Here is a 72,089-nt window from a genome sequence, read left to right as displayed (position 1 = left end):
GCTGCTGTTTATCTTATAATATGACTATAAGATGAGATAAAATATGATAATATAAGATAAGATATAAGATACGGAGTATAATATTATATAAAATACGGAGTATAAGATAAGATATAAGATCTTAGGCTATATTTTAGATTAAAAAAAAAATGTAATTTCTAGACCTAGGGGGACCATTTCTCATATTTTTATCTATATATGTATAGTTGTATACACAGCATACATGTATGTCTAGAGCGGCGGATTTATGTGGGCAGAGGCGAAGCCAGGAATACAGAATAGGGGATACTTACGAACAGTGGCGGAAAAATTTGATGATTTTGGGGCAAAATATGTAGGTTTTGGGGCAAAATTAATTTGATGATTCACGGATAGGGGATGAATTAAGGGATGCTTATGTTTATTTGTTGGGGGATATTTTCAACTAATATACAATTTTTTACACAATATATTTCGCTTATTTGAAGAGTTGGGGGATGCAAAGCATCCCTAAACATCCCCCTGTCTCCGCCTCTGTATGTGGGGACCGGGGTGCCCCAATGAATTTTCAATTTTCAGTGTAAAAATTTCGAATTTTTCGACTTTTGACCATGGTGAATTTTTTTCCCTAAAAATCTATATATTTTGTCCCAAAACCTTCAAATTGTGCCCAAAATTCTTCAAATTTTGTCCCAAAATCTTCAAATTTTGCTCCAAAATCTCCGTAATTTGTCTAAAAACTTCTATTTTTTGCCCTAAAACCTTCGTATTTTGGCCAAAAAAATTACTACAGTTTTAATTTTTTTTTGACCCCGGTGAAAAAAAATTCTGCATCCCCACTATATGCATACATGAATATTTGGGGAAAGAGAGGTGAAGGTGAATATGAAGGCTTTTACTTTGTGAAGTTTATCTTAAGCTTGAGATTTCTAACATAAGTAATAATATTATTTATAAATTGTTAGCTGGTCATACGAAGATGGGAGCTTCTTGTAGGATTAATATACAAGGTACAACATATAACTATATGGCCAACATCATTTGAGCCTTCGGGGTCACACACATATACACCGAAATGTCAAATAAAATATATATATATATATATATATATATATATATATATATATATATATATATATATATATATATATATATATATATATATATATATATATATATATATATATATATATATATATATATATATATATTACTCAAGTAACAAAATAGTAAATCGAAATTAATTCATTTACTATTCATATGAATAGTAAATGAATCGAAATTAATTAATTTACTATTCACATGAAAGCGACATGATAGAAATTATTAAATATAAGTTACATAACATGAAATGTCCCGTTCTTATTAATTAAAAACGTTCCATATTAATTGATTTCGTTGCGAGGTTTTGACCTCTATATGAGACGTTTTTCAAAGACTGCATTCATTTTAAAACAAACCATAACCTTTATTTCATCAATAAAGGTTTAAAAAGCTTTACGTAGATTATCAAATAATGATAATCTAAAATATCCTGTTTACACACGACCTACATAATGGTTTACAATACAAATATGTTACAACAAAATAAGTTTCTTGAATGCAGTTTTTACACAATATCATACAAGCATGGACTCCAAATCTCGTCCTTATTTAAGTATGCGACAGCGGAAGCTCTTAATAATCACCTGAGAATAAACATGCTTAAAACGTCAACAAAAATGTTGGTGAGTTATAGGTTTAACCTATATATATCAAATCATAATAATAGACCACAAGATTTCATATTTCAATACACAACCCATACATAGAGATAAAAATCATTCATATGGTGAACACCTGGTAACCGACATTAACAAGATGCATATATAAGAATATCCCCATCATTCCGGGACACCCTTCGGATATGATATAAATTTCGAAGTACTAAAGCATCCGGTACTTTGGATGGGGTTTGTTAGGCCCAATAGATCTATCTTTAGGATTCGCGTCAATTAGGGTGTTTGTTCCCTAATTCTTATATTACCAGACTTAATAAAAAGGGGCATATTCGATTTCGATAATTCAACCATAGAATGTAGTTTCACGTACTTGTGTCTATTTTGTAAATCATTTATAAAACCTGCATGTATTCTCATCCTAAAAATATTAGATTTTAAAAGTGGGACTATAACTCACTTTCACAGATTTTTACTTCGTCGGGAAGTAAGACTTGACCACTGGTTGATTCACGAACCTATAACAATATATACATATATATCAAAGTATGTTCAAAATATATTTACAACACTTTTAATATATTTTGATGTTTTAAGTTTATTAAGTCAGCTGTCCTCGTTAGTAACCTACAACTAGTTGTCCACAGTTAGATGTACAGAAATAAATCGATAAATATTATCTTGAATCAATCCACGACCCAGTGTATACGTATCTCAGTATTGATCACAACTCAAACTATATATATTTTGGAATCAACCTCAACCCTGTATAGCTAACTCCAACATTCACATATAGAGTGTCTATGGTTGTTCCGAAATATATATAGATGTGTCGACATGATAGGTCGAAATATTGTATACGTGTCTATGGTATCTCAAGATTACATAATATACAATACAAGTTGATTAAGTTATGGTTGGAATAGATTTGTTACCAATTTTCACGTAGCTAAAATGAGAAAAATTATCCAATCTTGTTTTACCCATAACTTCTTCATTTTAAATCCGTTTTGAGTGAATCAAATTGCTATGGTTTCATATTGAACTCTATTTTATGAATCTAAACAGAAAAAGTATAGGTTTATAGTCAGAAAAATAAGTTACAAGTCGTTTTTGTAAAGGTAGTCATTTCAGTCGAAAGAACGACGTCTAGATGACCATTTTAGAAAACATACTTTCACTTTGAGTTTAACCATAATTTTTGGATATAGTTTCATGTTCATAATAAAAATCATTTTCTCAGAATAACAACTTTTAAATCAAAGTTTATCATAGTTTTTAATTAACTAACCCAAAACAGCCCGCGGTGTTACTACGACGGCGTAAATCCGGTTTTACGGTGTTTTTCGTGTTTCCAGGTTTTAAATCATTAAGTTAGCATATCATATAGATATAGAACATGTGTTTAGTTGATTTTAAAAGTCAAGTTAGAAGGATTAACTTTTGTTTGCGAACAAGTTTAGAATTAACTAAACTATGTTCTAGTGATTACAAGTTTAAACCTTCGAATAAGATAGCTTTATATGTATGAATCGAATGATGTTATGAACATCATTACTACCTTAAGTTCCTTGGATAAACCTACTGGAAAAGAGAAAAATGGATCTAGCTTCAACGGATCCTTGGATGGCTTGAAAGTTCTTGAAGCAGAATCATGACACGAAAACAATTTCAAGTAAGATTTCTACTCGAAATAAGATTGTTATAGTTATAGAAATTGAATTAAAGTTTGAATATGATTATTACCTTGTATTAGAAAGATAACTTACTGTAAGTAACAAAGGTTTCTTGATCTTGGATGATTACTTGGAATGGATTTAGAAAACTTGGAAGTAAACTTGCAATCTTGGAAGTATTCTTGATTTTATGAAACTAGAACTTTTGGAATTTATGAAGAACACTTAGAACTTGAAGATAGAACTTGAGAGAGATCAATTAGAAGAAGAAAATTGAAGAATGAAAGTGTTTGTAGGTGTTTTTGGTCGTTGGTGTATGGATTAGATATAAAGGATATGTAATTTTGTTTTCATGTAAATAAGTCATGAATGATTACTCATATTTTTGTAATTTTATGAGATATTTCATGCTAGTTGCCAAATGATGGTTCCCACATGTGTTAGGTGACTCACATGGGCTGCTAAAAGCTGATCATTAGAGTGTATATACCAATAGTACATACATCTAAAAGCTGTGTATTGTACGAGTACGAATACGGGTGCATACGAGTAGAATTGTTGATGAAACTGAACGAGGATGTAATTGTAAGCATTTTTGTTAAGTAGAAGTATTTTGATAAGTGTATTGAAGTCTTTCAAAAGTGTATAAATACATATTAAAACACTACATGTATATACATTTTAACTGAGTCGTTAAGTCATCGTTAGTCGTTACATGTAAGTGTTGTTTTGAAACCTTTAGGTTAACGATCTTATTAAATGTTGTTAACCCAATGTTTATAATATCAAATGAGATTTTAAATTATTATATTATCATGATATTATCATGTATGAATATCTCTTAATATGATATATATACATTAAATGTCTTTACAACGATAATCGTTACATATATGTCTCGTTTAAAAATCATTAAGTTAGTAGTCTTGTTTTTACATATGTAGTTCATTGTTAATATACTTAATGATATGTTTACTTATCATAGTATCATGTTAACTATATATATATATATATATATATATATATATATATATATATATATATATATATATATATATATATATATATATATATATATATATATCCATATATATGTCATCATATAGTTTTTACAAGTTTTAACGTTCGTGAATCACCGGTCAACTTGGGTGGTCAATTGTCTATATGAAACATATTTCAATTAATCAAGTCTTAATAAGTTTGATTGCTTAACATTTTGGAAACATTTAATCATGTAAATATCAATCTCAATTAATATATATAAACATGGAAAAGTTTGGGTCACTACAGTACCTACCCGTTAAATAAATTTCGTCCCGAAATTTTAAGCTGTTGAAGGTGTTGACGAATCTTCTGGAAATAGATGCGGGTATTTCTTCTTCATCTGATCTTCACACTCCCAGGTGAACTCGGGTCCTCTACGAGCATTCCATCGAACCTTAACAATTGGTATCTTGTTTTGCTTAAGTCTTTTAACCTCACGATCCATTATTTCGACGGGTTCTTCGATGAATTGGAGTTTTTCGTTGATTTGGATTTCATCTAACGGAATAGTGAAATCTTCTTTAGCAAAACATTTCTTCAAATTCGAGACGTGGAAAGTGTTATGTACAGCCGCGAGTTGTTGAGGTAACTCAAGTCGGTAAGCTACTGGTCCAACACGATCAATAATCTTGAATGGTCCAATATACCTTGGATTTAATTTCCCTCGTTTACCAAATCGAACAACGCCTTTCCAAGGTGCAACTTTAAGCATGACCATCTCTCCAATTTCAAATTCTATATCTTTTCTTTTAATGTCAGCGTAGCTCTTTTGTCGACTTTGGGCGGTTTTCAACCGTTGTTGAATTTGGATGATCTTCTCGGTAGTTTCTTGTATAATCTCCGGACCCGTAATCTGTCTATCCCCCACTTCACTCTAACAAATCGGAGACCTGCACTTTCTACCATAAAGTGCTTCAAACGGCGCCATCTCAATGCTTGAATGGTAGCTGTTGTTGTAGGAAAATTCTGCTAACGGTAGATGTCGATCCCAAATGTTTCCGAAATCAATAACACATGCTCGTAGCATGTCTTCAAGCGTTTGTATCGTCCATTTGCTCTGCCCATCAGTTTGTGGATGATAGGCAGTACTCATGTCTAGACGAGTTCCTAATGCTTGCTGTAATGTCTGCCAGAATCTTGAAATAAATCTGCCATCCCTATCAGAGATAATAGAGATTGGTATTCCATGTCTAGAGACGACTTCCTTCAAATACAGTCGTGCTAACTTCTTCATCTTGTCATCTTCTCTTATTGGCAGGAAGTGTGCTGATTTGGTGAGACGATCAACTATTACCTAAATAGTATCAAAACCACTTGCAGTCCTTGGCAATTTAGTGATGAAATCCATGGTAATGTTTTCCCATTTCCATTCCGGGATTTCGGGTTATTGAAGTAGACCTGATGGTTTCTGATGCTCAGCTTTGACCTTAGAACATGTCAAACATTCTCCTACGTATTTAGCAACATCGGCTTTCATACCCGGCCACCAAAAATGTTTCTTGAGATCCTTGTACATCTTCCCCGTTCCAGGATGTATTGAGTATCTGGTTTTATGAGCTTCTCTAAGTACCATTTCTCTCATATCTTCAAATTTTGGTACCCAAATCCTTTCAGCCCTATACCGGGTTCCGTCTTCCCGAATATTAAGATGCTTCTCCGATCCTTTGGGTATTTCATCCTTTAAATTTCCCTCTTTTAAAACTCCTTGTTGCGCCTCCTTTATTTGAGTAGTAAGGTTATTATGAATCATTATATTCATAGATTTTACTCGAATGGGTTCTCTGTCCTTCCTACTCAAGGCATCGGCTACCACATTTTCCTTCCCCGGGTGGTAACGAATCTCAAAGTCGTAATCATTCAATAATTCAATCCACCTACGCTGCCTCATATTCAGTTGTTTCTGATTAAATATGTGTTGAAGACTTTTGTGGTCGGTATATATAATACTTTTGACCCCATATAAGTAGTGCCTCCAAGTCTTTAATGCAAAAACAACCGCGCCTAATTCCAAATCATGCGTCGTATAATTTTTTTCGTGAATCTTCAATTGTCTAGACGCATAAGCAATCACCTTCGTTCGTTGCATTAATACACAACCGAGACCTTTCTTTGATGCGTCACAATAAATCACAAAATCATCATTCCCTTCAGGCAATGACAATATAGGTGCCGTAGTTAGCTTTTTCTTCAATAACTGAAACGCTTTCTCTTGTTCATCATTCCATTAAAATTTCTTCCCTTTATGCGTTAATGCAGTCAAGGGTTTTGCTATTCTGGAAAAGTCTTGGATGAACCTTCTGTAGTAACCAGCTAGTCCTAAAAACTGGCGTATGTGTTTCGGAGTTTTTGGGGTTTCCCACTTTTCAACAGTTTCTATCTTTGCCGGATCCACCTTAATACCTTCTTTGTTCACTATGTGACCGAGGAATTGAACTTCTTCCAACCAAAATGCACACTTTGAAAACTTAGCGTACAATTCTTCCTTCCTCAATACTTCTAACACCTTTCTCAAATGTTCACCGTGTTCTTGGTCATTCTTTGAGTAAATAAGTATGTCATCAATGAAAACAATGACAAACTTGTCAAGGTATGGTCCACACACTCGTTTCATAAGGTCCATGAACACAGCTGGTGCATTAGTTAAACCAAACGGCATGACCATAAACTCGTAATGACCATAACGTGTTCTGATAGCAGTCTTTGGAATATCATCTTCTTTCACCCGCATTTGATGATACCCGGAACGTAAGTCAATCTTTGAATAAACAGACGAGCCTTGTAGTTGATCAAATAAGTCGTCGATTCTCGGTAGTGGGTAGCGGTTCTTGATGGTAAGTTTCTTCAACTCTCGGTAGTCGATACACAACCTGAATGTACCATCTTTCTTCTTGACAAACAAAACAGGAGCTCCCCACGGTGATGTGCTTGGTCGAATGAAACCACGCTCTAAAAGTTCTTGTAATTGGATTTGCAGTTCTTTCATCTCGCTAGGTGCGAGTCTGTAAGGAGGACGAGCTATTGGTGCAGCTCCTGGTACAAGATCTATTTGAAATTCAACGGATCGATGTGGGGGTAATCCCGGTAATTCTTTGAGAAATACATCGGGAAATTCTTTTGCAATGGGAACATCATTGATGCTCTTTTCTTTAGTTTGTACTTTCTCGACGTGTGCTAGAACAGCATAGCAACCTTTTCTTATTAGTTTTTGTGCCTTCAAATTACTAATAAGATGTAGCTTCGTGTTGCCCTTTTCTCCGTACACCATTAAGGGTTTTCCTTTTTCTCGTATAATGCGAATTGCATTTTGGTAACAAACGATCTCTGCTTTCACTTCTTTCAACCAGTCCATACCGATTATCACATCAAAACTCCCTAACTCTACTGGTATCAAATCAATCTTAAATGTTTCGCTAACCAGTTTAATTTCTCGATTCCGACATATATTATCTGCTGAAATTAATTTACCATTTGCTAATTCAAGTAAAAATTTACTATCCAAAGGCGTCAATGGACAACTTAATTTAGCACAAAAATCTCTAATCATATAGCTTCTATCCGCACCCGAATCAAATAAAACGTAAGCAGATTTATTGTCAATAAGAAACGTACCTGTAACAAGCTCTGGGTCTTCCTGTGCCTCTGCCGCATTAATATTGAAAACTCTTTCGCGGCCTTGTCCATTCGTGTTCTCCTGGTTCGGGCAATTTCTAATAATGTGGCCCGGTTTTCCACATTTATAACAAACTACATTTGCATAACTTGCTCCGACACTACTTGCTCCGCCATTACTCGTTCCGACACCATTTGTTCCTTTCGTTCTATTATCCCCTGGTCCGTAGACCTCACACTTTGCCGCGCTATGACCATTTCTTTTACACTTGTTGCAAAATTTGGTGCAGAATCCCGAGTGATACTTTTCACACCTTTGGCATAGCTGCTTCTGATTGTTGTTGTTGTTGCAGTTATTATTGTTGTTGGGATGATTGTTGTAGTTGTTGTTGTTGTTGTTGTTGTTGGGCCGTTTGTTGTAGTTGCGATTGATGTTGCGATTGTTGGGATAATTGTTGCGATTATTGTTGTAATTGCTGTTGTTGTTGTATTGGTGATTCTTATCACCGTTTTCCTCCCACTTTCTTTTGACTTGCTTCACATTGGCCTCTTCAGCAGTCTGTTCTTTAATTCTTTCTTCAATCTGGTTCACTAGTTTGTGAGCCATTCTACATGCCTGTTGTATGGAGGCGGGCTCGTGTGAACTTATATCTTCTTGGATTCTTTCCGGTAATCCTTTCACAAACGCGTCGATCTTCTCTTCCTCATCTTCGAATGCTCCCGGACACAATAGGCACAATTCTGTGAATCGTCTTTCGTACGTGGTAATATCAAATCCTTGGGTTTGTAACCCTCTAAGTTCTGTCTTGAGCTTATTGACCTCGGTTCTGGGACGGTACTTCCCGTTCATCAAGTGCTTGAATGCTGACCACGGTAGTGCGTATGCATTGTCTTGTCCCACTTGCTCTAGATAGGTATTCCACCATGTTAACGCAGAACCTGTGAAGGTATGCGTAGCGTACTTCACTTTGTCCTCTTCAGTACACTTACTTATGGCAAACACCGATTCGACCTTCTCAGTCCACCGTTTCAATCCGATCGGTCCTTCGGTTCCATCAAATTCCAAAGGTTTGCAGGCAGTGAATTCTTTGTAGGTGCATCCTACACGATTTCCTGTACTGCTAGATCCAAGGTTATTGTTGGTATGTAGCGCAGCCTATACTGCGGCTATGTTTGAAGCTAGAAAAGTACGGAATTCCTCTTCATTCATATTCACGGTGTGTCGAGTAGTCGGTGTCATTTCCTTCAAAATAGTCAAATGGAACAAGTTAATCATACAGAATATTAAGAGTAGTTAATAGTATTTCGTAGCATAATATGAACTCATTTATAAAAGCTTTTTCTTCATATTAGCGTTTTATAAGTTTAAATTCGGGTAGTACCTACCCGTTAAGTTCATACTTAGTAGCTAATATACAATTCAACTACTACAATTCTATATGAAAAACTGATTATAATAATATTTCGCGTTCAAACTTTTACACAATATTTTACAAACTTACAATACCGCTTATTTTACATATAGCATGAAATATAGCACACAATAAATTTGATACAAGATGGTTGTGAAGATAATTCTAGCTAGTACACAAGTCGTTCAGCAAAGGCAATAAAGACACGTAATTCATACGTCCAGAAACAAGTCATGCATTCTGGTTTTACTAGGATTACTTCCCATCCTTGGTCTTGTGGAACATAACCATTATGGCCGTTGATAAGACAGCGTGTTGTAACGTCGTCAAAGGGATGAGGGTTACGTAATGTCCAACAGTCCCGTAACAATCTAAAAACCTCATTTCTTACCCCAATTACCGACTCCGTCACTTGTGGAAACGTTTTGTTTAATAGTTGTAGCCCGATGTTCTTGTTCTCACTTTGGTGAGAAGCGAACATTACTAATCTGTAAGCATAACATGCTTCTTTATGTTGCATGTTAGCCGCTTTTTCTAAATCACGAAGTCCAATATTCGGATATATTGAGTCAAAATAATTTCTTAACCCATTGCGTAAAATAGCATTTGGGTTCCCCGCAATATATGCGTCAAAGTAAACACATCGTAACTTATGGATTTCCCAATGTGATATCCCCCATCTTTCGAACGAAAGCCTTTTATAAACCAAGGCATTCTTGGAACGTTCTTCGAATGTCTTACAAACTGATCTCGCCTTAAATAGTTGTACCAAAGAATTCTGACCGACTCTAGACAAGATTTCATCAATCATGTCTCCGGGTAGGTCTCTTAAAATATTGGGTTGTCTATCCATTTTGTGTTTTTATACTGTAAAATAGACAAGAGTTAGATTCATAAAAAAAAATACTTATTAATACAAGCAATTTTTACATATATCATAAAGCATAAGCACACTATATTACATATATTACACCACACGAATACAACTATCTTATTCCGACTCGCTTGTTTCTTCTCCTTCGATTTTGGTTCGTTTTGCCAAGTTTCTAGGGATATATGATGTTCCCCTAATACGAGCCGTCGTTTTCCACATTGGTTTAGAAAAACCTGGTGGTTTAGAGGTTCCCGGGTCATTGTTACAACTTAAGGACTTCGGGGGTTGACGATACATATAAAGTTCATCGGGGTTGGAATTAGATTTCTCTATTTTTATTCCCTTTCCCTTATTATTTTCTTTTGCCTTTTTAAATTCAGTTGGGGTAAATTCTATAACATCATCGGAATTCTCGTCGGAATTCGATTCATCGGAGAATTGGTAATCCTCCCAATATTTTGCTTCCTTGGCGGAAACACCATTGACCATAATTAACCTTGGTCAGTTGGTTGAGGATTTTCTTTTACTTAACCGTTTTATTATTTCCCCAACCGGTTCTATTTCTTTATCCGGTTCCGATTCTTCTTCTGGTTCCGATTCTTCTTCCGGTTCCGACTCTTCTTCCGGTTCCTCTTCGGGAACTTGTGAATCAGTCCACGAATTATTCCAATTTACATTTGACTCTTCATTATTATTAGGTGAGTCAATGGGACTTGTTCTAGAGGTAGACATCTATCACATAATATCAAACGCGTTAAGAGATTAATATATCACATAATATTCACATGTTAAAAATATATAGTTTCCAACAAAATTTGTTAAGCAATCATTTTTCAAGTAAACACGGTCGAAGTCCAGACTCAATAATGCATCCTAACAAACTCGATAAGACACACTAATGCAAAATTCTGGTTCTCTAAGACCAACGCTCGGATACCAACTGAAATGTCCCGTTCTTATTGATTAAAAACGTTCCATATTAATTGATTTCGTTGCGAGGTTTTGACCTCTATATGAGACGTTTTTCAAAGACTGCATTCATTTTAAAACAAACCATAACCTTTATTTCATCAATAAAAGTTTAAAAAGCTTTACGTAGATTATCAAATAATGATAATCTAAAATATCCTGTTTACACACGACCTACATAATGGTTTACAATACAAATATGTTACAACAAAATAAGTTTCTTGAATGCAGTTTTTACACAATATCATACAAGCATGGACTCCAAATCCCGTCCTTATTTAAGTATGCGATAGCGAAAGCTCTTAATAATCACCTGAGAATAAACATGCTTAAAACGTCAACAAAAATGTTGGTGAGTTATAGGTTTAACCTATATATATCAAATCATAATAATAGACCACAAGATTTCATATTTCAATACACATCCCATACATAGAGATAAAAATCATTCATATGGTGAACACCTGGTAACCGACATTAACAAGATTTATATATAAGAATATCCCCATCATTCCGGGACACCCTTCGGATATGATATAAATTTCGAAGTACTAAAGCATCCGGTACTTTGGATGGGGTTTGTTAGGCCCAATAGATCTATCTTTAGGATTCGCGTCAATTAGGGTGTCTGTTCCCTAATTCTTAGATTACCAGACTTAATAAAAAGAGGCATATTCGATTTCGATAATTCAACCATAGAATGTAGTTTCACGTACTTGTGTCTATTTTGTAAATCATTTATAAAACCTGCATGTATTCTCATCCCAAAAATATTAGATTTTAAAAGTGGGACTATAACTCACTTTCACAGATTTTTACTTCGTCGGGAAGTAAGACTTGGCCACTGGTTGATTCACGAACCTATAACAATATATACATATATATCAAAGTATGTTCAAAATATATTTACAACACTTTTAATATATTTTGATGTTTTAAGTTTATTAAGTCAGCTGTCCTCGTTAGTAACCTACAACTAGTTGTCCACAGTTAGATGTACAGAAATAAATCGATAAATATTATCTTGAATCAATCCACGACCCAGTGTATACGTATCTCAGTATTGATCACAACTCAAACTATATATATTTTGGAATCAACCTCAACCATGTATAGCTAACTCCAACATTCACATATAGAGTGTCTATGGTTGTTCTGAAATATATATAGATGTGTCGACATGATAGGTCGAAATATTGTATACGTGTCTATGGTATCTCAAGATTACATAATATACAATACAAGTTGATTAAGTTATGGTTGGAATAGATTTGTTACCAATTTTCACGTAGCTAAAATGAGAAAAATTATCCAATCTTGTTTTACCCATAACTTCTTCATTTTAAATCTGTTTTGAGTGAATCAAATTGCTATGGTTTCATATTGAACTCTATTTTATGAATCTAAACAGAAAAAGTATAGGTTTATAGTCGGAAAAATAAGTTACAAGTCGTTTTTGTAAAGGTAGTCATTTCAGTCGAAAGAACGACGTCTAGATGACCATTTTAGAAAACATACTTCCACTTTGAGTTTAACCATAATTTTTGGATATAGTTTCATGTTCATAATAAAAATCATTTTCTCAGAATAACAACTTTTAAATCAAAGTTTATCATAGTTTTTAATTAACTAACCCAAAACAGCCCGCGGTGTTACTACGACGGCGTAAATCTGGTTTTACGGTGTTTTTCGTGTTTTCAGGTTTTAAATCATTAAGTTAGCATATCATATAGATATAGAACATGTGTTTAGTTGATTTTAAAAGTCAAGTTAGAAGGATTAACTTTTGTTTGCGAACAAGTTTAGAATTAACTAAACTATGTTCTAGTGATTACAAGTTTAAACCTTCGAATAAGATAGCTTTATATGTATGAATCGAATGATGTTATGAACATCATTACTACCTTAAGTTCCTTGGATAAACCTACTGGAAAAGAGAAAAATGGATCTAGCTTCAACGGATCCTTGGATGGCTTGAAAGTTCTTGAAGCAGAATCATGACACGAAAACAATTTCAAGTAAGATTTCCACTCGAAATAAGATTGTTATAGTTATAGAAATTGAATTAAAGTTTGAATATGATTATTACCTTGTATTAGAAATATAACCTACTGTAAGTAACAAAGGTTTCTTGATCTTGGATGATTACTTGGAATGGATTTAGAAAACTTGGAAGTAAACTTGCAATCTTGGAAGTATTCTTGATTTTATGAAACTAGAACTTTTGGAATTTATGAAGAACACTTAGAACTTGAAGATAGAACTTGAGAGAGATCAATTAGATGAAGAAAATTGAAGAATGAAAGTGTTTGTAGGTGTTTTTGGTCGTTGGTGTATGGATTAGATATAAAGGATATGTAATTTTGTTTTCATGTAAATAAGTCATGAATGATTACTCATATTTTTGTAATTTTATGAGATATTTCATGCTAGTTGCCAAATGATGGTTCCCACATATGTTAGGTGACTCACATGGGCTGCTAAGAGCTGATCATTAGAGTGTATATACTAATAGTACATACATCTAAAAGCTGTGTATTGTACAAGTACGAATACGGGTGCATACGAGTAGAATTGTTGATGAAACTGAACGAGGATGTAATTGTAAGCATTTTTGTTAAGTAGAAGTATTTTGATAAGTGTATTGAAGTCTTTCAAAAGTGTATAAATACATATTAAAACACTACATGTATATACATTTTAACTGAGTCGTTAAGTCATCGTTAGTCGTTACATGTAAGTGTTGTTTTGAAACCTTTAGGTTAACGATCTTGTTAAATGTTGTTAACCCAATGTTTATAATATCAAATGAGATTTTAAATTATTATATTATCATGATATTATCATGTATGAATATCTCTTAATATGATATATATATATACATTAAATGTCTTTACAACGATAATCGTTACATATATGTCTCGTTTAAAAATCATTAAGTTAGTAGTCTTGTTTTTACATATGTAGTTCATTGTTAATATACTTAATGATATGTTTACTTATCATATTATCATGTTAACTATATATATATCCATATATATGTCATCATATAGTTTTAACAAGTTTTAACGTTCGTGAATCACCGGTCAACTTGGGTGGTCAATTGTCTATATGAAACATATTTCAATTAATCAAGTCTTAACAAGTTTGGTTGCTTAACATTTTGGAAACATTTAATCATGTAAATATCAATCTCAATTAATATATATAAACATGGAAAAGTTCGGGTCACTACATAACATACCCCTGAAGTATTTGTTAAATACGACTTTATGATACATATATTCGTAATTTGAGTTCACGGGTGAAATAATAAAAATAAAATATCTATATATGTGTACCATATTACGGAGTAATTAATCAATCATCCTAATGCTTTTCGATGAACTAAAAAGAAAACACATATTACATATTTTGGTTCATAATATTAATCAAAGGTTGATTAATTATTACTTGGGTTTGGACTAGCATTCATTGACGTTGTTTGAAGTGTAGTGTGGACTATCCAAAGAGACGATCATATTTTTGATCGTAAGTTTCTCTCCGTCTCAATCAGTTTCTTCAAGAAAGGTATATCGTTTACTCAATTTGTGAATTACATATTTTGACAATTATTAGTGGTGTAACTGGATCATTGGGAAAGATTAATCGTGTGCATGTTTCATTAAATAAGTGAAACTTTAATCTTGTTAAATTTAGTTCATAAAATAATAAAAGATTATTATTTTAACTATCCGCTGCGTTAATCTGTTTTGGTAAAAGTACACACGATTTTCCATCAGTGGTATCCGAGCCGCTTTTACACCATCTTAATTGTCGTGTGACTATTCTTTAGATTTAGCTTTGTGGTATATTGGTGAAAGTCAACTCGGTTGATCTAGACTTAACCTCATGACGCACAAATATGATTGAAAGAATATCACTATTTTAAATTGTAGATTTAATTGTTATGGCTTGAATATTTATTATAATTGTTGATTGTTTTATTCCATGGTTATACACATGCATTGTAACCATGGACAAGTCATATTTAAGTTTTAATAATGTAGTTATTAAAATTGTGATTGCACACATAGCCCATACACATGCATTGTTGTGATTGTTGATTACGGCAATATTATGTCATGTTGATTATTTATTAGGAAGGCCATTTTGAAGCCAAAGTTGTATTATATTTGATCATATACATAGCATTGTATATGTATACTTTGTTTGCTACAGGCCAAAAGCAGAATTGCGCGGTCTTTAAAGTCAAGATATGCAATATTCGCTGAAAATAAGAATAGCAGCTATATATCCGCACAAATAAAGGACTGCGGTTTAATCCGCTGAGTTTCCGCGGACGGTTAGTAAATCTGCAGACCGCGGATATCTCGAATACTATAAATAGAGAGCTTGGCCTCTCATTTATAGGTTGTTGATTCTCTGCCATTTTGCCTAAGCCTTTGTAATTTCCACTTGTGATCTTGCCCAAGGGATTTTTACATTGCGAAAAGGTGAATTAAGCTAATTAACAATCAAGACCGGGTCGGGGTGGTTGATCACTTGATAGTTAAAGTGAAAGACGATCATCGGGGCCCAAAATAATCATCAAACATCCTATCCTCCATTACAATCTTATTGCACTCAATCCGTAATTAAGTAACATCGCTAATTAAGGATTGATCAATTGGCGCCATCCGTGGGACACGTTTTACAAATTAAACTGAAAATTTTTGTTTTACGCCGTTAAACAATTAATTCGACGATTTAATTTCAATCGTGTTTTTGTTGTGATGATTTGCAGGTGCTTTTGGAATAAGCAATTAGTCAATCTGTTAGTCAATCACGATGACAAATGCAAAGCAAACTGGCATTTCTGCGAATGCTGATGCACTGCCTGGTGATTCGCAGAATGTTATAATATTTCCGTTGCAAACAAATGTTAATATAACCGCGGGAAAATCGGTTCAAGAGCCGATCGTTAAAACATCTGCTGAAAACAATGTTAATGACTCGCAGCCAGAAGTTACTGCTGAGAAAATGACTGCGCGAAGAAATTTGCTGCAAAATCGCAGTGAAATAACTGCTGATGGGAAGCGACCAAAAGCTTGGGCTGGAAAATCTAGTTTGCGAACTGACAAAATTGTAAGCACTGCAATCGAGCAAGCTAAGCGAGATGCTAAACGTAATTGCAAATCTCGCATACCGTGCACTTACTTATGGCCATTGAACGATTCAAGATCACAAGTTGATCGTCTCGTTATCGAGCATAATGATAGCGATAGCGATAACGCAGAAGATCGCATTCCTTTGAACTCTGCGTATAAATCAAAAATGGCAAAAACGCCAAGAGAAGAGTGCGAATTTTCTGATGATTCGGACAGCGTAGAAGAGTTTGTTAAAAATCCACAAATTAAGTGAAAGCGACCACCAACACCTTTCCCTCGCTATAGGGAAGAGGGAGACATATCTGACGCTGCTCGCAGAGAAAATGCGCAGAATTTTTTGGTAGATGCTTTCAGAAGCATTGCGCCAAAGTCAATGCAACATAAGTTTGATCAGCCAAACTTTTTGCAAGACATGCTTACCAAGTTTTGTGCGGAGAATGCAGATACTCGCACAAAAAAGGCAACAGAAATCACTACTGCTGCAGACAAGTTTTCCCAGCATATTTCTGACTATTCAATTGTTTCTTTGCCGATCGTGCCGGCAACTCTGGGAGTCTATTCTGGTCTAACCGATCCTTTGGATTTTCTACAACGCTTCAAAGGCGTAGTAAGCACTTATAACTGGGATGAACCAGTCACCTGTAGAGTATTCCCCATGGCCTTGCAAGGGTCAGCAAGGGAATGGTTTCATAGTTTGCAATCTCGCAGTATCGTTGGCTTTGTAGACTTGCGCGAAAAATTTTTGCTACAGTTTCAAAATCTGTTACCGCAGAAAAATATGCACATAGAATGTCACAATATTAAGCAAGGCAGCAAAGAGACTCTGAACGCATTACTTACGCGGTACATCTATGAATGTCAAAAGATTCCAAGCCTGCATGAAGATCAAAAAATCTCAGGATTTTTGCATGCTATTAACCCACAGCGACATCCTACTCTTGTGCGGAGATTGCGAAGAGATGTCCCGCTGACTTTTGCTAAAGTTCAACAGGAAACATATGATTACCTCCGTGGGGGAGAGGATAGCACTATAACTATAACGACCCGGAATTTTCCGATCGTTCTATACTTATGAGATTAATATTTACATAAATTAAACCTTACCAACATGATAAGCAATCCAAACTGTTGAGACTTATATTTTTGAAAAGAGTTTTACACAACGTTTGACCGTTCAATTTGACCGATGATATCACGAACTATATAACACACGATAATTATACGATTATGTATATGTACATATCTATACATATTTAACATGATTTAAGGATGGTTTAACATTTCATTGTGAACTAACAACAATGAGTTATAAGTATACTTTGAGACCACTAACTTAAGTTTTCAAAACGATAACTATATGTAACGTTCTTTGACATATATACTTACAATCTATAATGTGTTGTGATTTATGTCACCAATATGATTTAAGTGTAATGGGATTAATTTGTAACCAAAATAATCTTGATAAATATCGAACAAGTTTGGGGAAGTGTGGAGTGCACACTTGTTTGAACTTATCTTGATTATGACGGGGGTTTGGGGGCAGCGCCCCCGATAAGCGGGGACCAAGGGGTGGCAACCCCTGGCGGGGTCCAAGGGGCAGAGCCCCTGGCTGGACCCAAAATAAAAGTCCAATTTTGAGCTTCTTTTACCGTATCATACCCATCATCTATACGTATTTACTATTGGTAAATACACATCAAATCAATATCCTTATCAGCCTTAGATCTGCCCTAGATAAGAGGGAATCTTATTTGTAAGCTAGCATACATTATTACTCAAAAATTCAACACAATAATTTGTCCTTGTTCCCTCAACAACCAGACTGTCCTATAAGTATCACCATCACCTTGGTTTTTCATTTCATTCTTACAACCATCTTTCTCTAACTAAAAACACACTCTTAGGAACTCTAATTGTTCTTCACAATCTCAGCAAATACTCATGAAGAACTAGCTTCATGAACAACCTATAATCATCATAAGAAAGTTTGATCAAGATTATTTTCTATCTTTTCCAGTAGCTTTATCCAAGTAACTTGAGGTAGTAACCTTATTCATAATCTTATTTGATTCATATTTATATAGCTATCTTATTTTGTGTTATAAAATTTTTAACAACAAGAACATAGTTTGAATGATTTCAAACCTGTTCGCAAACTAAATAGATCCTTCTAATTTGATTTTTAAAACACTTCAAAACCTGTAATATATCATATTATGAAAAAATCGGATTAATCATATCTTGGCTAATTAACATAATATTTAATATATATTTACTTATGATTTGATTTTATATATTTCAGGACCACCCGTAAACAACACGAGAAGATTAATCATAAGACCTCACGATTGTACGCAACACGTCATCTGACAACACGGTACTTTATGTACGCAACACGTCATTTGACAACATGGTACCATGGGTCGAGATTAATTCTGATCAATACGAATACGATGGGGTCTTTATTTATTTTATTGAGCAACTAATTGTGGACCATTAATAACAGACTGCTAACTACGGACTAAGAAAATATTAAAAGTATTATAAGTATATATATATATGTAACGATTACTTGAAAAGAAAATATGTTGATATATTATATATATGGTTAGGTTCGTGATATCTATCGGAGACCAAGTCGAGTTAAATACCTTCAAGGAAAAGGTGAGTATATAGTCCCACTTTTAAACTCTAAATATTTCGGGATGAGAATACATGTATTTTATGATTTACGTTATGGATACAAGTGATTAAAATTATATATTCTACGTTGAGTTGTACCACTGGCATATCTCCCTGTAACTTGGTAACTACTATTTACATGCGATATTGTAAACGCGAATCCTGTTGATAGATCTATCGGGCCTGACAACCCCAACCGAACTGGATGACCAGTATTCAACGGTTGCACAGTACTTCGTTTCGGTGACTACACTTGGTACGGTGTAGTAAGATTTCATAATAAAGGGAATATGCGACGTTGATTAAATGTTAAGTATGGTTATCAAGTGCTCAACAACTTAGAATATTTTTATTAAAACGTTTATATATGAAATCTTGTGGTCTATATTCATAACGTTGCCGTCATTAAACCTATATCTCACCAACTTTATGTTGAAGTTTTAAGCATGTTTATTCTCAGGTGATAACTAAAAGCTTCCGCTGCAACATGTTGAATTTAAGCAAGATCTTGAGTATGCATATTTGTGTCAAAAATAAAACTGCATATCGAAGGATTTGTAATGTAAAATATGTTGGAAGTCGTATTGTTATTATCATATGTAAAGTTTGTAAGTCTAAGATTATCGCTAAACGATAATCATTATTATCTTGTTTAAACCTTGTATTTGTAATAAAAGTTATGGTTTGTATTGTAAAAACGAATGCAGTTTTTGAAAAACGTCGCATATAGAGGTCAATACCTCGCGATGAAATCATATGTTATTGTATTCGTCCTTATGGTTAAGGTCGGGTTATGACAATAACCCCTGCGTGTGGGTGGGGTAGAGACAAGATTTGGCGAGATGATAATGGCTCTTTTCGTGATGGTAACAGTGATAATTACCGCGGGTCAGGTTTTCCGCGAAGAAATGGCGGCAGTGGATACCCGCGAAATGACAGGTTTCAAAGCCAAAATGATAACCATGGATATGGCCGCCGTGATCACTATTATACGCTAAAGTGGAGCAATGAATCATTCAACATCATTCAGATGCTAACAAAAATGCCCAAGGAAATTTTGTTGCAAGAAAGAGTTGCTAAGTCTTTTCCTGATCCGCAGCCTTTGGGAGAAAATAGCAGGCGCGATAGATCAAAATTTTGTGTTTTCCATGATAATTACGGTCATGACACCAATCGTTGCAGAGATTTGGCGGAATTCATTGCAGAAGCGTACGAGCAAGGCAAGCTGGACCATTTAATCGCACAACACACCACGAATGCGGTTATAATGCCTACAGAAGCCAATACCTCGAATGCGTCAGGCGCGGTTGAGCGAAAGGCTCCCGCAGTAAAAAATCTGGGAGTAAAAATGGTGAGCAAAAAAGAAAATCAGCGAGGAATTCAGGTGATCAATGTGGTAGAAGTGCAGGGTGAAACGTCAGTAATGCAAATTTCAGAACAGATTGTCAGTTGGAAATGTCCTTCTATCGCGTTTCCTCCTGCTAGTTTGACCGCTGATGTTGATAAACCTGCAGTGGTTTCATGTTGCGTTGCAAATACTGGAATAATAAGGTTCATGTGGACACTGGTAGCAGTGTCGACGTCATGTATGAACAATGCTTTAGCAAGTTGCCTGCGAATATTCAAGCTTTGATGAAACCTACTGCGGTTTCACTTGCCAGGTTCTCAGGAGAGTCATCCTGGCCTGTTGTACTGTTGGAGTTACAAATGGAGTTAGTTGATGACAGCGATGAGTCGTTAAGGCGCCAAGCCGAATCTGTACATAATGCGAAATCAATCGTGATTCAATATGATACTTGGGCGCACAGCTTTGCGCATGTTTGGCGCTATACCATCTACCATACATGGTATGCTAAAATTTTCTGCCAACAAGGGCATTGGCACGCTAATTTCTGCAGAAGTGGAGCCACTCTGCACTATGATTATGGCAAATACAAATTTGAGTATTGAAGAACGTTCAGTTAATCCTGAGTAGTGCGAAAATTTAAAAAGTTGTAATAAGATGCTAAGGCAAAATTCATAAATGCATAATATTAATATGCGAATTTGATAGTTGTGTTTATGTTTTGAATGCGAAATAGTAATGAATAAAGCAGCGTTAATTTCAGTGTTAAGTAATTGTTTCTTTACAAAGCGAAAACACTGCGTGTGGCCACGCGTAGTGCTTATTTCGCAGAATGCAGTTACTTGTTTTTTACAATACTAAGTTAATGTTTGTTCTGCGGATATTTTAAATATGGCGGCATAATTTTTGTAAAGCATAGCCTTCTTAAGTGTTATGAAAATGCAAAACTGCATTGCGGAATAGTTTGCTAAAAACCAAGTGATGAAATAGCCCACTTGTGTTAATTTGAAAATAATTGCGAAAGGATAACACTTCCTAAGTATTTGATCTTGCCAATACTTAGATGCTTCGCAATGCTAAATTTGCCTAAGGATCGTTATGGCGGACTTAGAAGATTCATAACGTATAAGTATATACGCATACAGATTGTTTCGCAAAAGTACACATTTATTATGTGCACAATAATAAAAGTTGGAAATTGCAAAGGACAAGTCCGTGTTATGAATATTGATAATAAAGCGCTATATAAATAAAAAACGTTGCAACTGCGAACTGTGAAAAAGTGATTAATTTTAAGCGCGTACGCAACGCGGATTCTTACAACAAACGCAAGTTGTAATTGCGAAAATAAATTCAAAAACAATTAAGTCAAAGCTAAAGTTCTAATGCTTTGATATCCGCAAATGTAACGCCTTCCCGCTGACTGAGTTCTTCAAGAACAGGTATGTTAATTTTCTCAACCTCCTTCTTCGCCCTCTCAAGTATTTCGCGAGCATCATCGGTGGCGATAATTTCTTTCGCCATGTCAGAGGGAAGAGGTTGCGAAAGATCGCCAAGTTGGCATAATAAATCATGCCACTCGCAGCGAGTGGCGAGCCTTGATGCTTGAGCATATGTTTGAAATTTTTCAGTGACTGGCTCGGAGTCCATCACTTTATCTGTGAATGTTGGAAGATACTTAACTAGCTGGGCGTACTCATGTTCTGCGACTTCTGCCCTTCTTTTAAGTCTGGCGTTTTCTTCCATCACCTTTTCAAGGCGCGTCTCAGCCTTTCGCGCCCTCCTCTCTTGAGCATTGGCAGCTTTCACTGCTTTCTCATACTCGTCTGACATCTCAGTAAAACGCTCCATGCTGTCGATTGTCGGATAAATTGCATTGTAGCAATTATGCAGTCGTTGCCTGGCCACCTCGGGATAAGACAGTTTGCGGTATTGCTCCCTTGTTTCTTCAGGAACAAATTTATAAAGCCTTTGGTACAGCTTAAACGCCCGATCTGCTGCGACAGTTTCTTTCGCATTGGCTTCTCCTTCCTCTTCCTGGTTGGAAGCTTCTGCGTTAGATGGAAGTGATAGATCTTCATTCCCGGGTTCATTAAGAACATCTGTAGGGATTCTCCCTCTAATGTTGTAAAGCGGTGTAGCTTCAGCGGATGACCCTGGAAGAATAGCTATAAACAGATAAGTAAATATAGCAAGTTTATGCTCAAATAAACAATGCGTAATCAAATAAATACTACGAAATAGCATTTGCTTACTTGCTTCTTGTTCAGAGTGAAAGCGCAGACGTTTCTTGCACGGAGTAGGGGTAGTTTCCGCAACCTTATGCTTACCGCGGTCCTCGGCTCCAGCGATGTAGCATGTATTGATGATCGGTTCATCAATAAGAATAATGTCGCCGTCGCCATTCTTTAGGCGACGGGCAGGGCTAATCCTGCTTATATCAGCGGACCTCATGACAAGGTCAAGTGCAACCGCTGAAAAAAATAAAAGCGCATAGAGTTATGCAAAGCAAAAATATTGCGAAAAATGTAAGTACGTTAATACACTGTGATAAATTTAAGCGGCATACCATTTTTTGATTGATCAACCAAAAGCGCATCATGGTCGCTCCACGGCCATTGAATCGACACTCTGCCAATGTACAGTGGTACATTCAAGTAAGGTCGCAGAAATATGCCCGCGTTCTTTAGTGTCTTGAGAGTGTCATTCTCAAGATCATCGAGTACAGGCCTCTCATTGAGGTCGGGATTAAGCTCTGTACACCACATTTTTGGTATGTTGCTGTTCACATACGCGGTATCGTTAATATATAAGAAGGAACTGCGCCAATTCCCAATTGAATCTTTTGGTGAAGTCATTACGCCAAGTTTACTGCGGAAAGAAAACCACCCCACATCATATAGCACCAGGCTATTTCACATACGAAAAACGTTCAGCATTAGTGGTTGGTTGGTGGCATTGCAATACATCTCGAATAGCACAATCTTGTTAATCGCGTTAGGATGCAACTGTGCCATAGCGATATTATAGTATTCGCAAACGCTGCGAAAAAAGCGAGTAAGTGGAAATCGAAGGTTGCCTTGGGAAATGGCAGCCTCGTAAACAGAAATCATCACTTTAGAGGGAGTATCGGCTCGCTGTTCTGCCACAGGCGCGGTAGGAACAAATTGGGCAAGTGGCGGATACCATTCTTGCAGGGTAAGAAGTTTTGCTTCCGTCATATAGGAAACATAGCCTCCGGGGGTATGCATAGATGAAGACGATGCCATTTGCAATAAGGAAAATAAATTAGATGATAAGAAAAGCTAAATCGGAGGTTGAATTGATGAAATTGAAGGTTCGATTGGCTAATTGCAAAGTACGATTGTGATTCAACGAATTTGATTGCGGATGAAATTGAAAGCGAAAGAGTAAAGTTTTAATGCGGATTATTGTGTTATTTATAATCGGGATTAGGGCGAGCAAGTTGAAAAGATAATCATTGCATTTAAATGGCTGAAATTACCGCAACATGGTAAAACATGTAAAAGGTAATTTTCTAGCCATTACAGCGTGTTGATTTGACAGATTGGCGAAAGTTACCGTTGTAATTACGCGCTGAGCTTAATTAAAACAACGGTAATAAATGGGCGGTAAGAAATATTAAAATATTGTTTGCGAAATATTTTAAGAAAGACTTCTTTATTTAGAGTTTATCATGATGCATTGGCTTCGCGAAAATGTATCATAATAAACTGGGGGGACTTGATCATATACATAGCATTGTATATGTATACTTTGTTTACTACAGGTCAAAAGCAGAATTGCGCGGACTTTAAAGTCAAGATATGCAATATTCGCTGAAAATAAGAATAGCAGCTATATATCTGCACAAATAAAGGACTGCGGTTTAATCCGCTGAATTTTCGCGGACGGTTAGTAAATTCGCAGACCGCGGATATCTCGAATACTATAAATAGAGAGCTTGGCCTCTCATTTATAGGTTGTTGATTCTCTGCCATTTTGCCTAAGCCTTTGTAATTTCCACTTGTGATCTTGCTCAAGGGATTTTTACATTGCGAAAAGGTGAATTAAGCTAATTAACAATCAAGACCGGGTCGGGGTGGTTGATCACTTGATAGTTAAAGTGAAAGACGATCATCAGGGCCCAAAATAATCATCAAACATCCCATCCTCCATTACAATCTTATTGCACTCAATCCGTAATTAAGTAACATCGCTAATTAAGGATTGATCAATATTTATTTTCCATTTTCATAGTATTGTATTTAAGTTTATTTCAATTTGTAAAAGTACTAGTTTAGTTGTATTTTCAAATTTAAATAAATGTAACAAGATGAAGATTGAAGATAAAATACAACATGCTTTTGGCTTAGAAGATGGCGAACAGGTCAAGTTGACAACAATGGCGTTTGTCAAGTTTTCACTTGATTCTTGAATCAAATGGGAGCTACGATATTACCCTTAGTTTGACCTCTTGATCCCATGTCGGCTCATGGGATCAAGCATAGGATTTTTGGGCTAGGCTATGTGTGTGTGTGATGCATGGTATGGTTGTGTTTTATTTTTACGCATTTATATTTAATTGTTGATTATAATATATGCTAAATGTTTTTTATGAAAATATCAAATAAAACTAGTAACGAGTTTCAAAGGTTAAAATTGATGATTTTAAAAAGTTAAACTCTAACGAGTTTAAAGTTAAATATTTTTTTGAAACTCAAATAATATATATGAGCGACATCTTTTAAAAATGTTTTAAAATGATACACAATGTGTATTTGTTATTTTTTTATATAAAATAAAATAACAAACTTGACGCATAAACACGATCGACATATATAAAATTGGTTAAAATGTTTTTTAACAAATTGTAGCGAATCTTGTGTGCACGCATTATTCGTTAACACAAACATTTTTAAAATACCCGTCAAATTTAAGTCATGCCATTCAATGAGCTTGCAAACACTCCTCGTTATTTTTTGATTACGGTGAGACCTAATCGAATTATAGCCACGAGGTGGATTTTCAGTTACGAGTGAGACTAGGCTGAATTTTCACTGTTTCCAAATTGGACGACTTAATCGTATTCACGGTGAGACCTGAGTTAGAGACAAGGATGGGACAAACATGCCAATAGATAATAGTGGTTTGTTAGACTACACATATCTTAAGGTCCCATAAAGATCTAAGAGTTGCATCTGTGATGCAATTGGTACTCGCTACCTACCAGTAGACTCTATAACTGCTAGCTGATCAACAGATGTAGTTATGGAACCTCTATGTGGATCCTAGGCTTTCGTAAATTAATTGTTTTTAAATATATTAAAACTTGGGCAATTAATTTATTAAAGTACAATATCAAAAATACTAAAATTGAATCTTGTTCTCTTGTAGATGTCAAATAATCAAAACGTAAACCAAATCAACCTCCGTTCTTTATTGGAGAAGGAGAAACTCAATCGTTCAAACTTCCTCGATTGGCACCGCAACCTGAGAATTGTTCTCAAATTTGAAGGGAAATTGAACAAAATTGAAGAACCCTTACCCGAAGCTCCTCCTGAGACAGCTACTGCTGCTCAAAAGAATGCTTATCAGAAGTTGTTTGATGAGCAAGAGAAGATAGCTTTAATCATGCTTGCTAGTATGACTTCTGACCTCCAAAAGGAAATGGAAGATCGTACAGCATATGATATGATGACTGAGCTAAAAAATATGTTTCAGAAACAGGCTAGTCAAGAGTTATATGAAACTTATAAGCTTCTTCAAACATGCAAAATGGAGGAGGGTCAATCAGTGAGCTCTCATGTCTTAAAAATGAAAAGCTACATTGACCGATTGGAAAAACTTGGAACTACCTTGCCGCCTAACTTGGCCGTGAACACGGTTTTGGTTTCACTACCAAAATCGTATCACCAATTTGTGATGAATTACAATATGCAAGGTTGGGAGAAATCTCTAGCAGAGGTGCACTCGATGCTCAAAACTGCTGAACAGGATATTCCATATAAGGTTTCCAATCCAGGTGTCCTTATGATTAGGGAAGGTAGGGTGAAAAAGAATAAGTCGAAAACTTGGGGAAAAGGAAAAGGCAAGTCAATTGCTAAGAAAAAGATTCCACCACCTCCCAAGAAAGAAAATCCATTGAAAGACGCCGAATGTTTCCATTGTGGAAAGGTTGGCCACTGGAGGAGGAACTGTCCTTCCTACCTATCTGAGTTGAGAAAAGGCAAAGCTGGCCAGACCAGCAAATCAGGTATATTTCATATACAGTTATATACTTTTTCTAGTGATTCCTGGATTTTTGATACTGGTTGTGGTACTCACATCTGTAACAATATGCAGGGAATGAGAAGAAGTAAGTGACTGAAGAAAGACACACTAGACTTAAGAGTGGGCAATGGGGCTCGAGCTGCTGATGAAGCTATTGGCACCTATGAGCTTACTTTACCTAGTGGTCTTATTGTTTTGTTGGAACAATGTCATTATGCTCCTAGTATTACGAGCAATGTAATTTCAGTTTCTCTTTTGAAAAATGTTGGTTTTGAACTTACATTTACGCACTTTGGTATTTCAGTTTCTAAGAATAATGTATTTTATTTTAATGCTATTCCACGTGATGGTATTTTTGAAATTGATATGCATGGTGTAATTTCAAATAATAATTCTGTATATACATGTACTGCCAAACGAGTCAAGAAAGACTTGAATAATACCTATCTATGGCATTGTCGTCTTGGTCATATAAACAAACAACGCATTTCAAAACTCCAATCTGATGGGATTTTGGAATCAACTGGCTCCGAGTCATTTTATGTATGCGAGTCATGTTTATGTGGAAAGATGACAAAGGCTCCTTTCTCCGGTTTAGGTGAAAGAGCTAAAGATCTTTTAGGACTAATACATACTGATGTATGTGGCCCTTTTAGAATATGTCTAGAAATGGTGAAACATACTTCGTTACATTTACTGATGATTATAGTAGATATGGTTATGTTTACTTGATGAAACATAAACATGAAGTTTTTGAAACGTTCAAAATCTTCCAAAATGAAGTAGAGAATCAACTTGGAAAGACCATTAAAGCCCTTCGTTCTGATCAGGGAGGGGAATATATGAGTCAAGAGTTTTTGGACCACCTGAAGAATTGTGGGATTGTCTCACAATTCACTCCACCTTATACACCACAGCACTATGGTGTGTCGGAGAGAAGGAATCGAACTTTACTTGATATGGTTCGATCTATGATGAGTCTAACTACTCTACCGATGTCTTTTTAGGGTTATGCATTAAAGTATGCTGCACGCATACTCAATATGGTTCCAACCAAGAAGGTAGATAAGACACCATATGAGTTATGGCATGGAAAGAGTCCTAAGTTTTCTTATTTGAAAGTCTGGGGTTGTGAAGCGTATGTGAAACGTGACACTTCAAACAAGTTAGAACCCAGAGGTATCAAATGTCACTTTGTGAGATACCCAAAGAAAACAATGGGGTACTACTTTTACTACCAAGCTGAAAACAAAGTATTTACTGCTCGGTTTGCTGAATTCTTTGAAAGAGATCTTCTCTTACAAGAAGTCAGTGGGAGTAAAGTAGATCTTGAGGAAATTCAAGAATCACAAAGTAACATACCTTCTGAAGGCACTAGCCAACCGCACGTTGAAACTGGACACACTGTTGGTGAGCCAGAACGTGTTGTACCTATACTTCGTAGATCTAGTAGAACTCTTCATCAACCTGAGAGGTTAAATCTTCTGATTAATTCAGATGTACCTCATCTAGGGGATTATGATGAACCCTCTAGCTATGGTGAAGCCATGTCAGATCCACAATCTGACAAATGAGGAGATGCTATGAAGGCGGAGATGCAGTCCATGAAAGATAATCAAGTATGGGACTTGATTGATCTTCCACCCAATTGCAAGACAGTGGGCAGTAAATGGGTCTTTAAGAAGAAGGCTGACATGGACGGTAATGTAAACACTTTTAAGGCTCGATTGGTGGCAAAAGTTTATACTCAAACTTAAGGAATTGATTATGAGGAAACTTATTCACTAGTCGCGAGCATTAAATCAATTAGGATACTTATTGCCATAGCTGCTTTTCATGATTATGAAATATGGCAAATGGATGTCAAAACTGCTTTCCTAAATGGCGACCTAAGCGAGGACGTATATATGGTTTAGCCAGAAGGGTTTGTGAATCCTAAGCATCCTACTAAAGTATGCAAGCTTCTAAAATCTATTTATGGATTAAAGCAAGCATCCAGGAGCTGGAATCTTAAATTTGATCAGAAAATCAAAGAGTTTGGTTTTTCTCAAAACCAAGATGAGCCCTGTGTTTACATTAGAGCTAGTGGGAGCAAAGTTGTCTTCTTGATCTTGTATGTTGATGACATACTACTTATTGGAAATAACATTCCAACTTTGCAAGATGTCAAATCTTGGCTTGGAAAATGTTTTGCCATGAAAGATCTTGGAGAAGCTAACTATATTCTTGGAATCAGGATCTATAGAAATAGATCCAAAAGGCTTATTGGTTTGAGTCAAAGTACATACATTGACAAAATCTTGAGAAGATTTAACATGCAAAACTCCAAGCGCGGAGCATTGCCCATGCAAAAGGGCATAACCTTGAGCAAGTCTCAAAGTCTTATCACACCTGATGAGATAAGACGAATGAAATGTGTTCCGTATGCTTCGGCTATAGGATCCATTATGTATGCCATGTTATGTACTAGACCTGATGTCTCGTTAGCTTTGAGTTTGACGAGTCGTTATCAACAGAATTCAGGGGAAGAACATTGGATTGCTGTTAAGAGCATTCTTAAATATTTGCGGAGAACTAAAGATATGTTCTTGGTTTACGGTGGTTTGGAAGAAGAGTTGAGTATTAGATGTTATACAGATGCTAGTTTCCAAACTGATCGAGATGATTCTCGATCCCAGTCAGGGTATGTCTTTGTCATGAATGGCGGGGCAGTTGATTGGAGAAGCTCAAAGCAGAGCACAGTCTACAACGGAAGCAGAATACATTGCTGCCTCAGAAGCTGCTCAAGAAGCTGTCTGGATAAGGAAGTTTATTGCTGAACTCGGAGTAGTTCCCAGCATTGAATCCCCTATGAAAATGTATTGTGATAATTCAAGTGCTATTATACTTGCGAAAGAATCACGTGTACGTAAAGGTAGCAGACACATTCTTCGAAAGTTTGACTACATTCAAGAAGTCGTTGAAAGGAATGATATTAGTATTCTTAAAGTTCATACAGATGATAATGTGGCTGACCCGTTCACGAAGCCCATGACACACAACAAGCATGATGATCATGCTAGTAGTATTGGACTTCGTTATGCTGCTGATATTTTTAATTTGTAATTTAGTATTTGGATATTTTTGGAACATTAAACAGTTTTATCATAATGAATTGATATATTGATGGTATGATTGTTTTCTTATATATCATTGTGTTCTATATTAGCATGTTTAATCCATGAGTAATTGTTGATTATTCAAAATCTCCATAATCAATCATGTTATGGGAATAACATGAATTAAGATTAATATGAAGTTTTGGTTATATTTATTGATGATAAATAGTTAACTTGTTGAGACCAAATTTCATATGTATTCGTTGATGATGAATATTGGAATGACCCAACCATGAGATGTCACTACATGTATCGTAGTCAGTAGTGAATCTTTTAGTAATTATGTCTTTGTGTCCTTAGACTTGAGATGCACGCCCATCTTGATGAGTGTAGCATTGTACTTTGATATGGTTAAACGATGTCCTGAATAAGGCTGTTATAAAGGCCATTATTGGGTATAATGTAAAGCTCGTGATAGACACGTGTATGCAATATAGGATTTGTTCCTCCGAAATGTTTGGAGTTAGATACTTTTGAGCTCCTCGATGAATGAATAAGATATTTGTGTGGCCGCACCCAGATGTAATTAAGATGATACTTAATTAATTTGGTGATCTAATTCAGTTCTAAGATCGAGAAACAAAATTGTTAAACAAATGAGAATGACCGATGATCCATATTTCAAGTTTAACTAAAGTTATCTGAAACAAAAGGACGAATGACATTTAACACTTACCATAAACAGTTTCGAGAAACTACCCTCACATGAATTTGGGGATAATGACGTGTTGCTAGACGCTTACCATTGTTTGTATAGTTACTTGATGTTGTGCCATGCACAAGTGGGAGTCTGTAGGATTAATGTGCAAGGTACAACATATAACTATATGGCCAACATCATTTGAGCCTTCGGGGTCACACACATATACATCGAGACGTCAAATAAAATATATATATATGTGATGTATATATATTACTCAAGTAACAAAATAGTAAATCGAAATTAATTCATTTACTATTCATATGAATAGTAAATGAATCGAAATTAATTAATAGACTATTCACATGAAAACGACATGGAAATTATTAAATATAAGTTACATAACATACCCCTGAAGTATTTGTTAAATACGACTTTATGATACATATATTCGTAATTTGAGTTCACGGGTGAAATAATAAAAATAAAATATCTATATATGTGTACCATATTACGGAGTAATTAATCAATCATCCTAATGCTTTTCGATGAACTAAAAAGAAAACACATATTACATATTTTGGTTCATAATATTAATCAAAGGTTGATTAATTATTACTTGGGTTTGGACTAGCATCCATTAACGTTGTTTGAAGTGTAGTGTGGACTATCCAAAGAGACGATCATACTTTTGATCGTAAGTTTCTCTCCGTCTCAATCAGTTTCTTCAAGAAATGTATATCGTTTACTCACTTTGTGAATTACATATTTTGACAATTATTAGTGGTGTAACTGGATCATTGGAAAAGATTAATCGTGTGCATGTTTCATTAAATAAGTGAAAATTTAATCTTGTTAAATTTAGTTCATAAAATAATAAAAGATTATTATTTTAACTATCCGCTGCGTTAATCTCCATCACTTCTAAATGGTACTTCTTTAGTCCCTTATCTCCAAAATATGCAACGGGTGGTTACATAAGCCGTACGACTGGTTGTGGATGCTGGAAGTCAACAGGGAAGCACAAGGACATTACCACGACTAAAACAGATGCAGGAAGGAAGACAAGGATGACAAAGGTAAATTGAAACGTACTAACTTGAATTGAAAATAATTTTGTTTTCTTGATTTGTGTGTCGGAAAAAAGAATTCGTTTGTGCTAAACAAACTTATTTGTAAGAGAGATAAGAGAGGAAAAGGGTCGCCCAGTGTTGTCATTGATGCAGGGTCTTATGGGGAGGCTCAAGCTCAAGGAAATGACAATGGACAGGTATTATGTTGTGTTTCTATGTGTAGTTATACATATATGTATGTCCGCGAGCTTTGTATTATATTATCGTGTTTTTGACCTAAAATTGAGTTTATATGTTCCATGTTTTATTCATTGCCGTTGTTTTCTTGTGTGTGTGTGTCTGTGTCACCAAATATATATATATATATATATATATATATATATATATATATATATGGGCAGGATCGATGGGGAAGTAACCAATCGGGGGGAATCGGGGGGAAGAAAAAAAAAATTTCGTTTTTTTGAAATTTTTTTTTTCCGGCATCAAGATCACACGAAAATATGAACATTTAGAAGAGACACTTCGTGATGAATGTTATTATTTATGCGGGAAAACGATCAACAAAAATAACATTCAAGATAATATTGTTCGTGAAGAATATGAACGTTTTTTTTTCTTCATGTTTTGTGAAGTAAAATTTAGCCCGATTTAGAGTTTAGGGTTTAGGGTTTAGGGTTTGGAATAAACCCAAAACACCAAACCCTAAACCCTAAACCCTAAACTCTAAACCGTTCGTGTTAAAAACTCAATCTAAATCCTAAATCTAAACCCGAAATCTAAACCCTAAACCCTAAATTTCTAAACCCTAATATCTAAACCTATAAACCCTAATATCTAAACCCTAATATCTAAACCCCAATAGCTAAAACCTCAAAATACGCTCGAAAAACACGATAATTGTTATATATTACTTCTTCGAGCGTTTTCCCGTCAAAATAAAAAAATTTATCACAAAGTGTCTCTACTAAATGTTCATATTTTCATCTCATCTATAATGTTCGTGAACAAAGTTTTTTCAAAAAACGAAAAAAAAAAAGTTTTTATTTCCCCCTGCTTTCCCCCGAATGGTTACTTCCCTCTTGATCCTACCACTATATATATATATATATATATAGTGGTAAGATCAATGAGGAAGTAACTAATTGGGGGAAGTGGGGGAAGCAATTATTTTTATTTTATTTTTTTCGTTTTTTAAAAAAACTTTGTTCACGAACATTATAGATTGGATGAAAATATGAACATTTAAAAAAGACATTTTTTGATAAATGTTTTTATTTTGACGGGAAAACGCTCGAAGAAATAATATATATATCAATTATCGTATATTTCGAGCGTATTTTGAGGGTTTAGATATTAGGGTTTAGAAATTTAGGGTTTAGATTTAGGATTTAGATTGAGTTTTTAACAAGAACGGTTTAGTATTTTGGGTTTTGGATTTTGGAACTAAACCCAAAACACTAAATCCAAAACCTTAAACCCTAAACTCTAAATCGGGCTAAATTTTGACAAAAAGTACTTCACAAAACATGAAAAAAAATGTTTGAAGATTAACATTCTTCACGATCAATATTATCTTGAATGTTAATTTTTTCAATCGTTTTCCCACATAAATAATAACATTCATCGCGATGTGTCTTTTTTAAATATTCATATTTTCGTGTGATCTTGATGCCTGAAAAATATGTAACGTGTGTGTGTGTTTGGTTTCGTTTTCTTTTCATAATGTGAAAATTGTTTCCATGGCGTGTACTATTTGAATTTGTAGATTGTAAGAAGTGTTGTTTTTATCAATGGAGTTGGTAAGCATTCTTGATATATTTTGTTAGTTTTTATATATATGCTATATATAGTATCATGAGAAATTGGCTGTTTAACATGGGCGGATTTGAGGACGTGCAACACGTGCGCTCGCACAGGGCCCATAATCCAAAGGAGCCCATAGTGTTAGTATTTAACCAAAATTTTTAGTGTTAACTTATTCGTACATATATTTAAAAATTTTGTATACAAAAAGGCCTTTTTTTGTTATTTGAATATGGCCCATATGAAAAATTAGAATTGACGGGACGGGACGGCCTGCTGTTTAAATGGACTGTTGGTTAAATGAATACATCTTCAAATTGCACCATATGATTCTTCTCTGTTGAAAATTCCATACTCATATTTTTACAGGAACCTGCTCCTGCTGTGATTTCATTGCCTACAGAGCTTGAGACATCCCCTTTCATACAGTTTCTCGAGACAAATAATAGTCATCCATCTAAAAGTCAACCCTCCTTTGATGCTCCTGCTACATTTGACAAATCTGTGCCGCCTGGATACTTGAAGTTATAAGTTTAAAGTGATGCGCACCCACCCAAGCCATGATCAACTTTTTTGAGTCCCAGATTTTGAGGTGTTGATCAACTTTTTTGAACACGGGCTCTGCTAAAGAGACCTATTTTGTTTGTTTGTTTGTTTGTGTGCATGGACCCTGTTATTAGCACACATGTTAGATTGTTCCACTTCAATTAAACGTTCTGAGCCGTCACTCGTGTATTTGTTCCGATTCAATGGTTTTATTACTGGCTTGGGTATATTCTGATTTACTATTATCTGTCTGTTAAATTTTAGACTGGTAGTGTACAGGGTTTATTACCAAAACTTTCACCATAAACGGCGCCCCGAAAAATTCTGACTTGATTAAACCCTAGAAACATAAACTTAAGGTATAATGAAATCAAGTCAAAATAAATCGTGATTAAACCCTAGAAACATAAACTTAAGGTATAATGAAATCAAGTCAAAATAAATCGTAATCTACCATAAGTTTAGTATACTTTATGCATCTTTGTAGTATGCATGATCTTTATTTGAACAGTAAGTTTAGTATACTTTGTTCTTGTGCTACAGATGTCTTCCTTTGTAACTTGACAGTGTCTCATTTCCTTCTCTAATGTTGAGTTTATTGAATTTCTTTTACTAGTTATGTTTGACAATTGTGGTATCATGTTAACTTTAAAAAAACAAATGATTTCAAAAGCATGTTAGTGTCAAACTGTGCCCACAAGTAAATTTGATTCATTGAAAGTAAGTTTTTATAAAGCAACTTCTGTCTGTCTACTCTAATCTTGGTACTCTGTATATCATTTCCCCAAATCAACTATTTTATAATAACTTGTACATCATGAAAACAAAGATTACATTGAAAACTAGGAATATTAACAGTGAAATGTAGTGAAATAACAACCAAAACAAAGTTTATTACTTTAGAGTACAACTAAAAATCTATAACGGAATAAAAGAGTAATGTAGATTTCAAAAATTACCAAGAGGATCCTTGGTGCATTTGGGACAAGTCATATTTTATCTAATTATTAAACAAATGCTAATAGCACACGACATATCCTCGTACGATTTTTAAACTCATGAGGAACCCTGAAGCAAATCACTCTTACTTCTCTCTCTCCTCATTCTGGCTTTGACTTTGACCCGTGACTTCGAAACAAGAGTTTTTACTGTGTTTATGAAATTCCCGACAGCCATTATTATAAGGAGGATTCCGCACGCAACCACCTGGATATCATCGAAGAATTTGGATATTCTAATTTAGTATATATATCATGATATCATTTAAGTTTCAAATAATGGTGAATTATATATCTAACCTGCCATTCTGAAATGACACCCAACACTGCGGTTTTCAACAGTAGCAGACCTACATACGCTTCAAAAGCCTACAAAAACAAAACACGCAGGGGTTGACTATTCTTAACACAGTTTATGCATCAAATTGTTTAATCAAAATACTTTTTCTAAATCCATAAGTGGAACTATATATGGGATATTTCAGTCATGAAAAGTTTCTAAGGTATCATTCAAGGCTGCTATGTTTAACCTTGACATTAACAAACTTCAGGTAACAAAATAGTTTGCATGTCCTAAATTTTCTCGTTAAAGTACAATCACTTTGTAAGATTTACCTGCAAGATGAAGAGTATGGGGTATAACAGCCATATTTGACCTTCAACTCCAGCAGTTTCTCCCCAAACAACGTCCATTCTTCTAGCCTGTAGTCAAATTTATGGTCTTCGATTCAACTTTCAGGATCAAGTTTTACTCAAGGTTGCAAAAATCGCTACTCAGGGAGTACTCGGATGTTGACTAAGTTTGAGTTTGACCGATTTTGACTTATTTTCCGAGTTTTGGCCGAGTTTCCGAGTAATCCCGAGTTTTAGACAAGTTTAACTGAGTTTGACCGAGTACGAGTAATACTAGTTTTACTCCTTAAAAAGATACCTTTCCAAGTGCAATACGTGTATATAGCCTTTGGCGTTGGTATCTATTCTGCAGAAGCATTGCAACTCCTTGCATAATAGCCCATTTCAAAAATAACTGTATACCTTTCTGCAATAAGGTGGAATCACAAAATAAGATTGTAATCAGAAACTGGAACCGAAAACTAAAGATAAGAACAAAAGAAAAGAACACTGTATTTACTATGATTAACAACCAAACACGCAAAGGACTACATCTCTATGTGTATTACTTCATTGTATAATCTGATTACAAGAGTGAATTTAGAGATAAAACAAGGATATATGAAAGATCAGGGAACCATCATAGATATTTCTAGAGCTAGAGAATTAAATGCAGGTTCATGTATTCTAACAAAGATTAAACAACTTGCGCCTATATATAACATATTATATGAGTACCAAAATAGACTAACCTGCTTCTGGGAGCAATCAGGTTCTCGCTCTATTTCCCATGTAAGACTGATGAGTGCCATGAGCATTGCACAATAGTGATGATATATCCACCTGAAAATTACATTACAGCTTTTAATTATGTTAAAATTCTAAAGGGCTTATTTGGAATACACAAATTTAGTGTGAACACAAACCATGGGCGTATGTCACTTCCGTTAACTCTTAAAATATTCTCTCGTAAAGCCAATCCTGTGTAGAGGTAGAGCAACCACGCCTGAAAAGTTGATATGAAAATTTTAGGTATATATGTTTCTTTGGATGTTAAAAAAAATATAATATACGTCGTTAAATAAATTTGCTACCACTAAAATGACTAATTATCTTAATACTGCAACTTCAAACAACAGAACCACATTCAAAACCACTACCTATATGTCTCATTGTCTCACATATTCACTTCCAAAAAGAGATACCAAACACCCCTTATATAATTTACGAAACCAAAGTAGATGAGTACAACGAGATTAAGAAAAAACATAATTATTACCTGGTAAAGCTGAACAGGCAATGCAGGAAAACATCCATCCCATAACCATGACCTTAGCAGCAATAGGAAAGATGGGAAAAATAGAAACAAATAAGCAGTCCTATCCTGATCATGAACCAAAAAAGAGGAAAAATTATTTGTGTTTTTAGTAATCAGAATAAAATGTTTAATACATATTATGGAATGATAATTTGTTCGCTGTTGCAAGCTAAATTAATTTAAAAAATAAACAATTACCAGGAAATAACTTAGCTACTATTTATCAGAAAATATAGGACACGATTCCTCTTGCATAACGAATGCAAAATATAACAGTACTTGAAAACAAAAATACCCTGAAATTATTGTATTCTTCTTTCACTTTTAACTGAACATCCTTTCTAGTAGCATACACATTTATTGGACCAAGAAACATCCTCAAAAATCTTCCTGCAACCAAAAAACACCAATTCAAAAAAAAAAACCTAACGTATTAACTTGAAATCGTTGACTTTTAACTAGATTCTACAACAACCCTAATCAGCTCAAACCACACCACCCTAAACCCATCACACAATAGGTCATTCAAAAGCTCCTGGGTCCAACCAGTGATCCACTTTTATTAAGAAACTTTTATTATGAATCAAGTTCCTACTTGCATAAGGTGGGTATTGAATCGAAGATACTTTCGAAAGAGACTATAAGACCAACTTGGGTAAATGGGTAAGGTTCCTACTTGCATAAGGTGGGTATTAAATCCGAGATACTTTCAAAATGCCACTACATGACCAACTAAGGTGAATAGGTAAACGAATAAGGTTTTCCGGTTCAACTACCTAGGAAAGGGTAGTGTTTCTACTCAGATTTACGCGACCTAATCGGGTTATCTAGTAACCGTTTTCGAGCCATTTCCATTGCCACCCATGACGTGAGGTTTGCTCGTGAGATCAGGTTCCCAACCACTAGACTATCCAACTATCTTGGGATCAGGGGCGGAACATATATAGGACAAAAGGGGTATCCGCCCCACTCGATTTCCGGAAGAAAAAAAAAATTTACACTAAAAAAAATTTACTAAAAAATAAGGTTTTTTTTTGTGTTTACCCCCATCGATTAGTTTCGACCCATCTCAGGTCGAGGTCAAGTTCCGACACTTGGGATGGTTACAGGACCAACTAAGGTGACGTTCAAACAAAAAAAAAGGACCAACTAAGGTTGTGTTTGATCAATTAATAACTTTAATACATAAAACTAACAAGTAAATTACCATAAGATTTACTAGGAAGAAACGCAGAAGCATCTCCTTCTCTCAATGTATAACTTGCTCTACTTAACTCTTCAACTAACTGTACATAAACAAAACAAAAGCATACATTTTTACCACTGAAAATCATATAAAATCAATACCCATATCATATCCTATCATATAAACAACAAAAAGCCTTACCTTTTCAGCATCTTTTGGATCCAAGTTTCCTTTTTTAACAGAAGAAGCAATAAAAGATTGAATCTTTTTAATATTTAAATCAAGAGCTAATGCTCGTTGTCTTAACGAGTCTTCTTCTTGTGAATTACGAGATATTAAAGTAGCTGCTGATTCTTGTAATTCTTTACTTTGTTCCACGATTCTACAAACTTCTTCCGCCGTGATTCTTTCCGATGAATTGTTGTTGTTATCAGCTCCGGCAACCCTCGTGGCGGCGGTGGAATCGCCCATATTTTCAATCAGATTGATCGATTATTAGTTATTATAATATAATAATGAAGTGATTGGGTGTATAAATATGTATAGTGTGTATGTAATTATGTGTTGGGTTGTGTGAGGAGTTAATGAATGGAGATGTGAAGAATCGGATTGGAGATTTTCCGGTGAAGAAACGGCGGTGATGGGTGGCGAATCTAAAACACACAAATCACATCATGATCCAGATGAAAAGTGGCTTATATTGATTTTTATAGTTGGATTTAAGTTGCACCTGCTAAAGAATAAAATATGTTTACGATTTACAATTATTATTATTATATTATTATTATTAATTATTAATATATTAATATTAATATTAATATTAATTAAAAGATGGTTAAGTCGCCATAGTTATTTTTGTAATATGGTTATGTTTCTAATATCTATATATTAAGCTTTTGTAATATGGCTATTAGTCATTTTTATATTCATAACTGTTTATAGTGTCAAAATTTTTACTTTAGTTGTATTTTGTGGTGACCATCAAAATCGTAGCTGTTATAATTCAGTAGGCTTATAACTACCTTTATGTGACAACCCGGAAATTTCCAACCAAATTTAAACTTTAATCTTTATATGTTTCCGACACGATAAGCAATATTTGTTAAGTTAAATTTCAAGAATTTTAAACTATGTTCATACATTCATTCAACCTCGACCAAGTTCCAACGATTCACGAACCATTAAACGAATATGATTATATATGTATATGTGTATATATATTATAACTTGAAACGTAAACAAAATATTAGATTAAATACTTTATATGATTGTATCTGTTTCAAAATATTTATCAATGGAATTAAAAGATAAGATCAAATGATTGAATTATTAGATATATTGAATTATGATTACAAGTCTCTGTTGAAAGGCCCACGTTGATTTGAGAAATCTTTTCATTTTAACAATATTCGAAAAATGGTAAAATGATTTATAAATAAGAACAAATTGTCAATCATTGAGAACTAGACAAAGGATAGTGGAAGATTGAATCTCATAAAGACTCGATTGATCTATTTAGTTTCAAACGTACAAAAACGTTTTCAGTTTAAAAAGAAATTTATTATTAAAACGTATATAACTTTTATAAATATCTAGAACCACTTTTGACAACTCATTACTTAACTAGTATGATAAAGATAACGATATTTATATTTTATTTTATTAAATATATATAACGATTTAAATTAATATTATATATATTTATACGCGTATTTTACGTACATTGTTTTATACTTTTAATATACTTAAACTTTACCTTTACTTTATTTTTACTTTACTTTAACTTTAATAATTTATACTTCAATAATTCACTTTAATTATTCATACTTTAATAATTCACTTTAATAATTCATACTTTAATAATTCACTTTAATAATTCATACTTTAATAATTCACTTTAATAATTCAAAAATCTATTATAAATAGAATTCAATAGGTTTCATTATTTCATAGAAACTTGAAAATATTTTTCTATAAACTCTCTCAATCGATTTACATATATATATTTACTCCGTATTATTTCAAGATATTATTAGTATACATAAAATATTACGACGGAGTGCTGTCCGAGTGATTTCGAAATTGTTTTTTGAGTAGGATAGGATTAAGGAAATTATGGGTTATAGCTATGGAGGTGATTGAGTATGGTTCATGGGTATGCTCGTGAGGTCAATATAGTGTTTATCATTTCCGTTGCGTCTACGTACCTTTCCTACAATATTGAATCTCAATATTGATACGTGAGTACTCATAATTTAACTTTTACATACTAATAGTGTATCCATGACTAGTGCTCGAGTATTTAGGATTATACATGCTTGTACTTTTGATATTGCCCTTAGACAGGTTAGGTTGAATCTTGAATTAGTTACACTTGCGGTTGAGATAAAGTATAAGATATGCATGTCCTTGGAAAGCTAGCGAAAAATTAAGAACTTTTCCTTTAGATATCGAATGGTTTCGAGGAACGGATTAGAAGTTATAATCAATTGAATTTTCGATATTTTTATTAAAAATGATTATTATTATCGTCGTTTTTATCGTTTTTATCGTCGTTCTAGTTTTATCTTATTATTATCATTATTATTATCTTTATCAATAAAATGGATTTATCATTAAAAATTGTTATTTTTTTAATATTATTACTATCGTTATTATCGTTAAAGTTATAATTAGTATTATTATTATTATCCAATTATTATTATTATTATTATTAGTATTATTATTATTATCATTATTAATATATATATCATTATTTAAAAATGGTTATTGTTATTGTTATTATTATTATTACTATATTATCATTAAGATAATTATTAGTATTATCATTAATAATGTTATAGTAACTATCATTATTAATATTAGTGTAATTAATACGATTACAATATAGCGTTTTCTCTAACGTCTTTTTCTCTCTCTCTGACTTGCTCCACCCCAAAAAAAGCAAACAACCACCTCATACATTTGAACACATTTTGCTCTTAGATCCGATCGAATTGGAAGTCGAAATCGTCATCATTATACTCGCAGCAATTTTCCGAACCTGAGAGTACAACTTTCGCCGACAAACCTCTCTCCACGCGCCGCCACGCGCTGCCTGTCAGGTCGCCGGAATAGTACTCCGGTCACTTTTTTTTTTTTTTTTTTTTTTTTTTTTTTTTTTTTTTTTTTTTTTTTTTTTTGCAGGGAATATTACCGAGCTTGGAGCAAAAGTCCTTGCGAACCAGAAACCTCGCTAATTTGCTATCTGCTCTGCTACCTCTGTGCCGCCGGTAGCCGCCGGTTGCCGGAACTCCCTTGTTCTTACAAGGCCGTGTTTGTTTTCTCTGACCCTTAACTTTTCTGTTCTACTACCTTTTTTGCACCTAACGGTGCTGTTTACACTTCTATTTGATTCTTCATTACATATAACTACTTATTATTTTTAGTTACATTTTTTTCCCTTATACCTACTGTTTTTCAACCTGTAGCTTTGATTTTCAACCTGTAGGAATCCTGTTATTCCTGTTACTACTTATTACGGTATTTGTTTTTTTTTTTTTTTTTTTTTTTTTTTTTTTTTTTTTTTTTTTTTTGCACTCTTGCTATCGTTAGCGTTTTTGCTAGTTGTTTCTACTGTGTCTTTAGCAACTCTTTTCTACTTAGTGCGCTGTTTATAGGGTAAGATTAACTCGTCACATACGCATGGTTACTTGAGGTCATGTCCTATTAGTTTAGGGGCGGGTAGGTCTAGAGGGAGTAGAGATACTCGCGTTAGGATTAGAGTAGGTAGTTGGAATGTAGGAACTTTGACTAGCAAAGCCCATGAACTTGTAAATACGCTACGTAAGAGTAAAGTGGACATATTGTGTGTTCAAGAGACCAGATGGAGGGGTGAAGAGGCGGTTGACGTGGACGACTACAGGTTGTGGTTCTCGGGTTCTAGAGTAGCTAGAAACGGGGTAGGGATCCTTATAGGACCCCTTTATAAGGATAATATTGTGGGTGTGGATAGGTGTAGCGATAGGATTATGTCGGTTAGGGTAGTTATCCAGGAGGAGACTTACATGGTCATTTGCGCTTACGCACCCCATGCTGGTTTAGGAGATGATGAAAAAGTTCGCTTTTGGGAAGCGTTAGATGAAGTTGTGAGGAGTTGCCCCGCCGACCACCGATTGGTTATTGGGGGAGACCTTAATGGTCATATAGGAACGATCTCGGACGAATATACGGGTGTCCATGGGGGCTTTGGGTACGGAGTTCGGAATGAAGAAGGACGATCTATTCTCGAATTCGCTGTTGCCCACGAACTGGTTGTTGCAAACTCCTTCTTTAGGAAGACGGAAGCACAACTAGCTACTTTCCACAGTGGGGGACATAGTACCCAGATTGACTATTTGCTGCTTCGCAAAGGGGACCTTAGAGCTTGCAGAGACTGTAGAGCCCTGACTACCTGGACTTGTTCCACCCAACACAGATTATTGGTCATGGACTTGGTTCTGCAGAGGCGGGTTACTAAAAGAGTGAGACCCGTCCAACCTAGGATCCTTTGGAAGAATCTGATTGAAGGGAAAGCCGAAACTTTTAAAACTTCAGTGTTGGAAAGAGTAGAGGCAGGAATGGATACCGTTACTCAAATGGACGCAGATCAGATGTGGAATAGGATGGCATCTGCTATTAGGGATGTTGCCAAGGAAACCTTAGGTGTGGCAGTAGGGACATCGAGAGGACATAAGTCTAATAGAGAATCATGGTGGATTAGTGATGAGGTTCAAACCAAAGTCGCACTTAAGCAACAGAGGTTTAAGGAGCTCATTACATGCCGGGACGGGACACGTGAAGATAGAACTAGGGCAGAAGAGAGGTATAAAGAAGCCAACAGAGAAGCTAAGAAGGCCGTTGCCCGTGCAAAAGATAAAGCGTATGAAGACTTGTATAGGAAACTAGACTCCAAAGAAGGAGCAAATGATATTTACAGGATTGCAAAAGCTAGGGAGCGTAGGAGGAGGGATATAGATAACATCAAGTTTATCAAGGATGAAGCCGGTCAAACCTTAGTGAAGGAAGAAGAAATTAGGAAAAGATGGGAAGGGTATTTCTCAACTCTTTTCGTGGGTGAAGGACCTGGGCGCCAAGAAGTTCCGCAGGACTTGGGAATAAGACAATTCCGGAACAACAGTTTCTGTAGGAGAATCAGGAAGGAAGAAGTAAGTTCGGCACTACGAAAGATGGGTAGAAACAAAGCTGTAGGACCTGACCAGATCCCAATAGAGGCGTGGCGGTGCCTGGGCGAGGATGGTGTCAGGTGGTTGACGTGTCTTTTCAATAAGACGCTTAGAAGTTATAAAATGCCTACGGAATGGAGACTCAGCGAGATTATCCCTATTTACAAAAATAAAGGGGATGCCCAAATCTGCGGTAATTATAGAGGCATAAAATTACTTAGTCATACTATGAAGCTTTGGGAGAGAGTGATTGAGACTAGACTTCGACGCGAGACTACGGTTTCAGAAAACCAATTTGGTTTCATGCCAGGGCGCTCTTCGATGGAGGCAATTCATATTTTAAGAAGCGTTATGGAGAAGTATAGGGAGAAACAAAAGGGCCTAGAGATGGTCTTCTTAGACTTAGAAAAGGCCTATGATAGCGTACCGCGAAAGCTGATTTGGAAGACACTTAATGTTAGGGGTATCCCAAGTAGATATATTAGAGCTATTATGGATATGTATGATGGGGCGAAGTCCTGTGTCAGGACGCCTGTGGGAAACACAGAGTATTTCCCGATAGAAGTAGGCTTGCACCAGGGATCGGCCCTTAGTCCTTTCCTTTTCGCTTTGATTCTAGACGAGCTGTCTCGAGGAATACAAGAGAACATCCCTTGGTGTCTGATTTTTGCCGATGATATCGTGCTTGTATCAGAATCAAATGAGGAGCTTAACAGAAGACTAGAACAATGGAGGGAGGCCTTAGAACAAAATGGGTTACGGATCAGCAGACAAAAGACAGAATATCTTAGGTGCGAATTCAGTAGGAGTGAGGATGAACTAAATGGTGGAGGGATTATCAACATTGGGGACCAGATCTTGCACCCACAAGAGTCGTTTAGATATCTAGGTTCGGTCCTCCACAAATCGGGGAGGATAGACGAAGACGTGACTCATCGTATTAAGGTAGGTTGGTTGAAGTGGAGAGCGGCGAAAGGGGTCTTGTGCGACAAGAAGATCCCACTCAAATTAAAAGGGAAATTCTTTAAAGTAGCTATTAGACCTGCCATGTTGTACGGATCAGAATGTTGGCCAATGACGAAGGCCCAAGAGAGAAGGATGGAAGTAGCAGAAATGAGGATGCTTAGGTGGACGTGTGGTAAAACCATGTTAGATAGGATCCCAAATGGTGTGTTTAGGGAAAACCTTGGAGTCTGTAGCATCATCGACAAGCTAAGGGAAGAACGGCTTCGATGGTTTGGGCATGTGATGAGGCGACCTCGTATTGCCCCGGTAAGGAGAGTCGAGGCACTCACGGTCGATGGCGTAAGGAGAAGGGGTAGACCTACACGTAGGTGGATGGATAGACTTAGGCTCGACATGAGGGAGCTTTCGCTGACTGAGGACATGACTTCTGATAGGAGTGCGTGGAGGGCTAGAATTAGAATAGTCGAGTAGGGTTACGTCCTTTTATGTTATTTTTTTATTTTTAATAGTATTTCTCATTAGGTTTCTTACTTTTGCTTTTTTTTGCTTTTTATTACTTTTTTTATTATTATTATTACTTTATTTATTATTATTATTATCTCTATATTATTATTGTTAGTTTTTATTATTATTATTATTTTTATTATTATTATTTTTATTATTACTATTATTTTTATTATTATTATTATTATTATTATTATTATTATTATTATTACTATTATTATTATTATTATTACTATTACTATTAGTATTATTTTTATTATTGTTACTACTACTATAATACTCTTGGTATTACTAGTACTGGTACTATTACGACTACTACTATTACTTTTATTATTATTATTTTTATTATTATTATTATTATTATTATTATTATTATTATTATTATTATTATTATTATTATTATTATTATTATTATTATTACTATTATTGTATTATGGGTGTGTTAATATTAATTATTAATATTATTTGTGGTATTAATATTATTACTATTGCTTTTAACTATTTTTTACTAACACTAGTACTAGTATTAGTATTTTTATTTTTTAGCCGATTAGAGCCTAAATTGATTTTCAGGGAGACTTTTAAACCCATGAAATTTTGATTCTATCATTTTCATGGCGTCTCAATATATATATATATATATATATATATATATATATATATATATATATATATATATATATATATATATATATATATATATTTTTTTTTTTTTTTTTTTTTTTTTTTTTTTTACTATTTTTATAAATAAATAAAAAAGGCCGGAGGTCCACTTGGAAGCAATCTCTTTATCTGCCGAATAAAGAGAGGGATGACTTTCTCTACTTTTCTGGGTGGAGAAATGACTTGTTTTTATTCTCGGATAAGGGAAGGATTGTCTACATCTCACCTCCCCCATACACCACTCAAGTGGTATTGGGTACTGTTGTTGTTGTTGTTGTGTTATTATTATCATTATTATGAACACGATATAAAAGACGATTAAAAGCTATTAAACGAAATGATTAGGAAATAATGAGTAAGAGTATCATGATGAAATTAAAATATTATAAGATATTGATTTAGATAAAATTATCGTTCTTATTTTTTTTATCATTACTATTATTATTAAAAGTATCGTTAGTATTAAAACTATCATTTTAACAAAAATTATCATTTTAATAGAAATGTCATTGTTACTATAAAATATCATTATTATTTTTATTTTAAATAGAATTATTATTTTAAAGATAATATTAAAAATTATCTTAAATATTAAAGTTATCATAATTAGAATTATCGTTTTATCATAATGTCATCTTAGTAATTATAAATATTGATATTTTTATAATAATAATTATTATTACAAAATAATACAACTTTTACTTACTATCATTATAGATATTATTTTATCAAATAAATATGTGATACAAGCATATTTTACTACGTGTAATAACTTACTTTAATAATACCTATCATATTATCTTTATGATATTAAATGAACCCGATAAATTTTATTACTTAATATATATAAAAGTATATTTTATTATATAAATTTAATATAAAATTTTATTTATTAATAAATAAATTATATTATTTACTCTAATAAATCTTTTAAAAATATTTAAAAATATAAAACGACGATATTTAAACTATATATTAATCATGTATAGATTTTTGGAAATTATTTGAGTCAAATTTACTTTTGTTGACTTTTGCATATTAGTCTCGAGCATTAGGATTGTGGTACACTATGACTTGACCTAATTTGTTAGACAAATATTGACCAACACATAAATATATATAATTAATTTAGGTTCGTGAATCCGATGCCAACCTTGCACTTGTTCAATGACGTTATATGTATTTTTACTACGAAATATAGTATGGTGAGTTTCATTTTCCTTTTTACCCTTTATATTTTTGGGACTGAGAATACATGCGCTTTTATAAATGTTTGACGAAATAGACACAAGTAATTGAAACTACATTCTATGGTTGAATTATCGAAATCGAATATGCCCCTTTTTATTAAAGTCTGGTAATCTAAGAATTAGGGAACAAACACCCTAATTGATGCGAATCCTAAAGATAGATCTATTGGGCCTAACAAACCCCATCCAAAGTACCGGATGCTTTAGTACTTCGAAATTTATATCATGTCCGAAGGAGGATCCCGGAATGATAGGGGATATTCTTATATGTATCTAGTTAATGTCGGTTACCAGGTGTTCACCATATGAATGATTATTTTTGTCTCTATGCATGGGACGTATATTTATGAGAACTGAAAATGAAATTCTTGTGGTCTATTAAAATGATGGAAATAAATTATTATGATAAACTAATGAACTCACCAACCTTTTGGTTGACACTTTAAAGCATGTTTATTCTCAGGTGTTAAAGAAATCTTCCGCTGTGCATTTGCTCATTTTAAAGATATTACTTGGAGTCTTTCATAGCATATTTCGAAGAACGTTGCATTCGAGTCATTGAGTTCATCAAAGATTATTATTAAATCAATTTATAGTTGGATAGTGGATATTATGAAATGGTATGCATGCCTGTCAATTTTCGATGTAAAGAAAGTTTGTCTTTTAAAAACGAATGCAATGTTTGTAAAATGTATCATATAGAGGTCAAATACCTCGCAATGTAATCAACTATTGTGAATCGTTTATAATGTATATGAACGGGTCCTTTCACTTTAGTGGATTGGTTCTTGAATATAGACTTTGAAAATCTTAAGAACGAGAGTATATGAGTAAAGAGAGAAATTTTCTTGTAAGAATGAGCAAGTATTATGCTTGCTTGAAGGTCTATTTATAGCAAGAATTCAAGTACTTTAGGTAATACAATAACATTAATTTTGTGTATCAAAATTGACTATCCACTCTATTATATTTATATTCTATATATTATAACACTCCCCCTTGGATAGCAATTTTGCTTCATTAGAAATAAACTAGTACTGCCTCGTTAAAAACCTTGCTAAAGAAAAACCCAGTGGGATAAAAACTTTAGTCAAGGGAAAAAGAGTGCAGTATAGAGTTGACTCCCCCTCAAGTAGACATCGTTGAGTCGTCACATCTTTTGAACTTGCCTCATGCCAATATTGTGAACGTGTGTTCTGAAAATAGTAGTTAGAAGTGCTTTGGTAAAAAGAGTTTTTGCTATATTGAACGTATATCATTTCAATCTGGTCGTCCTTGATGAGATCTTGAGTGTATGAGAAGAATCTAGGAGGTATGTGTTTTGTTCGGTCACTTTTGATATACCCTTCTTTCATCTGTGCTATGCAAGCTGCATTATCTTCATAGATAGTTGTTGGGCTTTTATGGCGTTCTAGTTCACAAGAATCAGTAATGAGTTGTGTCATTGATCTCAACCAAAAACATTCCCGAGTAGCTTCATGTAATCCAATCACTTCGGCATGATTTGATGATGTTGCAACAAGTGTTTGTTTTTGAGAACGTCATGATATTGCGGTACCTCCATTTAGGAATACTTATCCAGTTTGAGATTTAATATTATGTGGATCAGATAAATATCCTGCATCTATATAACCAACCAAATCTTGTTTTGAATCGTTAGAGTAAAATAATCATAAATCAGTAGTTCCTCAAGGGTATCGAAACATATGTTTGATCCTATTCCAGTGTCTTTTTGGAAGGAATTGAGTTGAACCTTGGTAACAAATTAACTGCAAAAGAAATGTCAGTTCTTGTATAATTTGTAAGATACATAAGAGCCCTAATTCACTAAGATATGGAACTTCTGATCCTTAAAGATCTTCATGATCTTCACGGGGATGAAATGGATCAGTGTCAATATTGAGTGATATATCAACCAATGGTTTTGTCTTTAAAAATGTTTTAAAATCTTTTCGGTATAAGTTGTTTGATGTACAAGTAAACCATTAGGCATATGCTCAATTTGCAAACCAAGATAATACTTGATTTTTTCGAGATCTTTCATTTCAAATTCTTTCTTTAGAAGTTGAATGGCTTCATGGATCTCTTTATTTGTACATATGATGTTAAGATCATCGACATAAACAGCTATGATCACATATCCGGATGTTGTTTTCTTAATGAATACACATGGGCAAATAAAATTATTTGTATACCCTTTGCTTATCAAGTAATCACTTAATCGTTTATACCACATGCGACCCGATTGGATTTTGCATTGGATGCTTCTGATACTTTAAATCCTTCAGGTATCTTCATATATATATATATCACTATCAAGTGATCCATATAGATAAGCAGTAACAACATCCATTAGATGTATTTTTGAATTTTTAGAAACTGCCAGGCTGATTAAGTATCTAAAAGTAATTGCATCCATAACGGGAGAATAAGTTTTCTCATAATCAATTCCTGGTCTTTGAGAGAAATCTTGAGTTACAAGTCTGACTTTACCTTGTAAGTTCATTTTTCTTATTTCCTTTTCGAATTAAAATTCATTTGTATCCCATACGTTTCACATCTTTAAAATTGATAACGATTGATCCGAAAACTTTTCTTTTATTGAGTGATTCTAATTCAGCTCGTATTGCTCCTTTCAATTGAGCTCAGTCATGTATATTTTGACACTCAATGACAAATTTTGGTTCTAGATCATCATCTTTATTCATGATGTCATTATATGAAAAATTCTCATCAATATTTGTCATTCCGTTTCGGTTCCATAATATTGCATAATTTATTGCAATTTCTGTATTTATTATCAATATCCTCTGCAGAAGGAGTATTGATATTTGGTTCTTCTTAAACACTTTATTTTACCTCATTATCAGCTGATTTTATTTTCGAGGATTTTTATCTTCGGAACCAATTGATCTTCCACGTTTCATGCGTGGCAAAAACTCAAGAGTTACATTATTGCCAGCTTTTGGAATTTCAATTCGAGTTGGAGCATTTACTGTTATTATATATGATTTAGTCACTCTTTTTGTATCTTTAAATGCATCACGTAATCGATTTGCAAGTTCTTGCATATGAATTATTTTTGAACTTTCGTTTCACATTCTTTTGTGTGAGGATCAAGATACCTTAATTGACGTTCACACCATGAAACATCATTTTATTTATTTTTCATTTCTCCCCCTAATCTAGGGAACAATTTTTCATTAAAATGACAATCAGCAAAACGTGCTGTAAAAATATCACCCGTCATGGGTTCAATATATCTTATAATTGAAGATGTTTCATATCCAATATATATATCCCCATCCTCCTTTGAGGGCTCATTTAGTGCATTGTGGTGGTACAACTAGAGCATACACTGTACAACCAAATGTTCTAATGGTGGAAAAATTTGGCTCTCGGCCAAAATCAAGTTGTCGGGGAGAATATGTATGACTTGCACTTCGTCTAATATGAATTAATGTCGCAGTATGTAAATTTATATGTCCCCATATAAATATTGAGAGTTTTGTACTCATTACCAATTGTCTAGTTATTAGCTGCAAGCGTTTATCTATTGATTCAGCTAAACCAATTTTGTGTATGCACATAAGCAACTGGATGTTCAACAATAATCCCTGTAGACATATAATAATCATTAAATGCTTGAGATGTTAACTCACCAGCATTATCAAGTCTCATCCTTTTTAATGGTGTAATCAGAATAATGTGTTCTCAATTTAATAAATTGTGCAAGAAACTTTGCAAATGCCATATTACGGCTTGATAACACACAAACATGAGACCGTCCGCTAGATGCGTCTATTAGAACCATGAAATATCAAAATGGTCCACATGATGGATGAATTGGTCCATATATATAACCTTGAATTCTTTCAAGAAACATCGATGATTCTTTCTCAATATTCTTTTCATTAATCACCATATGTGCTTTTCATTAATCACCATATGTGCTTTTCATCATATATCCTTTTCACCATACGCGCTTTTAATCATATGCGTTGTGCTTTTCATCATATGCATTTTTCAGTGCTACATAGATATTTCTCATTTTCGGTTATCATTGACTGATAATCATATCCATTATGATATATATGAGAGAAAATTAACAAATTTCTCTTTGATTTGGGAGAAAACAAGGCATTGTTTATCAGAAAATTTGTATCATTTGGTAACATGAATTTTGCCTTTTCTATTCCTTATATTTCAAAATATAATATACTCCAAAAGATTTAAATCGTATACTTTTCATGAGCATCCATAATCTATTATGGAGTATGACATAAGACTCATAAAAGTATAACATATCTTTAATTTTTTTTTTTAAAGAAAAAAAACACATCTTAATCCATAATATACTTATCATGGTAGGTAAAAAGTTGTTCATAAAAACAGGCCGAGACGAAAAGCATATATCATACACATACACTTCATAAAAAAATCTAAGTTTTAGATAGCATCAACCAATAGCAAATCATACACATGACCGTTTATACATAAAAGATTAAATTAAGCATTTATCAATTTCCAATATCCTAATATATAAATCAAATAATATACTGGATGAAACATATAAGTTTATACTTCGTATATGTGTAGAAGACCAACATCCAAAATAAAACGAATTGGATTGACAAGTTAGTTAGAATAATTAAATAATTAAATGATCTCATGATTATCAACAAATAATAAAATAATTCAATTTATTTTATTAGGTGTATTAGATAAACGAATCGATTAATCATATCATGCAAATTTATGATCACATGCAATCAGTATGTATACCGGAAATTGAAAACATAACTTTCAGTGAATACAGATAACATGTGTACTAAACATAGCATGTGTATTACAGATCAATGTATATAGCATCAAACATGGCTTTATGTATTTGGACCTATTTTTTTTCTTCTTCTTTGGACCAAAGTCAATAATTTAACAATTTAAATAGGTACAGATATATAGGTATATGGGTATTAATGATGATTTTATATTTTTCCTACTCGGTATTATATGTATTGAAAAGTGTGACATAACACCATCTTTCTCTTTCATGTTCATTTCATCTTCACAAGTGGATCACAAAAGGAAAAAAAATCATATGCTCACTATCTTGTTTTCTTGTGATCAAAGTCAAAAGTTGATTAACAACTACAATTCCATTACATATTATTATATATGGGTGTTTTCTTTATCTTTTATTTTTTGGTGTCTACTTGCCACACGAATAATAGCTAGCAAGATATATATATATATATATATATATATATATATATATATATATATATATATATATATATGTGTGTGTGTGTGTGTGTGTGTGTGTGTGTATATATATATATATCTTGTATATTGCAAAGTGATATAGGTTTTTCTCCCTCTAAGTTTTTGGTTCGTTCAGTTCAACTAGTTCAAAAGAAAACTTCAAAAACAAAAGAAAGAAAAATTCTTTTCATTGTTGTTCTGGTTCAAGACCAAAAACAACTACATCTTTTGGTTGCTTTTCGAGTAAAAGAATATGTATACGGAGTATTATTTTATTGTTTCAATCAATTAATCAAGGGTTGATTAATTTATAAAAATAACTGCTGTGGTTTTTCATGTAGTTTTTTTTTTTTTTTTATCAATCAGTAAAACTATTTTTCAATTTGTGATCACTTAACTATTACTCTGTAATAGTGTCCTATTAAAAAAATATAATGGTATGGTATTTTATAAAGATCGCAAAACTTAATAGGTAATCTATTTAAGTTTGTAGGTAAATTATATACGAAACTAAAACATATAGATCACACAAACATAATATTCATATAACGATCATGTAATCATAAACTAAAAATAAATTGATCTAACCGATTGAAGGCTTGAACCGGGCTTGTGTTTGACACAATTCCCTTAAACAGATTCATCGTCTGTTTTCAGTGTACACTGGTTCGAAGCAGCGTACTGCCGGACTTGAACACTTGCCAGTGTATTCGTTGAGGTGGAGATGGACGGTGTTGTCATCATCAAAACGAAGGAGATTGGTGTTACCACCGAAGAGTTGAGTGAAATTAATAAGAGTTGGATTAAAGAAATATAATTCAAGCGGTATAACCGACCATATATAACTTAAATAACATAAATATAAATGTTAGTGAAGTTAATAAAAGTTAGATTACATAAATATAATTCAGGCGGTATAACCGACCATATATATCTTAAATAACATAAATATAAATGTTAGTGAAGTTAATAAAAGTTAGATTACATAAATATAATTCAGGCGGTATAACCGACCATATATAACTTAAATAACATAAATATAAATGTTAGTGAAGTTAATAAAAGTTAGATTACATAAATATAATTCTACTTATGATGATAATAATATTTACCTTACTAATAAATAATAGAAGATATCGTTAAAGAATTTCTTACCTTGATTAGTGACTTGTGCTTGCTTAGATAAACCTTGATTATATGGAGCACTTCGTGCTGATAACATGTTATAATTCAGTAGGCTTATAACTACCTTTAGTGGATTGGTTCTTGAATATAGACTTTGAAAATCTTAAGAACAAGAGTATATGAGTAAAGAGAGAAATTTTCTTGTAAGAATGAGCAAGTATTATGATTGCTTGAAGGTCTATTTATAGCAAGAATTCAAGTACTTTAGGTAATAAAATAACATTAATTTTGTGTATCAAAATTGACTATCCACTCTATTATATTTATATTCTATATATTATAACAGTAGCATAAATTGTTAGTGGTTGTATATACATATAGTTCTATAGAGTATGATTATGGTTGTCCTCTTTTCTTTTAAGCGTTATAGTGTAACAATTTTTTTTAGTTATATTTGTGTTGCTAGTTGATGTTTATTGTTTAAAAATGAAACGATATTTTGTAGACGATCAAAATATTCATGACATTTAATACATATAGTCAATACTATTTGTGACAACCCGGAAATTTTCGACCAAATTTAAACTTTAATCTTTATATTATTCCGACACGATAAGCAAAGTTTGTTAAGTTAAATCTCAAGAATTTTAAACTGTGTTCATACATTCATTATAACCTCGACCAAATTCCGACGATTCACGAACCGTTATATATAAATAGATATGTATATGTATATATATATTATAACTTGAGAATATTAATAAAGTATTAAATGTATAATACTTTACACGAACGTATTTGTTTCAATATGATTTTCGACGAAAAAAAATATATTAAATGATTGAATTATCAGAAACATTGAATTATGATTACAAGTCTCTGTTGAGAGGTCCACTATGATTTGAGAAAATCTATTCCTCTTAACGGTATTCAGAATAATTTGTAAAGCTATTTATAAATAAAAACAAAAAGTGTCATTTACGAAAGTTAGACAAAAGTTAGTGGAGAATTGGTTTCCATAATATTCTATTAATCTATTTTCAAACGTACAAAGACGTTTTCAGTTTAAAAAGAACTTTATTATTAAAACGTATATAACTTTTATAAATATCTAGAATCACTTTTGACAACTCATTACTTAACCAGTATAATAAATATAACGATATTTATATTTTATTTCATTAAATATATATAACGATTTAAATTAATATTATATATATTTATACGTGTATTATACATACATAGTTTTTTATACTTTTACTATACTTTAACTTTACCTTTACTTTACTTCTACTTTACTTTAACTTTAATAATTCACTTTAATAATTCACTTTTATAATTCAAAAATCTATTATAAATAGAATTCAATAGGTTTCATTATTTCATAGAAACTTGAAAATATATTTCTCTAAACTCTCTCAATTGATATATATATATATATATATATATATATATATATATATATATATATATATATATATATATATATATATATATATTTGCTCTGTATTATTTCAAGATATTATTAGTATACATAAAATATTACGACGGAGTGCTGTCCAAGTGATTTCAAAATAGTTTATTTGAATGAGTCTAAGCTAAGGAAATTATGGGTTATAGCTATGGAGGTGATGGGTATGGTTCATGGGTATGCTCGTGAGGTCAATCTAGTGTTTATCATCTCCGTTGCGTCTACGTACTTTCCTGCAATATTGAATCTCAATATTGATACGTTCGTGAATCTGAGGCCAACCTTGCACTTATTAAATGACATTATATGTATTTTTACTACGAAATACAGTATTGTGAGTTTCATTTGCTCCCTTTTTAATTGCTTTTGCAATATATATTTTTGGGCTGAGAATACATGCGCTGTTTTATAAATGTTTTACGAAATAGACACAAGTACTAAAACTAATTCTACGTGGGTTTAAACCAGAAATATACCCTTAGCTTGGTAACATTAAACTACTTGTCTATGTACGGTAGGCGCGAATCCTAAAGATAGATCTATTGGGCCTGACAAACCCCATCCTGACTATGGGATACTTTAGTACTTCGAGGTTATATTAAACACACCTGATCTGGTGTACTTCAGAGGGTAAAACATGAACGTTAAGGCTTGTTACCGGGTGCCTACAACTTATAGAATACTTTTATACACTTGCGAGTGTACATATATTTATAAACGGAAATCTTGTGGTCTATTAATATATTGAAATGATTGTTATGATAAACCTATGAACTCACCAACCTTTTGGTTGACACTTTAAAGTATGTTTATTCTCAGGTATTAAATAAATCTTCCGCTGTGCATTAGCTCATTTTAAGGATATTACTTGGAGTCATTCATGGCATATTTTGAAAGACGTTGCATTCGAGTCATTGAGTTCATCAAGATTATTATAAAGCCAATTATAGTTGGATGTATTATGAAATGGTGTGCATGCCGTCAACTTTCATTGTAAAGAAAGTTTGTCTTTTAAAAACGAATGCAATGTTTGTAAAATGTATCATATAGAGGTCAAATACCTCGCGATGTAATCAACTATTGTGAATCGTTTATAATGTATATGAACGGGTCCTTTCAGTTGGTATCAGAGCGGTGGTCTTAGCGAACCAGGTCTGCATTAGTGTGTCTAACTGATAGTCGTTAAGATGCATTAGTGAGTCTAGACTTCGACCGTGTCTGCATTTCAAAAGTTTTGCTCATCATTCTTGTCGGAAATTACCTGCTTATCATTCTTAGTCTAGACACATCTTATTGCATTGATTGCATGAATAGTGTATAGACAAAATTCATATCTTAGCGTATCTGCTAATTCATATCTTAGCGTATCTGTTACTGTAAACTTTGCCTGACATATTCCGTAAATTCCTCCGTAATCTACGAAACCTTTTGCTCTATATAATTAGAATACCACCCGATAGCCGGAAAATCATTTCATATCGAAAAATTCTTTATTCAATCGTACGAAATGGAATTCGTCATTAGTTCAAGTCCCTCGGATTCCGAAATGGAATCCCACTCAAGTTCCGAAAGCAGTGTGACCGAAATGGATCAACCAATTAGTCATCATCTATTCTGGATGAATTGGGGATGGGTTCGTAGCCTCCTTAATCATTGGAGACAAGAAGAAGGTGATCCCTTCCATCCACCACATTGCCCTCTTGGCGAAGAACCTGAAGCACTTACCGGCGAACCTATCCGAAACACCAGTTTCTCTCTTATTTCTAGAGTATCTCATCACGATTACATACTACACCAAATTCTAGATTTTATTTATCCGCTCGTCCGAACCGACAATCACCCCGGTGTAATAGAAGAAGTCAACGAGCTTCGCGCTCGGGTAGTGGCTTTGGAGAATATGGTGCAAAGGTTACAAACACCAGCAGCAGCACCAGCAGCATAAACAGTACCACCATCAGCAACACCAACAGTACCATCACCACCACCAACAACAACATCCACATCCCACACCGCAACATCACAATATGTATCTCAAACATCAACGTCATACGCCCTGTAAATATCCAGGAATATCAACAACAACAAACGATGAAGTATTAATTCATAAACTTCATTGAAGAGATATCTCTGCGGCAGTTATGTAATCTCCAAAATCTTAGAGATTATTTAATTCTGACCGTAAATCGGATGAGTGAACGGAGATGGTAGAGTAGAAACTTTGATCGAAAATGGTGTACGATTTACAAGCTAGAATTGTTTTACCAACAGCATCAACAGGACCGTAGCATCATCAACACAGTCAGTGCCGTCAGTATCGTCAGAATCAACAGCACCTGTAACATCACAAACTCTGTCAGTTCAAGAATCATTGTGGACATCATTACGAATCAACAACAAATATATTGTATCAACGAGTTATGAAGTATTAACTCATTTCCAATCGAAAGATTTATATGTATATTTTATATGTATAAATTTTTAAACCATAATAAATCTTCCCGTACTAAGCTATTATGTGTGAATCTTAACTACTCAGTTAATTCATATTACAAATATGCAATGATGTACGTCCTTCGTCTGTAACTTAACCATCGTTAATTACAATCTCTGTCTCAATTCAATAAAAAAATCCAATTCATAATAAATCAAGTGTATTATTCGAATATATGTTTGATTTTACACTTTCATCATCGATGTACTCGAAACTTTTCAAATAACATCATTCGTACCTTGCGAAGTTCACAAGAATTTCACGAAAACCAACAAATAACAAAGTAATGATTCATAATTTCAATATTATTGAAGAAATACTTATGCAATTTATAAAGTTTTAGGGATTACTCAATTCTAGTTCCAACCATAAAACAAATGAGTTTAATTTAATATTAACTCATTAAATCTATATTACATCTAAAGAAAATATACACATATATTTTCATAAAGACTGTAATAAACTTCTTTTGTACAAAATATTAATTGTGAAATTTTTTTTAACGGGTAGGTAATACCCGAGAGATATATAAATTCACAATTAATATATTACATTTTTCGAAACTGATTCAGCAATCATCAACTATACTCCCTACTTTCACAACAATATCCATTCTTTCATATAAATCAAAACAATCATACTCATTCAAATTCAATTACATATTCTGATTTTGAAATCGCATAATTCAATTCGAAATATAACCAGTATCATCACTCTTAGATTCCTATATCTTTCAAAGCTATACTTTGACTTCAAAACTGTGTTAGAACATCATATGTATTAACGATTACAATATGTGCTAAAACCCTTCGAAATTCCTGAAGACACTTCAACTAAGGAACAATCGAGATGATGATCCAATCACATGTTACCCACAGTTATACACCTGAAAAACTCTCAAAACCCAAGTCATAGTTCGACACGTATCCGTGTTAGACCCTTTGGCATTTACTAGCTAAAATAACTTTTCAATTCCGTTTCAAAATAGACAGTTTTGTCACAGCTCCAGCAAGTCATCTTCGACTTCTCAATCAAAACAGTCTTATTATAACCTCGATAGATACGTTGCCCTTTCGCCAACGTTACCGGGGAATCGTTTATATACACCACATTAGCAATAAACTTACCAACAACTTCATTGATCTTTGACTTTCCAAAAAAAAAAATCATTATAATTATCGAAACCCTATCATATACTCATTCGTACCTTATAACAAGAATTGCCATACCAATTATTGAGAATCAGCAATCAGTATTTTGAAACCTCGCAGCATGTCTACATCAACAATTACATATACACACAACGTCTACCTCGAAGACTTACATTCTTTGAATGAGAAATTTCTGAAAAACACCCTAAACTGCGAACCAGTTCTCAAAATTTTGAAAAATGCTGATGAAGCAGCAAAAACTGTAAACGACCTTAACAGTAAAAAGTTGGATGATAAAGGATAGTATATTGGCAAAGCTCAGAAAAAGAGAAGCTTTGAAACTGGAAAACGGATTGAGCAAAGTATGAAGGAGGCTGTGGACAAATCACAAAGGCTGAACCTGCCTTCAAAGAATCCAAATGATTCAGTACTTGCTGAAGTCATTAACGAATACCTTGCTCCTGACTCTAAACCCCTGCGGACAATATCCTTCATCATCCTCTGATATTAGACATTCTAAGATATCATCGTATCATTCATTATAAATATCATCCATACTTCTAAAGATATTTTTATAATTATTCTTATCTGAAATCATTTACCTCTTCGCGCTATCTGTATTATATCATAAAAGAAACTATTTTAGTTTCTAAATTCTGAAACATTCGAGTTTAAAATAGGAATATTCTTGAAGAAGTGTTGGGAGCTGAAGCATGAGTTAGTATAATATAATGACACTTGATCAACGTGATTATATTACAGTAATTCATGCTGAGTTTCTAAATGGAACATGATGATTCACAGATCATAACGTCATCATGTGCTATGTTACACGACTCTTGTATTCTCTTTGATCTCGAAATATCAAGAAAATATTTCTTGATGATTCGTCCTTTTCCGAGGTATTCTGGTAATTTGACAAGTCAAGATCGTGTCATTACAATTTCCTTCCTAGAACATTAACAATGTTCATTCCGAAATTTATATCTGCGAATTCTGGACCATTACAAGCGGTGCTTAATCGCAAGAAGAAGAAACGAAAGGACAAAGCTCCGAACTAGAAATGGGAGTATAAATCATAGCAAATATAAGAGAGCATTAACTGTGGATGACAATGATTATAGAAGAAGCAAGGACTTTGAAATATAAGGGAAGATATAAAACCCAACAACAACCCAGAAATCACAAACCGTATATATCAATGCATATAGCAATATAAAGACACGGGAGAACTAAAAACACTATAAAACCAAGAGTATAGTAGAAGTAAATAGATTCTTCCGGAGGCAGATGAAAAAGAAGAGCGACAGATATGAAAGTGAGGAGTATATCAAGAATCAGCACTGGATGAAGCATATTGACAAATACTTTAAAATATGAGTTGAGAAGGTGTCAGTTGTAAGAAAATAAATGAGGTAGATTTATAGTGAAATATCCGACAGAGAAATCAAAATGGATTATCGCATTAATTCGAAGAGGATCATAATTTCCTTAATCGCCGAATAATCAAATCCAATATAGATTACAAAGATTTTCTTTTCGGAGATCAATCGTGATGACGTCAAAAGATACGACGAATCACTATTATCTTATTTCATTCATTTACGATAACTTCACTCACACGCTTCGAGTAATCGAATTATTTTATCCATTCTTCTTGAACATGATAAAACTCTATAATCGTTATAATAACATTCTCATTGTTAGTCATGACGACCTCTATCAAATTTCGGGGACGAAATTTCTTTAACGGGTAGGTACTATGACGATCCGGAAATTTTCGATCAAATTTAAACTTTAATCTTTATATTATTCCGACACGATAAGCAAAGTTTGTTAAGTTAAATCTCAAGAATTTTAAACTGTGTTCATACATTCATTATAACCTCGACCAAATTCCGACGATTCACGAACCGTTATATATAAATAGATATGTATATGTATATATATATTATAACTTGAGAATATTAATAAAGTATTAAACGTATAATACTTTACACGAACGTATTTGTTTCAATATGATTTTCGACGAAAAAAAAATATATTAAATGATTGAATTATCAGAAACATTGAATTATGATTACAAGTCTCTGTTGAGAGGTCCACTATGATTTGAGAAAATCTATTCCTCTTAACGGTATTCAGAATAATTTGTAAAGCTATTTATAAATAAAAACAAAAAGTGTAATTTACGAAAGTTAGACAAAAGTTAGTGGAGAATTGGTTTCCATAATATTCTATTAATCTATTTTCAAACGTACAAAGACGTTTTCAGTTTAAAAAGAACTTTATTATTAAAACGTATATAACTTTTATAAATATCTAGAATCACTTTTGACAACTCATTACTTAACCAGTATAATAAATATAACGATATTTATATTTTATTTCATTAAATATATATAACGATTTAAATTAATATTATATATATTTATACGTGTATTATACATACATAATTTTTTATACTTTTACTATATTTTAACTTTACCTTTACTTTACTTCTACTTTACTTTAACTTTAATAATTCACTTTAATAATTCATACTTTAATAATTCACTTTTATAATTCAAAAATCTATTATAAATAGAATTCAATAGGTTTCATTATTTCATAGAAACTTGAAAATATATTTCTCTAAACTCTGTCAATTGATATATATATATATATATATATATATATATATATATATATATATATATATATATATATATATATATATATATATATATATTTGCTCTGTATTATTTCAAGATATTATTAGTATACATAAAATATTACGACGGAGTGCTGTCCGAGTGATTTCAAAATAGTTTATTTGAATGAGTCGAAGCTAAGGAAATTATGGGTTATAGCTATGGAGGTGATGGGTATGGTTCATGGGTATGCTCGTGAGGTCAATCTAGTGTTTATCATCTCCGTTGCGTCTACGTACTTTCCTGCAATATTGAATCTCAATATTGATACGTTCGTGAATCCGAGGCCAACCTTGCACTTATTAAATGACGTTATATGTATTTTTACTACGAAATACAGTATTGTGAGTTTCATTTGCTCCCTTTTTAATTGCTTTTGCAATATATATTTTTGGGCTGAGAATACATGCGCTGTTTTATAAATGTTTTACGAAATAGACACAAGTACTAAAACTAATTCTACGTGGGTTTAAACCAGAAATATACCCTTAGCTTGGTAACATTAAACTACTTGTCTATGTACGGTAGGCGCGAATCCTAAATATAGATCTATTGGGCCTGACAAACCCCATCCTGACTATGGGATGCTTTAGTACTTCGAGGTTATATTAAACACACCTGATCTGGTGTACTTCAGAGGGTAAAACATGAACGTTAAGGCTTGTTACCGGGTGCCTACAACTTATAGAATACTTTTATACACTTGCGAGTGTACATATATTTATAAACGGAAATCTTGTGGTCTATTAATATATTGAAATGATTGTTATGATAAACCTATGAACTCACCAACCTTTTGGTTGACACTTTAAAGCATGTTTATTCTCAGGTATTAAAGAAATCTTCCGCTGTGCATTAGCTCATTTTAAGGATATTACTTGGTGTCATTCATGGCATATTTTGAAAGATGTTGCATTCGAGTCATTGAGTTCATCAAGATTATTATAAAGCCAATTATAGTTGGATGTATTATGAAATGGTGTGCATGCCGTCAACTTTCGTTGTAAAGAAAGTTTGTCTTTTAAAAACGAATGCAATGTTTGTAAAATGTATCATATAGAGGTCAAATACCTCGCGATGTAATCAACTATTGTGAATCGTTTATAATGTATATGAACGGGTCCTTTCACTATTTGAAGACATAAGAAATGTTTTTAGTACATATACATATAAGATAGTACTTCCCACATGTCAATTAAGTTGTCCACTGTTTCTTTTTGAGTTGTACCGAATTAATTATTTTTAAGTCATCTCAATTCTATTGTATAATACTCACTTTTTAGATATACCAAATTAATTGTCATTAATAATTAGCATGTAACTCGTAGACGAATACGCTAATATAGATAAACTATATGATAACCGAATTAAAGTAAAAAAATTGAGAAACTAATTGTACTATACCAAAACCGACATCCACATGTACTCCCTCCGTATCAAATTCATTATTCAATATTAGGTTGCACCAAATTAATTGTCATAATTCGTCCCAATTGTATTGTATAATAACTTGTAGCCGAAACTGCTAGCTCGAAAAAAAAATTGGTAACTAATTTATTTTTAAAAAAAAATCAAAAGCTCATTTATTAACACAAAATGAACATTCTAAATAAATTGTCAAGTTAAGATTTAAATAAAAAAAAATACAATAATTGAACAACAATTGATAGAGCTTCATTACAATCACTAAATAATAAAATGACACACTTTTGGGTGTCTTTTAGTATATAGCGAGTAGAAAGTCCTAGTATTACTGCAGAAAACGATTTCACTTCATATATTTACTAGTGGAGGACCCGCGAATTTATATAATGAACTTTCAGATAGCTCATTATACAAACAGTGGTAATATTGACCCCTTACTATAATTAAATTGTTTGACCCATTACCATAACATGTACTACACATTTTCTATTACATGACCTTATATAACCAGCAATAAAAACTTACAAACAACACCACATTTAAATCAAATAGGAATTATATATAGACAAAAACAGGCAAGGTTAAAACTCAATACAGTTAAATCTAATCCACTTTCTTATTACTTGCACTTCTGAAATGCTGACCACCATATGAAAGTTAACATAAAGAAGAAAAAAAAATAATGTTTACCTAAGATACTCTTCTTTCAATGGAAGCTTCAAGGCACCATATCACTACTTGCATATTTGGACTGAATGCACAAACCCATCCTAATTTGTGATGCAAAATCGTTAAAATGATTTAGAATTATAAAACCCTAATGTGTATATAATACATGACACGAAAAAAACCATAATTTGAATGAAAAGATGACAAATTTACGTACCATTAAATTGCGAAATCATCACCTTCAGAGTCGATTTCCCATATGATTTTGACCCGAAGTCAGAATCTGGTTCATGCTTTTTGTTCTAAAAAACCCCTAAGTATAAAAAGATGACAAAATCATAATAATTATTAACCTAGACCTGATGATCGTATCCATGATTCGGTGGTAATCTAAAATTCGATAAAATATCATATGACTTGATTACCTAATTCCATTGACACAAGTGTCATATTTATTCGCATAAAAACGGATGCCATAAATTTAGTTCTCTGATTTGATTCATAAACGAATTGTAAGCAGGATTATACCAAATTTTGTTGAACTAAAATGAATAACATGATATGCATTATTTGTAATATGAACATATAAGAATACCCAGAAATGAGTAGTACCTGAATTTGCAAATCTTCATCCTTGATTTTGACTATCATCATCCTTGATGTTAACATATATAAAACCTTCAAATCTGGTGAAAAGCAAGCAACTGGTGATATGGTGGATAAAGAGCCTGCTAATAACTTGATCATTAATATGGTAGACAAAAAGATCTAATTTAAAAAAAAAATGAATTGGAACACACAGAAGGTAAATAGCATAAATTCAATAAAATTAACATCAAAACATTAATACAAAACGATTGAACAAACAGCGTACCTAATAACAACATTTGATTATTGTGTTCTATCTGCAAGACATCGAAGAGTCGAAGTAAATCATTTGTTTTTTTACAGATCATTTTGCACCTGTATGTAAGAATCGTTTAAGTATTGTTCTGATTGAACAATAACATATAAATTTAACTAAATATAAATAGTTGATAGATGTCGATCGACTTGCAAAAGAAGTGAATTGAAACAAACACAAACTTAATAGCGTAAAATCAACAATATTAACATCAAAACTATAAATTTGACTGAATATAAATAGTTGATAGATGTCAACCAACTTGCAAAAGAAGTGAATTGAAACCAACACAAACTTAATAGCCTAAAATCAACAATATTAACATCAAAACATTATTAAAACACGATTGGAGATTCAACATACCTAATATCAACATTTGAATTGTGATTAAGTTGCAGAAAGTCGAACAATATTATTTGATTTTTACAGATCGATTTGTTCTTGAATGTACGCATAGCAAAACCAATTCGTTAGACTAAGCAATTAAAATTAAACAAAGATGAATCAAAACATACTTATCGATAAAATAGCATACATAATTATTTTCCACGTTAAAATTTACATTTACTAAACTGGATTAAAGCGAATTCACTTACCAAACCTCATACCCGACCCTTTTAACCCTTAAGTACTCATATTTTTAAGACACCTAACAAACACATAACATATATAATCATTTTCCATAAATTTGGGTTGTTCTTCACAAGATCAACATAGTTTACTTCAAACTTGGCTTACCAAACATAATAAACTTTTAACAACATTTCAGTTTTAATCTATCAATCATCAGTCAACTAACTACCTTTTTGGAGAAACGAAATTAGCTTATTGCACCAGCATGGATCCAAGTTTTATTTTCCTCAAGGACCTGAATATGTTGACCAAGCATATATTAGCTTCCAACAATTCTGATATTAAATTTATAAAACCTAAATTTAACATAAAAAGAGTGAACAAAAGAGAAAGCTGAAAAATGGCAAATGAGCACTTACTTGGCATATGTAGTCAAGGAGCTCATTACATCCGTATGTAGAACACCTCAACACGGCATGCAAAAAGACAGAATAATACATATAACATGATAGTTTGTCAGTGGGCCATTATCTATGAAATTCGACATAGGACGAAAGATGTTACAGTTTCAAATGTTCATTAATATTTAGTTATAGCCAATATTGACCCATGTTCACTTATGGGATTTAAAAAATGTATGATTTAAGATATAGATGAGGCCAAACATACATATCAAGTCAAAGGATACACTTATGTACAATCTAGCTTGCTATATATGGTTGGAATAAAATCTTATGCTTGAAACTCTTATCGCTTAAAAGTAAAGTAACCACTAGCAGCCATTTAATATAAAGAATTTGTATTTGTACACAATTTATTTTATAGTCAAGAGCAACATAAGACAGGTTATACATGACAATAAAATCAAACAACATTTATTTAGGATCGTAAAATAATATAATTTGTTATGATAAAATATTGATACCTCTTTCAAAGAGTGCACATATATAATCAATCTAAATGTAGAATTATTTGTTGAATTTGAAGTTATTTTTGAAGCAAATAAAGCTAAAAAAGTTCATTCTTGTTCAATATGTGACATTAAAGGAGCATAATACAAACAACAGATACTTTCATATGTTTACCGACTTCTATTTTAGTGTTTTTTAGCATTATCATAAAATCGGATACTATGAATGTAATATACATAGATAGTCAAACCTGGATGATTGCACAAACAGCAGCAACATAAATGCCAAATACACGCCGTGTATAGCTTCTCTTCGTTGTCTTATAAACTCCTAGACGTAACATATACTTTGTTAATCAGCTTATATTCAAACATCTACACTTGTTAATCAACCTGAAAATTCATATGCTTTGTTAATTAGCCTGTTTTATAGTTGATCACACCATAATACCGCCCAAATTGACTCCAAAAAGTCAATATTCATACCTTGAACCATCTGATCAACCACAACAATATTCGGTTCTGATCCCTTGCACTTCCTTAAACTAATTTGAATACTTGCATACTTCTAGTGAATAACATATTCAATTAAAATGTACTAAAACAACCCATTCGGTGGTCTCATAAATGTGGAAACTGATTTTAATACTTACGCACTTGATATTAACACAAATTTATGACATAAAGAATCTAACAAAAAATTTACATGTAGATGAGACAGTTCATGATTTATTAGCACAAATCAAATGATAATTGTAAGCACAATACCTGATATGAGCTGTTTCCTCCATTAGTTTCCTGAAAAAGTCGATCAATTAATCATTTAATATATTAAAACCCTAAATCTATTCCAGTACCAAAAGATAATCTTATATTAGAAAAACAAATAACTATAGTTTTAGTGAAAACATGAATACTCGCGTAACAAATCATCAGAATTATTAGAAACATATATGCGTAAAATAAGCATTAGAATCATACCTGAGTGCAATTCGTGAGAGAACGAACCATTAGTAATTGAATTTTGTCGGAATCAAGTAATCCAATTTACTATTTTTTTTAACCAGTTTTACTTTTCTAGGGTTTTGGGATAATCCATGGGTGATGAGATCGGGTTACTATGACTGATGAAATTTGATTCAATCGATTTCGATTTTAGGCGACGATTTGGGATAATTAGGGGTTTTTTTCAATTGTCGATGGTGCTCTTTGTTAATCGATTGTTAGAAGGAAAAATCATATCAATATAATGTATCGTGATCTAATTTATTTATGAACAACAACGGGAGGATGAAGAATTGTGCGTGACTGCAAATGATCGATGGAAAAAAACCCCTGATTTTTGTGTTACTTCCCGTGTGTTTATTAGCAGTGAGGGTTAATTTTGTCTTTTTAGTTCGTAAACCAAGAATTGTCACGTGATTAAGGGAGGAATTAGAAATGAATGACTAGGATTAGAGGTGGTTAAAAAATTGAAGGGCTAAGATTTATTTTTAAAAGGATTTGTCACTTAATTGTGTGTTTACTTTTATTTATATATATATATATATATATATATATATATATATATATATATATATATATATAGAGAGAGAGAGAAAGATAGAGATAATTACAATCCTCAGAAAGATGTTTGATTATCTTTTACTCTGCATTAAAACGAGTGTAAGAAAAGGATACTTCACTAAAGTTCACAAAAAATAAAGTTGAAGTACATAAAAAACGTAAACGTTTTTAAAAAGGCTATAGTAAATTATTCACTTTATATCACGCCAACAATTAGTACAACCAATAACTATTATTCTTTCCGTCTCAAATTTATTGTCCCCAAATAAAAAACACGCAGTTTTGAAAAATCCCACTAACTTCATTCTTCACCAATAATATATCTTCTTTCTCCAGGTTAACTTTTTTTTATTGGTTTTAAAGAATCTAGACAATTAATTTGGGACATTCCAAAATAGAATAATGGACAATAGATTTGGAACAGATGAAGTATTATTAAGTTAATAATAATAATAACTAGCTTAAAGCCCACGACTTCGCAGGGTTTTTTTAAGTGCATGTTTGTGAATATTTATTTTTAATAATTGGTGGTAAAGGTAAAAAGGTATAGATTGTTTGAATATGGAATTTCAAACAAGAAGGTTCAAAATGACATTAAATAGTGTACACCTAATAAATAATAAATCCACTGATGTACAAAATGATAAAGAAGTCGAAATCTTTTTAACTTGTAGGGTTCTATATCTAAACCCTAAACCCTAACCTAAACCCTAACCTAAACCCTTAATCTAAACCCAAAATCCTACACCTAAACTCTAAACCCTAAAATATAAACCCTAAATCTATACCCTAAACCCTAAATCTAAAACCCTAAACCCTAACCTAAATCCTAAATCTAAAAAAACCCTAAACCTAAACTTTAAACCCTAAAATCTAAACCCTAAACCTAAACTCTAAATCCTAAAATTTAAACCCTAAACCCTAAATTTAAACCTTAAACCCTAAACCCTAAACCTAAACTCAAAACCCTAAAATCTAAACCCTAATCCCAAAACCTTAAACCCTAACATAAATCCTATATCTAAACCCTAAACCTAAACTCTAAACCCTATAATCTAAATCATAAACCCTAAACTCTAAACCCTAAAACCTAAATTCAAACCCTAACCTAAACCCTAAATGTAAACCCAAAACCCTAAAATCTAAACCCTAAATCTAAACACTAAACCGTAAATCTAAACCAAAACCCCAAAGCTAAACTCTAAACCCTAAAATCTAAAACCTAAACCCTAACATAAACCCTAAACCTAAACTCTAAACCTTAAAATCTAAACCCTAATCTAACCCTAAACACTAAATCTAAACCCTAAACTCTACACCCTACACCCTAAAAACTCTAAACCCTAAATCTAAACATCACACGAAGACATCAAACACTGATATAAAACCTTATAGCTCCGTATAAAAGCATACAAACACTGATATAAAACCTTAATACCTCATCATTGTAGTCGAACCACCCGTTTCTATATCTTACAAAATACTACACTTTAAAGATGGATCCCATTTGATGTGTGCCCACCCACTTTTCAAGCAGATCCTTTTGAGACGGGACATATAAACAAATGAGATGATTTGGAAGTAACTTAAGGCAACGACTGACATAATACCTGTATCAACGCACTACAAAGGGATCCATCCACATTGAACTGAGAGGTTTGTGTAACCTGTTTAATGGTGGAATAGTATTGTTTTGTACCAAATCGGAAACACCGCATTTGCTTCAGGTCTAATTGTGTGACGACCCGGGAATTTTATACCAAATTTAAACTAAGTCTTTATATAATCTCGACACGATAAGCAAAGTCTGTAAGGTTGAGTCTTAAAACTTGTGAATTATTTTTATTAATTCAATTTGACCTTCGACTACTCCCGACGATTCACAAATCTATAAACGTAAATAGAAATGTACATATAATTAACTACATATATAAATAATCATATATTGTAAAATAAATATAACAGATAAATAATAAGTGGTTTATTTATTATGGAAGATAAATTAAAATAACTAAAATCTGTTACTAAATGATTTCGAACATAAATAGTCAACGATTAATAATGTATTAATTGTATAATGTTATACTTTGAGTGTAAATTGCTTTGATGTATATAATTAATACATATATCAAAGTATTGAATCTGGATACGTAAAACATAATTATATATAGTAATTTGAATATATATATATATATATATATAATTATATATATAATTATATATATATATATATATATAGTAATTTGAATATAATTATATAATTATATATATATATATAATTATATATAATTATATATAATTATATATATATATATATATATATATATATATAGTAATTTGAATATAATTATATATATATATATATATATATATATATATATATATATATATATATATATATATATATATATATATATGATACATAAACATGATAATTATTGTTAGTACTAATATTAAGATTTGTATATTTTTTTTTCTAAAATAAAATATATATAAGATCTAAGTTGCAATATTAATGTTATTAATATTATTATAACTAGTATTATTATTAATTGTATCATTAATAAGATTATTATTATCATTAATTAAATTTATTAAAATCTGCATTATTGTTAATATTAATATTATTATTGTCTATTATTAGTAGACTTTATTAATAATTCTATTCTATTATTAATAATATTACGCATAAATATATTTGTAATTACCATATTATGAATTATTTACAAATAAACAGAATTATATATATAGGTTTATATGAATATGTATATATATACAAAATACAACTGTATATATATTATAAATGTTTAAACATATATATAGATATATATATATATATAAATAACTAATGTAAATAAATATGTGTAATTGTTATATCAAAATCAATTTGTTATATGTTACTGTCCAACTGTGCTGCTCGTGACCCTTTGTCATCAAACAATCAGTTAAATTCTATTATTGGAACGTCCACATGAGGATTTATCAACTCTACAAGTCAACAACGGAAAGTAGAGGGAATTGGGAGCATATCATATTTTTTTTTTTTGTTCATCTGTACGCGTAATTTTTTTTTTCCTCTTAATTCAATTTCGCACCAAATAGAAAAATCCTTAAATGCTGTTTCGTTAGGAATCTCTTACTCAATATGGCTTTAAAATATCACGTTCCAATTTCTAATATCAAGCACGAATTTTCGAAGTCAAATTTTTTAAAACAAAAGTCAACAGTTCTTGTGAATTCAAATTCGTGATTTTGATGGTGTTTCAATTGTAATTGTTGACCAACAAGTATTTGTTGGATGATATGGAGCAAGTTTCATATAGGAATCATAGTGTAAGAGTGTTTAGATTTTCGATTTATAATTTTTTTTTTTTTTTACTGCAGCGACGAGCAGCTGCTTGTTTATATATATATATTTTTTATTTTTTCTTCTTTTCAATCCCATTTAACCCAGATAAAAGTTCCTACGATAGTTAATAAATTCTAAAACTAATTGTTACTTGGGATTGAAATTTGGTTGAATGGATACAAGCTTGAGGAAGAAGAAGATGATAAGTATGAGGATACATAATTCGGTTTATATAAATTTGGGGAGAAATTAAAACAGAAAAATCAAAGCAGTTCAATGGTATGGGAGAGTGTCGAGGTAGCATGTGGTCTCGAGTTCGAGACTAGGGGAGGGCTGTTTTCTTTTTGGAACCCTTTTGATATGAGGTAGTTTCTTGTACTTTTATTTATTATTATTATTATTATTAATATTAGTAATTAGTAATGTTATTATCATGTATTAATATTAGTATTGATTGTTAGTACGATTATTGATAAATATTAGGAATGTTATAATTAGTATTACTATTATCAAGTATTAATATTTAGTATTATTACTATTATTAGTATTATGATGAAGACAATAAAAGTTACTATTATTTTTTATTAATGTTCGTATTAGTATCATTTTAGAAATTTTATCATCATTAATAAATAAAGAATCATTATTTAGTTTACCTTTAGTAATAAGATTGTTACAATTATTATTATTAAGTATTAATAACAAAATGTATTATATTCATAGTCTTTATTATTAAATTATTAAAAACTATTGATATTATCATTATCATGAGTTTTATTATTAAAAACGATCATTAATAACATTATTAACAGAATTTTAGATAATATTAGCATTTCATTGATATTAGTATTATCATTCGCATTATTCCAAATATTATCACTAACAATACTAAAAGAAAAGTTTTAACAAACCAATGATAGATATATATATATATATACATACAAATAAATTTAATATATATATATATATATATATAATATAACAAAAATTAATATTTTATATGTGAAAATATATATTATTAATATAACAAGAATATAACTAATAAAATTATATATATGTGTTCGAGTACAAGGATATGTATTAATATATACACAAATGATATAGGTTCGTGAATCCGAGGCCAACCCTGCATTGTTCAATATAGTCATATGTATTTTTACTACAAAATACATTAGGTGAGTTTCATTTGCTCCCCTTTTACTCTTTACATTTTTGGGGCTGAGAATATATGCAAATGTTTTATTAACTGTTTTACAATAATTATATGCGTGAGTTTCATTTGCCCCTTTTACTCTTTATGTTTTTGGGTTGAGAATACATGCAAATGCTTTATTAACTGTTTTACAATATTTATATGCGTGAGTTTCATTTGCCTTTTTACCCTTTATATTTTTGGGCTGAGAATACATGCGCTACTTTTATAACTGTTTTACGAAATAGACACGAGTAAATCAAAACTACATTATATGGTTGAATTATCGAAATCGAATATGCCCCTTTTTATTAAGTCTGGTAATCTAAGAATTAGGGAACAGACACCCTAATTGACGCGAACTCTAAAGATAGATCTATCGGGCCCAACAAGCCCCATCCAAAGTACCGGATGCTTTAGTACTTCGAAATTATATCATGTCCGAAGGAGGATCCCGGAATGATGGGGATATTCTTATATGCATATTGTGAATGTCGGTTACCAGGTGTTCAATCCATATGAATGATATTTTGTCTCTATGCATGGGACGTATGTTTATGAGAAATGGAAATATGAAATCTTGTGGTCTATTATATTATTGAAAATGATTATTTGTGTTAAACTAATGAACTCACCAACCTTTTGGT

General features: G+C 32.7%; 2 protein-coding genes across 2 annotated transcripts; one reads left to right on the top strand and one right to left on the bottom strand.

Moving 5' to 3' along the window:
* Positions 1-34,772: 34,772 nt before the first annotated feature.
* On the bottom strand, positions 34,773-38,767 carry LOC139871029 (uncharacterized). The gene is made up of 10 exons (XM_071858780.1): positions 38,273-38,767; positions 38,093-38,171; positions 37,181-37,275; positions 36,847-36,951; positions 36,494-36,573; positions 36,320-36,410; positions 35,887-35,994; positions 35,571-35,657; positions 35,256-35,324; positions 34,773-35,163 (listed from the first exon to the last, which is right to left on the bottom strand). The coding sequence occupies exons 1-10, from the start codon at positions 38,540-38,542 to the stop codon at positions 35,014-35,016; spliced, it is 1,134 nt and encodes a 377-aa protein (XP_071714881.1). The 5' UTR covers positions 38,543-38,767; the 3' UTR covers positions 34,773-35,013.
* Positions 38,656-43,868, top strand: LOC139900491 (uncharacterized). The gene is made up of 5 exons (XM_071883261.1): positions 38,656-38,708; positions 41,258-41,386; positions 41,542-41,593; positions 41,731-43,257; positions 43,803-43,868. Exons 1-5 carry the CDS (start codon positions 38,656-38,658, stop codon positions 43,866-43,868), a joined length of 1,827 nt encoding a protein of 608 aa, XP_071739362.1.
* The last annotated feature ends 28,221 nt before the right edge of the window (positions 43,869-72,089 follow it).

This window comes from Rutidosis leptorrhynchoides, chromosome 1 (assembly GCF_046630445.1).
Source record: "Rutidosis leptorrhynchoides isolate AG116_Rl617_1_P2 chromosome 1, CSIRO_AGI_Rlap_v1, whole genome shotgun sequence".
Classification (NCBI taxonomy): Eukaryota; Viridiplantae; Streptophyta; class Magnoliopsida; order Asterales; family Asteraceae; genus Rutidosis; species Rutidosis leptorrhynchoides.
This window is presented reverse-complemented; position numbering and strand designations above follow the sequence as displayed.

Excerpts from the sequence above, each read along its gene's own strand:
- LOC139900491 (XM_071883261.1), top strand. The coding sequence starts at position 38,656 with ATGAATGGAGATGTGAAGAATCGGATTGGAGATTTTCCGGTGAAGAAA. Across the intron at positions 41,387-41,541 it reads CCTTGTTCTTACAAGGCCGT|CTTTGATTTTCAACCTGTAG; the intron begins GTTTGTTTTCTC and ends TTCAACCTGTAG. Across the intron at positions 43,258-43,802 it reads GGAGAATCAGGAAGGAAGAA|GACGCCTGTGGGAAACACAG; the intron begins GTAAGTTCGGCA and ends GTCCTGTGTCAG.
- LOC139871029 (XM_071858780.1), bottom strand. The coding sequence starts at position 38,542 with ATGGGCGATTCCACCGCCGCCACGAGGGTTGCCGGAGCTGATAACAAC. Across the intron at positions 38,172-38,272 it reads ATCCAAAAGATGCTGAAAAG|TTAGTTGAAGAGTTAAGTAG; the intron begins GTAAGGCTTTTT and ends GTTTATGTACAG. Across the intron at positions 36,411-36,493 it reads GGAAGTGACATACGCCCATG|GTGGATATATCATCACTATT; the intron begins GTTTGTGTTCAC and ends TGTAATTTTCAG.